The following is a 64,750-nucleotide window of genomic DNA, read 5'->3' on the forward strand; positions in this document are numbered from 1 at the left end:
CTCTGTTGTTTCCTCTGTTCATCCTCCCTGGCAGCTTCATTTTCGACATCATTTGTCCACCTCCTCACTTCCACACCAGCTCAGCCTTACTTTTAAAACTTTCTCTTTACTCTTCACTCTCTTTTCAGTGATTTTTATCAGATAAAAGAAGAATGTTTTTATTTTGTTTAAGGAATTTGGTTAAGGAACAACACTGAAAGGAGCAGTTTAATTGAAGATGCCATAGAAAATAAACAGAAATTGGCACTTTGTGTTAAGTTAAAACATATTTACTGTATTATTAACTAATACAAGATGCCTAGGTTTGTGCAATATTTCTGGTCTCTCTGAAGAAGGAGTTTTGCATCCTAATTTTATTCTAAGTTCTACATTCATCTGAGACGGGAATGAAAACAGGAATTTATTTAACAGAATTGAAAGTCTCAGCTTCCTGGACCCATCAGCGTATCACCAAAGAAAGAACTGACCATGTGGATTTTTGCTCATTTGGTTCTGACATGAGAGAAATATCCTCAAAAGCAGCTGCTGCTTTGGCCAGCAGGTCACTCAGGGTGACAGGCTGTTGGTTCTGGACCAGGTTCAACCAAACTTCGCTCCAGAAAAAAAAAGAAGAAAATTATTAAGGAACACATAACACGTTAAGGAAAAACTTAGCAAAACTATTGCAGGAACTCTACATAAAAAATAGACAAAGGTTTTAACCCTTTCATCCCTGAATTTATGTCCAATTGTACAAGAAAATATATTACTTTTGCTCTTTTGTGTACTTACATATCCATTAACAAGGTGTAGTTCACATTCCGACCACTAGTCAATACCAAAACCCTTATAATAGCATCCAACAGTATGGGAGGCATTTGTATCAACCAACATTTTTAATATTTATACATCCTTGGCTGCATTCACAACAAAACAGGTCTGAAGCTAATTAGCATCACTCGTCCATAAGGGCAGACGATGCAAACAGCAGAATCTGACGGTTCCGACTCCAGAACCAGGCTGGTTGATGGATTCTCAGCTTCTTTCTAATACCCACTACACACCAGGGCTTACCTGGCTTTTCATTTCATTGATGTACGAACAATATAACGTTATGTTCCAGCAACATGACTTAAACAATTTAATTTCCACATAAGCAAGACTGCCACTGGTTTATTTGTTCATCCTGAATAAATTTGGGGATTAGCTCCAGAGCTTCCACACCATCTGTGCACCACTGCTACAGAACTTACACAACTATGACTAAACCATGGAGGTTTGTGCTTAAGATCTTTTCTCCCACATACTTTTCGTTCTTTGAAAATCTTTACCTTCCGTTATTATTTTTCCCAATCTCTTCCATCAGATGCTCTTCAAAATGTGACTCCATTTTGTCCACAAAATGGCGCTGACTCAACCTTATCAGCTCATGTTGTATGCCAAACGGTTCGATGTGATTACTGTGTCCTGCAGTGGATTTCCACAGAGTGAAGTGTGCGTGGGAATGTGAGAGCCTTTACTTTCTGTTTAATTTGTATAATAATTATTTGATCACTTCTGGGACATTACTGGAGCATTTCATTTCCAGTCACAAGTGAACATTTGGCCCATTATAAGTTTAAAAAAGATTAAAATTTTGTGGCAAAGGTTACGTTCCCTGTCCTGACTCAGCAGAACACTGTGAATTTCTGACCTTTTACCTCCATTTGGAGGTTCTACTCACTATCCAATCCATCAACGGTGACAGGCATCATTATTCACAGTACTAGCACTAACAACTTGTCTTTTTTAAGTACATTTATTTAAATTCTTGATGACTTTTTTATATGATTTTATGATATCAAGTCAGATAAAATTCAGCTGCGCTTTGTCAGTTTTTCTATCCATCCATAATTGAATCATTATTATGTTTCTTACTTTAATAAGCAATGCTAGTAATTATAACTGTACTTTTTTTTATTAGTAATTGTTTTGTTGTTTGTTTTCAATCTGTGATACTTTAAAAAAATATAGTTTTTGTATTAAACTATGCTTTTCAAAAAAATCACTGTAATCATTACACATTTTAAAAATAATTGGTGATTGTTTTTCTATTTTTTATTTTATTTTATGGACTGTTGCACACATGCAGCACTCCAGGTTAAGATTATTTTTTAATTGAAATATGTTAAGTAAAAATAGAAGACGAATGCTTCATATTCACTGGGCTTTTATTGTTTTTTATCTGGGGTTCACTAAAAGCTTTGAGGAAAGAGTAGGTTTGAGGACAGAAACAGAAAAAAAGAGAACTAACAGAAGTGTTGCTAGTAAAAAAACAAAAGGGAAGGTAAAATGAAAGGACCAGAGCCGGAGCGTCCACAGCAGAGCAAAGCCGATGATTTGTGACTCTCTCCAGCGTGCTAGCGTTACAGGAATGGCCCTCCAGGGCAGCATGAAAAGCCTCTTGATTGTTCAGAGTGGTAACTGGAGCTCGCAGCTCCTTGCCATGATAGATTTATTTACATTTCAGCGCCTGGACCCCTCTCGGAAAAAAATACGACGCAGGGAGGCCGGAGCATCAATATTTTGTAGTAGCGATGATGTTCCAGCCCTGATCTATTGTTTCATGATGATGACTTAATGCCGCTGGTGATGGTGCATGATGCACTATTAAATGTTTGGCTGCAGGGCTGCACATCAGCCGGCCTTTATGCCGAGACTGGAGCCTGCCATGATATTTCCTGAAATGGTTGAACAAATGTCACAGGGAGGCTGGGAGTCTTTTTTCCCTCTAATTAACCTTAACTAACACTTAATCAATGACTATTTAATGAACATGATTGCATTATGGTGTGTGACTGAGTGTGTCAGACTTCTCGGTTGTTACACCACTATGATTACTTTTGAGCCGTTCCAAAAAGCCAGGTCATCACTTCATTTTATAAAAGGTCCGAGACATTTGTACAGATCCCCTGCTGAGCCAAATATTAGGCCAAATGTTCAATCTAAAATGGTAAATGGTCCTCAAGGATTTAATTTGTGCCTGCTATGTAATTATTACAAATCAGCCAATGAATGCCACATTCTCTTTGAGCTTTTAGAGTGCGCTTCTGACTGCGATGGGGCTTTTTCTGCTCTGCATCCCCTTAAGAGGACCCACAGAAACGCTTATGCGGGAAGAAATCAATTTCTAAAAAACTCACATTTTTCCAGACAGTCGTGGAAAACTCTATAAGCCCGGCTGAAGCTTTAAAACCGGTGACATTCCTCCCAGGATGGTGTCCAGCCTCAGGTATTGACTGAACGTCGGCCTGCAGGTGGAAAATCAAGAGTTTAGGAACTGAATCTCTAAAAGATTACAGCTTTTTTATGGTGCTTAAACTATATTCACTGATGCATTTTGACCAAATATTCAATAGCTTTCGTCACACAAAAGTAGCAAGTATGAGTGGGAGAAGAAAGAAACATTGTATTTATGTATTTATATTTTTGTATTCTAACAAACTGTAAACTGCACATCTACCACATTTGCTCCGGTGATGCATGTATGGGCTTTAAGCAAACAATAACATATGTAATAACTTATAATTTGCCCCTTTTCCTGTGGCTTACAGCTGCCTTGTAATGAAAACGGAGCAATAAAATTACAGAGAAGCGCTCTAATAGCAACGCTGGCAGAGAAAAAAAAAACTCAGGTCAGATACAAACGCTGCCGTTCCATCATTTTAATAGTAATATTCAATCCAAGCATTATCAGCTGCCCTTTTAACGAGGAAACCCTTGCATATTTGAAATCCAAAACATACTTTCCTTGATAAATCGAGTCAGTGAAAAAAAAAAAAGAAAGAAAAGAATAGATGTGGTAAATTTAAAGGAGACTCTTGTAGCAATATAAACAGAAGAACCATCACAAGTCCCAATTACAACCAATAAAAAGCCAGGATAATTAGTGTTGCTACGGTGCGCCTAACAATGGGGTGAAGAAAAAAGGAAAGATCTACAAAAATAAACCTCTGATGTGTGAGGGAGAAACAAGACGCCTACTGAGATTTTAAATTTACTCAGAGGAAAATATGAAATCAAGCAGTATGAAATAAACAAGCAAACAAAAACGTTGTAGTGAGAAATCATGGAAAAGCTTAATGATAGTAGATCATCTCAGAACGTTTCTTTATGTTTTTTATTTGGCTGGACATGAAATATTTGTCATATTTAGTCACCATCTGCTGCAGACAAATTTCTTTCTACCCAAAATACAAATCAAATAAAATTTCTACATTTACTTATTTTAGATATCATACAATGACCTTCATTTGATTGGCTGGTGATTGATTAAAGTCTCTACATTTACATAAAATTAGTGGCTGAAACGGAAACCCTCATTAGCTTTTACAAGACCCCAACACTTACTGTAAAGAAAGAATTTTAGAAATTTTTGAAGAATGAGTGAAAGGAATGACCTCCCAATTACTGGAGAGCAAATGTTAAAATATTGATGTTGATCTTGTGTTTGTAAATCACCTGCAGAATCAGTGGATTATAAATGCCTCTTTTTACAGTTCAAACACCAAACATCTCCTAAAACGCATTCATTTGCACACAGGAAACACTCTTAGTACCACTGCAGAAGGTAACATCCATGGTCTTCCTCAGTCCAACCTTTAGGTGTGCAGCCAATCAAGGAAAATGAAGGACATTCCTGGATTGGCTGCTTTGCAAATAACCAACAGTGTGTCAAGTAGAATAACTTCCCAGGCTGCCTTATTTATTTTTTATTTTTTTGAAAATGTTAGATTAATTGCAAAAGAATCAGCAAATAGTTGAATATCTTGCAAATAATTTGAAGTTTGAAGTGCCACAGAAATTGTTGGACCTGAAATAGGTGTGATTCAGCAAATCAACCCCAGATCTTCATTTTACCATCATAATATCTGTCAGAACTTCGAAAAAGTTTTACTTTTGTCTTGAGAAAACTCATAGTACTTTCCTAAAAGTCTTGGGAGAAAATCAGGATGTTTTTGTGACAAATGTGAGATGAGTGTTAGTTTTGGTCAGTTCTGGTCCCATTCAACCCAGCGTGGTTTGGATCAATTTTATTCCTTAAATGAGTAACTTAGTGGTGAGCACACATCTGCTAATCCAGTAGCTAATATTTAGTTTAGAGCTTTAGTGTTTTTGCAAACTTTGATAACATTTAGCTCACTTAGTTTCCCCTGAGTTAATATTTCTGGATAAATATTAAAGTGCTGTTGATTTACTTGGCTGCCTTGAAAATTTCCAGTTCAATGAAGTTCAACATTCTGGTAATCGACTGTTAAAAATTCTTCAAATCGTTTGATGTTTATTTATATTCATGCTCTTATTTTGAAGGGGGTGAAGACTGTGCAGCATTTCAGTTTCCTCTTCTCACGTTTTCTTCTTTTTCAAGAATGTTTAATGAGCAAATGGCTAACGAATGAAAAAGGTATGGATAAGAATGCAACACTTATATGAATAAGCAACCGGCGTTGTTAATTAAACAAATACACGCAAAAATTCACATATAGGAATTGTTTTGTGCCACATGGTAGTAGGTATCAACAAAGTTGAATTTAGCACGTTAGCATTTCGCTAAGTATCATGTTAGCAAAGCATTTTAGCATCAGTGAAATTAATATTTATGATTAGTGTTTTAGGATTAGCACAGCTAACGTTAGCAATGCACACCAGTGGAGGAAATCAACATTTCAAAAATGTGTGTTGCCTTTGTCTAAAATTTAAACTTGATTAATATTTAATAACAGATCATTAGGCTTAAGATGGGAAGAATATGTGATTAAACCAAACAACACATAACAATGATAATTATTCAATAAAGTGATTTTAAATCATACTCCAATAATGTTTACATTTTCATAAAAAAATAAAAGCTGTCAACGTAAGTGTCTCTAATATTAACGGTAAAAAGTATGACTATCTACTTCCTGTCAGATGATTGTTCACGCCTCAGTGACCATCATCGACTGTTTTTTGGACGGTAATGTTTCCATAAGGCGAACAAACAGAAAGGGCCAACAGCAGGAGCAACATCCCTGAGCAGCCGGCAAACATCCACAAGCAGACGACTCTCAGTCTTAAGTGGAAGAGCAGCAGCCTCTCTCCCACTTAGGATAGTGGGCTATTTAGCCTGACAGCCATTAAATATGAATTAAAAACCACACAGGCCTCTTTGCCTTCGAAAATGTCATTACATATCTTTATGGAGGCCGGTTGTTGAATAAGCAGTTTGCAGTGCTCCCCTGGGGGCAAAGCTGGGGATGGGAGTGCAGAGAAGTGAAGTAGATGGAGGAAGAATAGGAAGAGATAGCAGGATGGGACGCGAGGGACAGATGGGTGGAGGACCGAGGGGGAGATAAGAAGAAACGAAGCAGGGATGGCAGAATAAAAAACACGGATGGCAACAGGGAGGATGAAGAGAGCAGAGGAGGACTAACGAACAAGCAGGTCTCCTTTAACGGATGAGGCCTAATAGCAGCTAAAATGGAATCTACATTACTGGTCCTAACTGAGTGCAGTACTTCAGGGGCCGGGCCCCGAAAGGAGCAAATAATAGCGCTGGCTTGAAGTGGTGCTTCAGTTTCTCTCCAGTAGATGAGGGAGATGTGTAGGGGGATATGAGATTGATGGGGGGGAGAGAGAGGGAGTACTTCAGAGATGCTAGCCTTCTTAGTATTTTCAGGGTTGTTAAAAATAATCAGAAAAGGAAAAAAGGTCAGCGTGTGCTGGGCCACTCATTTTATCGCTCAGTGTTTATGGTGTGGCCCCGGATGCTCAAATTGCCCCGCTGTAATTACCCAAGCTGCACCTCCAAATTGTGACGCTATTGTTGAAGAAATAAAGACATTACCATTGGTCTGTTTGTTCTTGAATATATCATTTGTTGCATTAATAAAGCTAATTTCCCTGAAATGTATCTCATATAGTCGCTCACAATATACATTTAATGTTGTTATTTTCACCCACGCGCTCGTGTTTGACCCGCAGACAAACTCTTCAGGAGGTAACCGCATGGGAGGCAGGGAAAAAAATGACCATAATGCATTCTTTTTATGCTAAATGATCACATTCAGTCAGTCAAACACCTCCTGCCATAGTGTGGCTTTAACAAAAGAACAGTAGAAAAGTGTTGTACAGCAGCAATTCCTTCTCCACAGAAGAGCTTTTTTTTTTCAATGCCGCACTGCAATTTGACTTCGGTTTGCTGCTGGGCTCATTGTTTCTGCAAGAGACTGAAGAAAATCACATTTCTGCTCCGGGCTCTGCAACAAAGAAAATACAAAACCATGTTTAATCACTGGGAAACGCAAACATTTCTCACTCTTTATGGCACATCCGTTTAATTTTAATCAATATTGGAATATCAACCAAAATCTGACTTTTAAAAAAAAAAATTTATTACAGCAACGACCAATAAAACGATCCAAGAGATTACAGAAAGAAAACATGTTAATTTTGATGTTCTATTTTAAATGAATAGAGGAAAATTACAGTAAATATCTGAATTTAAAGCACCAGGTCTGCTTAATAAGCAGAAAGCTTTATATTGTCATTTTAAAACACATATTTTACATTATTACAGAAAAGAAAAGAATACATATTTGCATGTATGCAAAAATAAAAAATTGTTTTTTAAAAGAAAGCCATTATTCTGAGCACTTTAATCATTTTTAGTCAGTATGTTATTGCTAGCTGTTGAAATATTAATGAAACAATAATAAAGAAATAATCTGTTTGGAGACTTTTATCTTTATTTTATGAGTCAGGAAGCACTTCATCCCAGCCACAGCCATCCTGTCCATAAGTGGAAAATGTATGCTTGAGACGTTCAATATTTCTCAGATTTAAAAGAATAAAATTAAAAAATGCATTTGTTTGTGTGTGTGTTTATATTTTCTGTTCATGTTTTCATGTTGAACCACATCTAAGCATACAAAAGCTCTCAAAAGTGTGCAGACAGAATATTATGATGTCAGAAAATGAGACCACAATAAATTACTTCCTTTTTTGTTTGGTAGAGCTCAAATGAAACACAAACTAATGTGTTCAGAGGAAAATGTAAAAATAAAAAGCTGCAGCTTTGTAGCAGGGGTGTGTTCGCTCTCGGAAAAGTACAAGATGTTTTATGCACCTTTTGTTTCATTTTCAGCATTCAGTGTTTCTCCATATTGACTTGGCCGGACTGATCTACTCTAAAACATCCCCACATATCAGATTGTGAGAATACCGGCTTCTTCAGGTGATCCACAGATTTTCAGTAAAATTTAGCACTGGAGTCTTTAGTTTTCCTCTTATATCATTTCTTTGTTTATTAGGATGTTTTCTTTAACTCTCTTTATAATCAACTTTCCAGGAGTTTTGGTCCTAATCTAACTGATATTTGAAACTGTTCTAATTTTTTCTCACTGTGCCAGAAAACCCCAGTTCCATCTGAAGTAAGGTAATGATGCTGCCACCACTGTGCTTCATTGTGGGGGAAGTTTTAGTTTGGTTTCTTCAGTACGTAACATGAGGCATCCAGTTTTTGTAATATCATTATTTCTCCATATTTCTTTCAAATTATTGATGACAACTTTCATAGCACTGTGATATGCTGAGCATTTGTTCTACTCTTCTCCTGACTGATACACTTTTGAAATTTAATCAAAAGCTGCTTCAGCAAAGTTAAGTCTGCTATCAGTACTGTCTGAGTATTTTTTCCTAATTTCTAGTACTATACTATTATAATACTTTAGTACCCTTGAAATAAGACAAAACTTAGCAACTTTTCTGCAAGATAAATAAGCTTGCTTAAAATCTATAAATCTTGAAGAGAGGTTAAAAACGTAGTAGCTCTACAGGCAGATTTTTTCACTTACATCAGGAAAAATGTCTTGAAGTGTTTGTTGGTGGACCCAAAATGCAGACAGGAGCTGGAAGCATGGATCATGAACCACAGGGACCAGAGCCAAGACAGAAACAAGAATCCAGAGACAGGAAGCAGAATGAGTTGTGTCTATACTGGAGAGGCTGATGGCTCAGTACAGACAGGTTGCAGGTGTGAGGGGAGAGAGAGAGAAAGTGGCAGAAGGAGCGAGGCAGAGAAGGAGAGTAACACTAAGGCGTAACTAAAGATATGAAACATAATGAAACTAGAGTATTTAAGAATAACAAGAAATAAAAATAATAAACTGGAAACAGTAAGAAAGGACTTAACCAAAGTAAAATAGAAACACGACTGATCGAATCAAAGACAGAAACCAACCAGAAATTAACCAATTCAAACAACTGAGATCTGGACAGATAAAAATTTACTTATTTATTAAAACAAAATCTATATTCAAGAATTACTGACTAGAAATAACTTTATATATTTTGCTCAAAAGTTTCTTTTAAATAATTTTTTCTCATTAAAAAGGTGATTCCATGGACACTAGGTGATAAGAATATAATTATATATTATTTGTAGCTCCAAGTGAAACACATTATATAGATTATTAAACACAGACTGATGTTTTAAACTTATGTTTTGGTTAATTATGATGATTTTCTGCTTACAGCTAATAAAAACACATTTACAATGAGAATATTACTTCAGACCAAAAAAGAAAGAAAAAAAAACAGACAGAAATGTGATCCTAATAAAAAGTCTGCTTAATACCTGCTTAATATTTGATTCTTAAAATGTTACTTTTAGTCTGACCAACTGGCCTCATGGGATTGAGCTTTACTGAGACATACCTGTATTTTTCTTGTTATCATATTAGAAACAATCTGCTTTTTTCTGTCATTTCCACAACATCCCATCGAAGAACTAACAACTCTCTATGTTTACCTAAACTTTTTCATGAATTTGCTCTCTAAATACATCTATTTTCTCAAAACAGATCCAATTAAACAGCTTGTGAGCTTCCTAAAATAAACTTTTAACAACCCTTTCCATGACTATTAGTATTGTCTGTCTGATTCCTTTAACATGATTACACTCTTTGTCCTAAATTCTGAGTGAGTCCTGAAGAAATAGTCGCCGGGGAAAAGAGCAGTGCCGCTATTATGCAGGCGTAAAGCTAATTAACTCCCCAGCTGCAGCACATTAAGCAGCATGAAAAGTCACCTGCAAATGTCACTTCAATCAGTTAAAACTCTGTTGTGGTGCTGTATATGACCTCATACTGTCCCATTCGTCCACCTGAAACAACAGCACCTCTGTTAAGCTCAGTTTGTTCCTCTTTCCTGCAACACGTCTGTTAGCTGCAGAGAAGAAAATGAGCCTTCCGAGTATTTTTTTTATCAGAAATTCAACATTTCTTTTTCTTAGAAGTAAAAACATTAAATAGCTACTAACATAAAGGAATAAAAAGTGTGTTTTTCTTCACATGGTTACAGAAGTTAAGAGTGAGAAATTAAAAGAACAGCTGCAGTACAGCTGGCTGCTACAGGCAGTTAGAAAATTGTTGAGAAAACTTCCCTGACGGATTCAGTTGAATCAAGTGTGGCTAAGGTTTGGCCCGAGGTTCTCAGAAAATGTTGGTTTCTTTTTTTGCAATTTCTTTGTGTTTTGTGATTGGCCCAAATGATGCAGATTGTGTCACATTTTACACCTACAGACTAAACCTTTCAAAAATAGAAAAGGTTATGTACAACACACAATATCTGTTTATAAATTGCCACGTTTCTTGCTTTAATTTTAGTTTGATGGTGAAAAGGACCCCAAACATTCAGTGACTTTTACTCAAAAGTAAATTATTATATTTTAAAAGAATTTTACAGCAAGAATTTTTGAAGAATTAATGAATGGAAAATATTTTCTACAGGCCATAAAAATAAAAATTAATTCATTCAATAAAAGTCAGGAAATCATATCTTTTTATTTAATGAGGCAGGTTTATAAAACAATAAAATGATTAATTTGTTTCATTAAAATGTAACATCCTTTTTACTGCTGAGCTGGTAATAATAAAAATAACAACAAAAAAATGATGAAACTATTTGAAACTTCAAGTTTCTATTTGTCATTGAAACAATAAATATCATGTCAAAGTTTTTACAGTTCAGAACAATAAAAGTATTTATAAAATATAAACTTTTTTATATCACTTCATCAACTTTTTAACTCTCAGATTTTTATTTGATGGGGAATTAAAAGATTGCTCACAAAAACGATGACACATTTCTTGCCCAAAAACATTAAGGCCACTCCAGGATGGTTCAGACCTCAGACTACAGTGATGTCAATCCAGTCATACTGAAATATATCCAGATATTTTCAAAAATATCTGCGTATTAGTGGATCCAGCCAGGTGAATTTATTGCTCTGTGAAATATTTGGAAAATTTGGATTTGCAATATTGTATTAATATTGCAATTAACCCACATTTTACTAACTTTTCTGCCATTTTTCCTGTCTTCATGACTCCACCCCCTCATGCCGCCTGAATCTGGGTCAGGTTGCATGCAGAGTTGTAATGCAGGTCATTTAAACTATAACAACATGCCAAACATTGCACCCAAGTAATCATTTGCAATCGCAAAATTGCCCACATTGATATTGCTACATCAAGTGTGTATTTGTGCTGCTCTGCAGATCAGTAAATATTAACCAATTTTTCAAAAACATATTTGTTGTTTTTTGATTGGCTTGTACAGTTTTTTGGATGTACAAAGGACAGAGATCAGTGAGAATGTTTTTCCATCTTTAGTCACCATCAGGTTGACTAAGGAAAAGCTAAATAATCTCCTTAACTTTTCATTTAAACAGATTTAATGAATATATACATACAGATGGACGAGAAGCTGCTGTTTTCCTTGGATCCTGTTCTTCATGTCCAGAACAGGCAGCAGGTATGTTTCTGCAGGCGGGGTGCACAGCTTCACTTGCTCCTTCTCCCCTGCATTGCTCTGTTTCGTGAGTTTGTGTATGGACGTATGTATGTGTGTGTGCTTTCTCTCCTGTCAGTCCACTTAAGGGCCTTTGGTTTCAGAGGAGGCCATTGTATTTCCTCCATCGCCTAGCAACCATCACCAAGGCCAGCGGTCCATTGTTGCGGAGGCTGAGCACCTGAATTGCCTGCTGCCTGTTTCTACTTTTCAAAATTGTACTGTAATTTCACAAAGTGGTGTTTCAGCATTAGAGGGAAGCAGCCGCGCTCCAAATTGGAGGGCTATGAAAATTGGGGTAAGCTTCGTTTTTGGTGGTGTCGCCTAAAAAAATAAATAAAAAGAAACAGCCGCAAAAACAACAGAGACAATCAAATCAAACGTGGAAGAGGGAAAACAAACACTTATTGATTTGACATTGAGAGCTCAAGCTATATTGTGTTCTTATGAGTCTGTGAGATGAGGAGACAGCGAAACAAGAGAGTTAAAAACGTAAATATTGAAATTATCCGCAGGTTTGCTGAATGGTAGCTTGTTGAAATGTATTTTATGGCGATATAAGTCTAGAAAGGCAGGAAGACAAAAAGCTTAAGAAAAGCAAGGAGAGAAACAGAGAAGTGAAAAAATGGGGAAAGATATGAACATGTAGTGGGCGGGATTTTGGTGCTGGAAAAGGTTTATGGGCCAGATTTTTCTCTGTGACGTCACGTTTACACAGTTTCCTTGAATAGCACCTGTGTGCATGGGGGCTGTCTGTCTGTCAGTCCTGAGTAAAAACATAACCCGTGCCAGCAAAAACACATCTATCAGTTGTTCTCCGCCGACCAGCCGAGACAGAACGTGCTTTTCCTCCGCAGAGGCCATCAGTGGCTGTCAGGTCTGCAGATCTCAGACCCTCAACTCTGAGTCATTTTGTCATTTTCCCGGAGAGCAAGCGTACATTTTTGAAAACATTTTCTTTTTAGATTCAGTTTTCTTTCTTCTTCTTCCTCTTTTTTAAAAAAAATTTTTGCAAAGAAAATTGTTCTTTTTGTGCAGCGGCCATCGACCCCCTGCGTGGATGACCCCAGGTGTTCAATTCAGAAGCGGTAAGTGGAAACAATTTCCCCATCAGTGAAACCTCTGCTTCCTGCATCGCTCTGTGCTGCTCCATATTTTCCACTATAGATTTTCTAATTCTAACAGACATTATATTTACTTCAACTCATGTTTGTTTCATCATCTGTCAATGTCGCCCACTTTTTCTCAGATGAATATTATGTTTTAACATAAAAAGGCTACAGAATCATCTGACAAATCTGGTTTACCTCTTCATCTCAATTCTAGCTACAACTAGAACAAAAATCATGATTAAAACTGACAGTAACACTAATCTCCCATCATGCATGCTGAAAACTGTTACATACTTTGAATTCATGCAGAAGTGAGTGCAAAAAAACAAAATCTTGGTAGTTCAGGAGCAGAGTCCAGTGAGTTGGCAGTTTTAAATCATGTAATTGGAGGTGCACCAATCAGACCTTTACTGGTTTTTGACTATATCTGGTTTTCTCTAAGGTCTCTACAACTGATTCAGATTTTGGCCTATTGCATGATTTATTTTATTTATTTATTTATTTTTGCATGAGAAAAAAGTGTTTCAAGTTTCCTGAAAAAAGATAATCTAACAAAAATTAAAAACTTACAAAATTGGGCCAGTTTCTCCATCAAAGCTGTCATCCTGAAGCCTTTATCTGATTTTTATTAGACTCAAAAAGTTGGTTGTTCTTAGTTTTGATGGATTTAATAAATAGTCAAACAATGCAACAATTGTACCATCCCTTCATCAGCTCACCAATCAGAGCCGATAAAGGGATAATCGGCCAGTTCCGATCAGCGGCTGACTGATTGGTGCGTCTCTGCTAAGCATTTATTTTTCAGAAAACAGAAGCAAAAAGACTTAAAGGTCACAAAAACCAAGGTTAGACAACAAACTAGATGACTGGAACGATTACAAACATTAAAATTTATGACAGAATTTAATTGGTTAAAACACTTGAGATTACAGTCTGAGCTTCTGCATAAGCTGCATATATCACATCCTGTTATACAGCATGCATTCATCAGTGCTGCATGTTCCCATTGGTGTAACATGTCTCCAATGAAAGCTTTAACAAAATGGCAAAATGCCAGTGAGAAACAATCGCCTGTGGGTCTGCGCTCAGAGGCTCGATTCAGACGTCTGCTGCAATAAATATCCGATAATCGTCGATGTCATTAAACTGAACCATTTCCATCAGTTATGTTAAATTAATGCAGCCACTTTTAGAGAGTTAATTGGGAATCTTAAAGGAGGGGATGCAAAGTCCTTCTGGTTGAATGGATCATTTTTTTAGCCTTGTACGGCTCCTAACAACTAATCTTTGCGATGATTCTATTCATTTGTGTTTTGTAAATTAACGACTACCTCTAACCGTCCCGAGCAGAAGGGAAATAGAATATTTGACATGTAATTCCTGAAATATGGACTAATTCATAAAGTTTACAGATTTTCCTGAGTGGATATAAAAATGGAAAAACTGACCTTTAAAATTTGCATAATTGTTTGTTCAGGTAAAGATCTTAGATTCCGGGTTGATTCCTGCACCGTTTATTCCTGCTGTGTAAAAGATGGACATCTGAGCTCGGCGATCTGTGTGCCAGAACCTCTCGTCAGACGCTGTTTTCTCTCTCTGTTCCAGCTTTCATGGTCACCACCAAACTTGGGATGAGAGCAGCAGATAACCCTGACAGTGACCCCTGGCTCTGCTTCACCCATGTCGTCCTTCCTGCAGGACACAGTCTTATCCTCACACACCGGGTCTCTGAATCGAGTGTTTGAATCAGAGAAACTGAAGGTCGAGCAGAATTCTGGGGTCAGAGGTGAATGCTGGGACTCTTGAAACTGCTGGTTTGAAGAATGAAAGCTGTTGAGTGAAAGGCTGTCATGTCTGAGCAGAATGTTTCTGAAAGGTGTGCCAGCCGGCTGGTTTAATCTCTGCGAGGACAAGGAGAAGGCTGATCAGGACTGCCAGTTCTGCTGCGGAGCTGCAGCCTGCGGCCTTCAGCCGCCACCAAGGTTCCCTCAACATCCGCCCTGTCTTAACACCTCTGTTCGCTTCAGGAATGACATTTAAATTCCTGACATTTCCACTAAAATGGGCAGAAATAAAATCTGAAGACATGCGTGAGGGGTCCAGTTGGTCCGGAGTGGAGTGGAAGACTAGTGATTTTGTTGTTTTGCTTTTAGACAGACAACAAGTCATTGTCTCCCTCCCTGCTTTGAGACACAAGCACACTAAAACAATCCTCCCATGAAAAATTATTTTATAGAGTGTGTTTATACTTGAGGATTTGTAATCAGTCACATTGAGGATTTTCTGCAGAAAACTGAACTGTTTAGGTATAAAATAAGCTGTTAAATGTTCAAACACTAAAAATGATTCTTTTATGTTCTTTAAATGTGTTAAAGTTTTCACACAGTTGTTTACCATGTTTTGAGGAAACAGATTTGTGTTTTAAAGCATTCTGCATGGCTGGAGCTGCATGAAATACTGCAGGACTCCGATGAGTTTGATAAGCCTTCAGCACTTTGAACCATGAATGAAGGAAAAGTCGGAAACTTGCAGCTTAGAGGAGATGCATCTTATTGCACTGAGTTGATCAGATGCAGATTTACTTTATTTTATTTTTATCATCTGATCCTTTTAGTTTCTTAAACATGAACGTGAATAAAAAGCAGGAAAAACTGATGACTTTCAGAAAACTTTAATGATGAAGTTTAAGCTTCTCAGTGAAACTGAAACAGAAAAGTCTTTAGTGTTCAGAGCAGATTCTGCGCTCCAGTCCATTCCGGGTATTCGTCCAGCCGTAGCGTTCACTGGGGTGGCAGCAGGGCCTTGGACTGCTCCATCACCTGCTGGAGGAACTTCTCCATCATGCTGGTCAGGGGCTTCACCTGGTTCTGGAGGTTGTCAGTCAGGACCTGAGCGTTGAAATCGTCGGTTAGGGGCCGGATGTGCTCCTCGATGTTGGAGATGAGGGGTTTGACCTGCTCCTGCAGCTTGGCCGCCTCGGACTGGACCTGCTCCACCAGAGGCTGGATCTTCGCCCGGCTGTCCTCCATGTACGTCCTGTGGTGAACAGAACCAGAGGTCAAACATGAAAACATTGAGAAAGATTTATACATATGATTCATATTGCAATGTCTTAGAAATATTCAAGACGCAAACATTAAAATAAAGTCAAATTTGTAAAGTGGGAACTGTCTCTTTTTGATTTTGAAATTATTCAATGATTTTTTTTCTTAAAGTATTTAAGTCAAGTTACGACCTAAAACAATATTGTATTTTCTTCAGATAAAATGTAGTGGACAATTGTAAAGCTAACTGAAAAGGATTTTTTTTTTTAAATAATAAAAATCTGAAAAGTGCGGTGTACATGTGTTTTCATCACCCTTTACAGCAACAAATGAAATCCAGTGCAACAAGCTGGACTTAGCAGTAATATTAATTAATACAAAAGATCTTCTCTGTTTCGTGTAATCTGCATTATCCAGATTTTCTATGAAGTCTGTTGATCTGAGGAACTGCAAAGTGGCCTGAACCTCTGGAGGAGGTGCAGAGATCACCAACTCAGGTGGGAAAACTCTGCTGCCATTAAACCCTGCACTCCTCAAATCTGATCTTTACAAAAGCAAAACGTTCAGCCAGCAGAAAACATGAGGGCAAGGGTATTTCCTCAACACATCGTGTCTATTCTGAGACACTATGATGGCAGCATCATGCTGTGGGAAGTTGATTGTAATACTGATTTAGCTAAATAAAGGATAAGTAAAGAATAGGTCAGTGGTTTCAATCAAAGTATTCATGACGTAGATCTAAATTTATGTTCACAAATTCTCCCCATCAGATCCGATTGAGTTTGAGCCGTTATTTAAAAGAGGACAACGATTTTAAAGTAAAGTTTCTAGATGTGGAAAGGTGGTAGAGACTGTAGTATTGGTGAATCTTGTTTTGTTGTATTCATAGCGTTCATCCTCCTTTTCCGATTTTCTTCGAGCTCCCAGGGGGTCAGTCTAATGTCTGCTAAAAAGTCAATAGAACATGACTTTTCCATGTGACACAAATTTGTGATTTAGTAGTAGATCATTAAACAGGCCCCCTATTTTAAGAAAGGAGGGACAAATGCTTGTGCCATAGTATTTGTGCTGTAATTTCTAGAAATGAAGAAAATTTGCACTTTGCATTCACTCTGATGTGTGATTTCTCTCTCTGCATAAATCTTTTATGAAACATTCGAGGACTGTACTACAGATAATTATTAGAAATCTGGCTTTCTTACCAAAGGTTTTGGGCAATCAGCTTAGTGGTTTTGCTATATGTAATATTGCAGAGACATACCTCAAAAGAACTGCAGTGAAAGGTGGTTCTATAAACTCTGATTAACTCTGAAGACAAAGCATGTAAATCATGTTGATTTTTCTCTACCACTTCACAATCATGCACTACTTTATGCTGGTCTCATGAGATCCCGGAAAAATGCATATTTTATATTATCAGGTGAAACACTTCCATCAGTCACTGTCATCAGATGACTTAACAACAGAAACATTCCTCTGAGTGTTCTGTCCAAACTAAAGCTGAAGTTATCTTACTGGGCACTGTTGGTCATCTCTAGAGCCTTCATCTTCTCCACCATGTCCTGGGTTGCCGTGGTGACGCTGGCGGACATCTCCCTGAGGAGCTGGGTGATCCTGTCCACCTCTGCCTGGACCTCACGCTTCACCAGCGACCTGGCCTCAGAGCCTGAGATTGAAGCAGTTTTCAGGAGACAGTTTACTTTTCAGCTGAAATTAGTGTTCACGCTTTTATTTTGTCCTAAACTTTTATTTTTTAGGGATTTTAATGTAGCAGCATGTGGTTTAAGTGTAAATATAGTGATAATATTTCTGTAAATATGCCTCACCGTGAGCAACAGCCAGCACAACAAGAATAGTGGCAACCAGGGAGAACTTCATGGCTGCGGAGGAGTAGCACAAACCTAAAAACAGAGAAAAAATCAGCTCTCTAAGCAGTGCTCCGGGCATTTTCTGCAGCTGCACATGTAAAGAGCTCTGATCTATGATTATACAACTAAACACCTTGAAAAGGAGACTCACCTTCACTCCTGGGGTTCTTGGACTTGATGGTGCCCTCTCTCAGAATGTCAGAGGCTTTTATAGCGGCACAGGATGAGTTAATCACCATTACTCAGACTTTAATCACCTCCAGTGAGAAGATGTGGCATTAAAAGGTCAGAACAAGCACTGTGCTGGCTGAACCTTGAAGTTTGACACTGTCCGTGACAAGAGGGGTGCAAAGTCCACCCTCTGTGATACGAGCTGGAAACACAAGCTCCAAGCTCCAGCTTGATGAAGTCAGGTACACACAGGATGTTTGATGGGGTTACTTCACTTTTAAGATAAATTTTTGCTTTAGCTTTAAGACATTTCAACTGATTTAACTGAAGTTCCTGGATCAATATCAAGGTTTCAACAGCAAAGCAGCTAATATTTTAAAAACAAACCCGCTAATTACAAATTCATTCATTAATTTGTTTTTTTTTCCATTTCAATTACTCTTAGACAACTTCAAGAAACTTAAAAACGAGAATTGGGAGAACATGTTTGAATTTATCTGGGATTTACTCATACAAGCTTAACTATGTGCATATAAACTCTCGAACATAAAGATTATTAGCAGGTTGTACCACTTTGTAGCTGTCAACAAGCTTCTGGCTGGCTTTTTGACCTCACCAGAGTTCTTTTAAATTGATTAGTTTCCAGCTTTTGAACAAAGATCCGCCAGGATGAAATCAACCATTCCTGAAGTTTAATGTTTATCAGCTTGGATGTGTGCTTGGGGTGAAGTCAAAGTATCTACTTTCTGCAATGCGGCAATTCTAGTGACTTAGCTCCGCAGTATTATGCTGCCACCTCCATGCTTTGCTTGGCAATTGGTGCCTTGACTCCTCTAAACATATTTAGAGGCAAATTTCAGCAAAATCTTAAAGGTGTAGATTTTGAAGTAAAGACATATTTCTTGCTCAGGAACCGCTCAGTCCATGGAAAGGTTCAACCAGTTTGAATTTCTCAGATTTTTGTTTGTTTGTTTATTTTGGTTGGTTCTGAACATCCAAACTTCCTCATGCAGGAATAATTTGGGTCCTGACCTCTGAAGCGGTGGAGATAAATTCAAATACTTAAGAAAAACTTTCACAACGTATTCAAATCTACAGTTCTCCTTCTCAGATCTCTGATAAGTTCTGTTGACTGTCATGTTGTTCTGAGGATTGGTCAGCAGCACTAAGATGAGAAAAAGAAGAAGATCAGTGAAAAATATGGATTCGTTGCAACATATGTTGTCACTGCAATGTTTTCCAGTGACACTGACATTGCATGAGTTTTGGATGTTATTTAGTTCAATTTTATTCAGTTCAGTTCAGTTCAGTTCTTTTTGAACAGATTCATCCAGTTGAAGATGAGTTTTTTTCTCTCCACGGTCACTGCATGCTTAGGAGGAGTAAATGTTGCGAGTTAATGAGTCTAGGCTATCTGCTGGGTATTCTTTGACAGAAAACGTTTTTAAGTCAATTAATCATTAATAATCTGAACTGGATGCCAGGCTTGATAACTGGGATCAGTTGGAACAGATGTCTGATTGGATTAATTAACTTTTTTGTAAAGTGACGTGTTGTACACTGATTTTAAATTGAGAGATAATGGATGCTGATGGTGTTGGCAGGAAGGATCTCCTGTAGCAGTCAGTCTTGCAACAAATATGAAGAGGGTTCTGACTGAAGACTGTTGCTGTAGGAGATTCTCATTTTAACAGCTCGTTATCTGAGCACGAAACGTGGTATTTTACATGAACTTGCCCTTGATGACACCATCAGTTTGCATTTGCCACGCCTTTTTAAATCTGATTGGGTGTATGGTTTGAAAGCCGGGAAAACCTATTGATCTGTTTAATAAATCTGTCAAATGAATTCCTTTTTTTCCACAGCAAAGAGAAACTTTTAGATGCAGTCTGACCAACCTGCAGTAAGCAGGCCTGCTCAGGTTATAAAACACTCAAGAACCTTCAGCTCCAATTTCGATTAGCAGGAGAGGCATTCAACAACCTATAAAAGAATGCAAATAATATCTTGTAGCTTCTCAACAATTGGAGGCAGTATTAATTTTTGTGCCTTTTGATCTTAAATTGTATCTTGCACTGACAGCTGAGCTCATTTTTACGATGTCGTGGGCTGTTCTGCTGAAACAAGGGTCATCTGATGAAAAACAGCTCAAGATAAAGTCTCACATCCCATTTGCTCCCTTTTATCAGCAGTTACCTAACAATCTGCAGCAGCTCCCAATAAACTCGTCACACAGCTTCTCTCCACACATCAACTGTTCACTTTACAAGAACATTTGATCTGCTAGTTTGTCTTTATTATCCAAGGTTCAGCCCTTATATTTCTAAATAATTCTTTAAATCTTTTTGAAGGTTTTTTTAGTGCACAAAAATACTCCTCTCGTCTCCTTTTTCACATTCTCACAGCAGTATGCAAGGTTGGACATTCATAGCATCACTATGGCAACCTGCATTTCTGTCTGCTTTTTTAAAGTCTTGATATTGTGCTGTGCTCCTTCAGGAACAATGAGAGTAATAAAACGATTACAAAGAAAATCTCTGGCTGAGTTCATTTCTGAAACTGTATTCGCCTCCGTGAGGCACCAACAACAGAATGATGCTTGTTTTGAGTCTTTTCTAATCTTTATTTTTTTTCTAATCTTTATGGGGTTCTTATTCTGTTAAGAATATTCTTAACAGAAGAATAAGATTCTTATTCTTAATAGAATAAGAATCCCATGTATTAAGAGGAAAAAGCTTTGCATCCACATTGTCCTATAATTGTTGCTGGTAGTCTCGTCCCTACTGGAAGAAACTGCTATCGATTTTGAAAAACTGACAAGAAGCCTTTTACATCATTGTGGAGGAATTTTGTCTGACTCTTATAGTTTTTTTTTTGTTTTTTTTACTAAATAGAAACCATTTAACGGTGATGTGCTTCACGTTGCACAGGTGAACATTGGTAATGAGGTTGTGAGCTCACAGACGCCCGATTCTCTTGAAGATTTTCTCCTAGAAGGCAAAATTCATGACTCTGATGATTAAAGACAGTATTTTGGGTTCTTAAGTAGCAAGTCAGGCCCACACCATCACACTACCACCACTGTGTTTTAATATGGATGACATTCTCTATATGAAATGCTGTTAGTTTTACACCCCAGTTAATGAGACAAATACTTTATTAAATCGAATAAACAAAATAATCATTTATAAACTGCTTTTACGTTTACTCAGTTTATTTTTATATGATAATTTGTTTAATGATTTTAAAGGTTAATGTGACAAAAAAAACTAAATGTCTTTTTTCACATTATCAAAGTGGTCTTAAAAGAAAATTTAAATGTATTAGTTCCCTACATTTTAGGGTCAGCTTATATGGTTTTTGAATCTTTTGAAGCTCATGTAGTTCTTTTATGAGCTTTAATAAATCTATAGAAGAATTATGTACATTTTAAAATCTATATTGTTTTCAATTAAATTATGTTAATTTGTATTTTTGTCTAAAATGAAATATTTATGTTAATTTTACAGATGATTATTTATATTCTATCATTTACATTTGTGTTTTAAAAAGTACACTCTCTTTTATTATAGCAAATATTTAGGAGCATACAGCTGTGTATTAAAATAATGACAAAACAGAACGATACCAGCAATGATATGTTAGCAATTACAAGATTCACTTTATTGTCATTCAGCACTTTAAAGACAATGCAGAACTAAATTCACATAAAATATAAAAATGTCGGTAGAGTTTAAAAAAGGGATCTGTATAATTAATGAATAGAAAATCAGTAGTAAATATTGAAAAATACAAACAATATTCAGCTATTGAACAAAAGACTTGCTGATTGCACTGAAAATGTTTTTGTTAGACTAGCATAATATCATAATCTTCAGAATAGTAGCTATTATTGTATGGATTGTTGTTGTCCAGTCATTAAAAGGTTCATGACACTATTTACAAGTTGTTTGAAATTTGTCATTGAAAAAAAGGGAAGTTATTAATAAAATGTGGAAATTTTCGTGGCTGATGTCCCATACATATGCAGTCCAGTGGATGGCAGTAAAACAGCGCCAAACCCAGAAAAACACCAGCTAATTGTTTACAGAAAGACACACCCAGACCACTAGGTGGCAGTAAAGCTGAATCAATGCAAAGAAGAACACACGCTAGTGTACACAGAGAACGGCATCATGGCGGACGTGTTAGATCTTCATGAGGCGGGAGGCGAAGACTTTCCTATGGATGAGGATGGTGATGGTGACTATATTATTTTGCTGCCGTAGGGTTCGTTTTCTTAATGTACAAGTGATAGGTCAATTTTGAGGTTTATTTTTCTCGTGGACATGGTTAACCGAGAAAACGGCCGCCCTGCGTGTTGGCAGGCCCCAGCTAACGAGCTAAGCTAACAATGCTAACAGTTATTTCATTCAGTCTCTGCGCGTTAGTTACCTAGCCAGTCAGCTAAAGTTTGGCTATTTAAAGACTAAATACATTTTTGCGTCATAACGTATCCTTTCGTTGTTGTTTTACTTGTAACGTGTCTGATCAACAGTGTTGTGAAGTGCAGCTCAGATTACTCGCTGGCTAACAACAAAAACCCATATAGAAAGCGTAATCTCAATGTGCAGTTTTGTGATTTTATTAGTAATCTAAGTAAAAACGTTTTATGCAGGAGACATATCGCAAAGTGCTGATCAGAGGATGACATTGTAAAACAAAATATCCGCACAGTAACAGCTCATTAAAAGAAATTGCTAAAAGATGGATATAATGAATAATTTTGATAACATCGAAGAGTGTAAACATATATTTTTAATTAAAATTACAGACTTTTCATATGTGATAATATATACGAAGCTTCTGAATCCGGTAAAAACTTTTCTTCCTAGAGCATCTTTAATCTGCTCTAGTTAAAAAACTCAACTATTTAGACTCAAACATAGACTAGGTTATTCTACACTAAACAGAAAAGTTGTCACGCCTTTTAGTTAACTTTCACAAATGAAACTGATTTTGAAGTCTCCACATTTTATTGGTTACTTCAAGTATTGATTTGACCTTTGAAAGAGGAAACTATGGGTGTTCCTTTTGTTCTTGTTAAATTTTCCTCCAAGACTGTAGCTTTGGCTATTTTGCAGGAAATTAAAGAAGCTGTAACTCAGGCAACTAGTTATTTCCTCTAATGCCCAAAGAAATCAGAACTGGAGGGAAAAAAGGGCAACAAACATATTTGCCAAATTAAATACACAAAAAATACAGAGCATAATTTATCTGTATCGGCCAATGAAATTTTCCCTACTGACCTTCTCCTCCTCTCCTCAGAGAGCATCCACAAGCTGAAAGAGAAGGCCAAGAAGAGAAAAGGACGAGGCTTCGGCTTGGGTAACTTCCTCTGGTCATTTTCATTAGACCTCATGATAAAACCTTCCTGAACTGGTAGAAAATATTCAGTAATGTCTTAAAAATGTGTTGTGGATTACAGAGGAGGGATCCAGGTCCAGAGCTAAAGAGGACTATGACACTGTGGAGCAAGATGGGGATGAACCAGGTCCTCAGAGATGTAAGTCCTAAACTAAACTTTCTCTTAGAATTCTGTTAGTATTAATTTATTGTTAATCATTTATCCATCCTTTACTGGCTCCATTTTTGACCCCAGGCATGCACTAACAAGCAGATCTCTCCAGTTTTATTTTAACAGTTAATTTACTATTTAGTTATTAACATAACTACAGATAGTTGGCTGTGTTAAATTTTCCTCCGGATTTGTAGGGAGTGAAAGGATATGATATATTTTTTGTTTGTTTGCTGCAGCGGTGGAGGGCTGGATCCTGTTTGTGACTGGTGTGCATGAGGAGGCAACAGAGGAGGACATCCATGACAAGTTTTCAGAGTTTGGAGAAATTAAGAACCTGCATCTTAACCTTGATCGAAGAACAGGTTACCTGAAGGTAAGAACGATACTGTCAGTCAGATTATGACTTGCATGCAGTATTAAAATTTTTACATTTGTAAAGTTTATGACCAACTCGTTCTTGTCCTTTAACAACAACAAAAACCCCCACAAAAAACTGGAATTTTCTCTTCATAATTTGAAGGGGGAAAAAAACATGTGATCATATTAGAAATTTTGTTATGGTACATAAAAAATAGATGTTCTAATTATAAACACTAATAGTTTTAGTTGATTCATTTTGCTGTACAAATCTTCCTCTATTTAGGTTAATAGTAAAACATTTTCTGGTTAAGATACTTTTGGATCCCTTTACTCTGCAAATATTACTCATATTTTAATTAAACTGACTTTGTTTGCCTAAACCAGCTATCAGAAGATTTCCTAATGTGTTGATAAACTTTATATGGTCAAATTTGCATTTTAATGAAAGGAGTTTGAAATATTTTTTGCATGTTTTTTGTTTTTGTGTTGTCCAAGTATATATTCATTTCAAATCCACAAGGTGGCAGGACTGTCTTAGTTATACAGTAGAAACAGACTATGTCTACTTTGTTGTTGTGCGTCTTTTGTTACATATTTAATTTGCTCAAATACTTTGTATAAGCAGTTTTAGATCAAAACATAAATGACTGTATGTATCTTTTTTGTAATTTTCTGATGATGCATGTGATATTTTCGATCTTTATCTCAGGGCTACGCACTAGTGGAGTATGAGACGTACAAAGAAGCGCAGGCAGCCATGGAGGGCCTCAATGGTCAGGACATGATGGGCCAGACGATCAGTGTAGACTGGGCGTTTGTCAGAGGACCCCCGAAGAACAAGAGGAGGTGAAGCTTTTGGCCTTATTTTGATTTAATCTGCTGCTTTAAAATATGCTTAACTTGAAATATTTGTCACAGTCATCTTCACATGGCTTGCAATGTCTTTAAACCTATTCGAACATGCAACATTTTGTTTAATATGGTTATTTTCATTTTTAGATTTTAATTTAAAAATAGTAAATGAATGTAAGTTAATTTGAGTTAACCAACATGCTAGTTTATTTTGTTAGACCCTCAGGCTGATGTAATGTGATTTGTGTTGTTATAGGGGAGGTGGACGGAGACGCAGCAGAAGTCCAGACCGGAGACGACGTTGAGTGCTTGCATGGAAGAGTGAAACCGCATCACAATTGATTTAAAAATAAAAATCTTGGTATTTTTTCCCTAATATTGTTTGAGCAACAGTTAGACCCAGCATCTGGAGATGCCAGAAGAAGCCAATTTATCTGCATCATCTGCAGCACATTTAAGTCTCTTAGTGAAACTTTGGTCATACATGTTTATAGTTTTCACGACTTCCTCAAATGTTTGTGTTTGAATTTCATTGTGATTGTTTTGTGCTTTTATAACCTGGGGACAAATAAAGTTTTAAAACATAAATGTATTCTTTGTGTTTTATGCCACATCACTGATAGGAGGCAGTTAGGATCATCTGGCTAATATCAGTATTTAGAACAAGGTTACAAGTGAAAAAATTATTTGCAGCCCAAATGCAATATCGAGCTGATGCATGTACACATGTATGTTTATGTATGTGCACATACATACATATGTATATATATTTCCCTACCCTTTTGACACTAAAATACACAAAAGTCAACAAGATAGAAATATGTTAATATTTGACTTATTCTACCTATTTCAAGACGTTAAAGACTGATCAAATTCAGCAGATGCCAATTGTAATGTTAAGTTAATTGGAGTTTTTCTCCATCAAGCCATCCATATGTTTGATTCCAATCAATCCATCTGTTCAATTAGATGGCTATCAGTCCATCTTTCTGTCCACCAATGTGTTCATTCATCCATATAGTTTTTGTGCTCTTTACTAGTCCTTTCATTCATCTATCTATCCATACTATTATCTGTCAGTCTTAGTTTATCATCCAATCAATCCCTATCCCTGTCTACTCTTTACACCCATCTGGCTTTCCTAAAATCCAGTTTTCATCCTTATCAAAATGACATTCTTTGGCCACACAATTCACCTTTTTGTTTCGTTTTCCATCCAGTCATAAACACGCCCCTACATAACCCATTTATTTAAGTCTAATACTGAAACCTCGACCACTGCAGACATTTTTTCCATAACTTTTGCTTTAGATTTAAAAGTTCAGTAAAATCACTGAAAATTCTGGGAATTTGAGTCTTGGAAAAGTATGCCATCATGGCTTAAGAAAAACAAATAGGTGCCCTATAAATATCGGCATCAGCTATGGAAAAAGACATCAGTCGACCTATGTGACGAAGCGTTTACATCATTCGGGATGATCTCATTCATTGCTTTTTGTCAACTGCACGCCGCCTATAGGGTACTGGGACAAACCCCTCTGGTCCCCTTCTCTTCCAGCAGCCTCTGTTCTCATTTGGTGTTTACTCTACTGGGGAAAATCACTCAGCTTCTGTGCGTGCTCATTGGTTAGCGTCTGCATCCATTAAAGCAGCAGGACGTCGTGATTGGCTCCTCCGCTCACGTGGGCGGGCCCAAACCGTTGCTTGACGTTGTTGTTGTAAGTGGTAGAGAATTACTTTGTCGGTGGTGGTCCGGTTCGGGGTCCTGTGCTCTGTGTAAGCCGTGAATATGCTTAAAAGTTAAAATTCAAATTTTTGAGGAATATATGTGATACTTACAAGCTGGGAGTTCCTGGAAAACTTAACGGGACGATGAGAAGTACATCTGCGTGGCCGCTGAAGGTAAGCAGTAAGAGGATACTCCAGCTAGCAGCGTTAGCTCGGGTTAGCTCTTGATTAGCGTGAAGTAGCGCCTTGCTAGCTAAATGTAACGGCTTGGGGGAAATAAAACACTCCCGTTCGTTGTGACTGGCATTCATGCTCATCTGTATACCAAGATATTTATGAATATTGCTTTGTGGTGGGTGAATGTAAAGTTCGGGGGTTGTATGTAAACGGAGCATCAGCTCCAAACGCGTTTATGTAAGCATGTGTATTGTTCGTAGATATTTCAAAGAGTAGTCATGGCTACAATAGCTGACTCACAGTTTAGATTTTGTAGCAAACTGCATCTGTTTGCAAATGTAAAGCTTTCTGGGTGTTATCTTTAAAGCATCAGCGATATAACCCCCTAATTTTTTGCGCCACACTTACTTTTATTTAATCCCTTAAAAATTAAGACATCATCATCTGTGTTGGTCAAAGCTGGCAGTCACGATCCAGAACATCAGACACCGGTGTGTGTTTAAGGTGCAGGCGTGATGTAACGCTTATTTAAAGCTGCAGCTTAGCGGGAAATTACCAGAAGTCAGTGTTTACACCTGCTCACGTGCGAGTCCGAACCTACAATTAGAACGAGCGGCTTCTGTAAAGTCAATAAAACTCGGATCGTTTTGGGTCAAAGCTGCGCTTTGCTGTTCACCTACTGGGTTGAAACCACGACTTGGTTTATTTGCAGTCATTTCCAGAACCTCCTCGATATGAGAGAGAGGATTGAGTTTCTCTTAGCGTTGAATTATTCACCTCTTGTAGTTGTGAAGGCCTTTGTTTTTGGCAGACGTTGGGTTGATGGTCAACAAAAGAAGTAGGACAGTGGTTTTTACTGGAGTTGGACTCCATTTGGCTCCAGGATCTGTAGGCTGTTTGCAAAAATGATAATCTGTCACATCCTACCATTTCTCCAATCTATTCACTGGATAATTGCAATGTTGGCAGCATTTTCAGATGAATGTACCTGACTCTGGAGAACTCCATGTCCAGGCTGTAGGGCACAGAGGAGGAAGACAGCCTCCTTAACGCCAAATAAAATTGACATGAATTCACAAATTCAAAACTCTGCATCATATTTTATTATTGATGTATACAGAATGAGTTTGTATCTTTAAAATACTTTAAGATAGTTTTCAGTAACCCTTTATGGGACTAGTAAGGGGGAATGTTGCATACCAAAAATAATTTAGCTTAAGAATTTTGGAATATCATCCTTCAATAACAGTTTCAGCATTAAAATTTAGAGACCCAACATTTTTCTCAGGCTAAAAAGTGTATACGGCATTTCTGTATTTGGATCAATTGGTTAATTTTCTCTGGTGATTAGAGAAAAATCAATTTTATTTATGTTATACATTAAAACTATAATCTTTGTTCTATAAACTACCAGTTTGTGCTTTGGTGCACTTTTTGAGTCTGAAAAACAAGGTTGGAGATTAGTACTTCATTTCATAAGTGGGGATAATCTTCATTATATGTTGGTTTCAAAACTACAGTCTCTTATCAAAGAACCTGCAGCACATTGATTCTCTTTAATGTGTCATAACCCTCAAGGAAAAAATCAGAACTGGCAGGTCAGCATTAAAAGAAAACTGGAAATTGCAGTTGGCCAATTTAAGTCTGATTGCTGCATCTCTAATATTTAGCTCTAAAAATGAAGTATCAGACTGCTAGGTGGAAGGATGACAGCTTAAAAGTTGATCCGTAACAGCAAGAATAGTCTGAACTGCTGGTTTAATGCTGCAAATTGTCTTGAAATGTCCTAAGAATAACTTTTGGAAGTTATCCAGAATGCATCCATGAGTTTAACTTGGAGGATTTTATTGAAGAAGTTCATCAATTGCAGGTTCCACCCTGAACAGCTGCAGGACAGGAGACGTTTCCACGCCTCCATGTAACATCCGGGTTCATCAGGAATATTCCCAGTGCTTAAGGAAATGTCATCCTAAAGCTTTCAGCAGCACAGGGAACACCTTGAGCAGGTATTCTTTGAAGGGTGTGGCATCCATTCCTTTCAGATGCCAAAATAAACAATAGTTTTTAAAAGGAATCAAATACACATGTTCAGAAATGAAGCAACAGTGATAAGAACAAAAAACAACAAACAACCTGCATGCATTGCCAAAGAACCAAACACAATACGGAAGCTAATTTGCTTATTGAGCTGTTGCAGTTGTATATTTTTATGAGTCATTTAAATTTGCAGATCCTGATGTAAATTTGTGCTTCTGTACAGAAATCTGCCCTATTATTCAAAATTACTGTGGTTTGCAGCCTGTAATAACCTGAGCTGAAAAATGCAAATAGAAAACATAAAATTAAACTTTTCTATCCATTTCTTTAACTCGTGTTATGCATTTTGCAGTAAACACCCTTAGCGGTTGTTGCTTTCTCTTGTGTTTGCACTTGTGCGTCCTCAGCTGCACACAGGGTATGAAAATTTAACATTCATTTCTCCCTGGCTTCCCCAAACAGCTGTTCGCTGCCTGTGTGTGTATGAGTGTTTCATGGATCCAGTGTCACTGACTGAGCCAGACCTATTTGGCCACACAGCTATTCCCTTAGGATCCTGAAAGTGTGGTCAGATTAATAAGTAAGTAGATAAGTGCTTCTTCAGGTTAGTGGGACGAATGCATCACATTTATGATGGGTTTACTCGACCTTCTGTAGTGATCCGCCTGCAACGGGCGACAGCTAACACTAGAAGCTGCTTCTTTACTGATTAGATAAATAAAATTATGTGTGATGCATCATAAATACAGGATTAGATGCAGTGTGTGTAAAACACCTTAAAGCTGCAGTATCTAACTAGCAATAAATTCATTAATCGCATGATGAATTAAAACAAGTTCAATACTTTTCATTTGCACAATTTATCGTTTTGTCTTTTCTCTCTACCAAAAACTAGATGACAAAAGTCTGCTTTGTTCTAACTAGCCTTTTTTTAAAGTACAGTTTAGTTTACCGAGACTTCACAATTAATCTTGTTTTTTCTGTTTTGTTTATTTATTTTGGATATTTCAAATGCCTTCCAGTTCCAGTGTTAAATGTTCATTAAAATTAAAAATTTATGGAACTTTGAGAGGATGTTCTTTCATTGTTATGCCATCAACATTATATTACTTGAAATGGTCTCAGAAGAACTACATGAGCTTGTTTGACAGCGCTAAGACCCTCCTCCTGGCTCTGATTGGTTGTTTGTTTGTAGATCTCCTGGGAGGAGATTTTTTTTTTCCATAGATTATATGTCTCATATTACACTGTCACAACATGGTGACAATTTAAAAAAATATGTAAAAAGCTATTTTTGTATAAAAGTTACATACTGCAGCTTTAAGTGTCAATGCAAGGAAACCAATAGATGGCTTGTGTGGGAACTTTGTGTCCAGACAGCCATTATTAAAGCATCCCAGGGCCCCGCCCTCCCCGCCATGCCTGGTCGCCTGCCAGTCTGTGACGCAGCATTTTGCTCCTTCTCCAGGCGGCTTGTCTCATGGCAGAGACACTCAGAACCGAGGCACCTGTCTGGATGACGCCGTCTGATTGACGTTCATACTGCTACACTTGTTGGCTTCCGCTAGCTCTCACCACTTGCCATTAAGCTGGAGTAATAATGTTAATAGGAAAAACAAAATAGAGGAGAGCGAACAGCCATAACTCAACTCAGCATGATTTTCCACCTGCATAACAGAAGCTGTGGTAATAAGAGCGTGCTGTATCAGTTACTCTCTGCAGTTCACCTTTTCTCTCTCTCCATGGACTACAGGATGAGGATTGGATATTGATTGAACTTGCTGCTGGGGGCGAGTGATTAAACAAGCTCCAGGTTGTGTTGCAGTTACATTTTTGTTGAATTCTGATGATAAGAGTTACACAGCTTCAGTCTGTTAGTTAGTGGAGACTTCAGCCTTTATCTCAGTGCATTTAAAACAGCAACTGAACCCTGGTTGCCTGGACTGGAAACAGGAGGACAGGTTTGTTGTCCCACGCTGATTAGGAGAAATATTTCCCATGTTTCTGTCTGAGGAGGGAGAGTTTTCCCCAACACTTGGGTTTCCTGTGAACTCATTCACGTCATGTTAAACTCTAAATCTTACTGCTTTCTGTAGAGCCGGGTGTACTTTGGAACTTCATTAAACGGTGGTGTGGTACCTCACATCTAAAAGGTCATCACGGCGTTTCTTAAGAGGCTTGCATGCTCATGAATGGGTTTCCCCTGATATTTCAGCTTCCTCTTCCAGTAAAAAACAAGCTTGGTATTTTAACTAGCAACTCCAAATTCCCCTCTGCTGTCTGGGTGTTTGTTTTGGCCCTGGAGTAAAATGGTGACTTGTCCTGGGGGTGCCCCATGATTTCTGGTATGGGCTTAAGTCCATGATGAATAGAATATTTTTTGTCTCTAATTTTAGTGACTTTTAGAATAAAATGATTTCAGATTGAGTGAGGCTTGGGTGAAGCACACAAAACAAATTTTGTTTTGTTTTTAATCAGTTTTTTCTGTTAAAATAGGATGCAGACTCAGACGTCTGCAATTTTTCAGCTAAAACAGAATCATAGGTGTGTCCAAAATCGTAATGTGTCAGCAACTGACACATTACGTCAGCTGCTGACGTAATGACGTCATTGGACACATAGATGTGTGTGTCCAATGACGTAACCTGCCTCCAGATTACGTCACAGCGATGCGACGACAGCTGTCCAAATCTTAAGGTTCCTCCAAATTTATCCTCCTTTCCCCAGATTTTAAAGACTCATGTTTCCTTTGTAGCCCTCTATATCCCAAGATGCATTGTTAGCTGAATGGGAGATTTTTGTTCTTGAAACGATGATGGATGAGGCAGGAGGGGAGTACCGCTTTAATTAAAAGTACACTAAAATCTGCTGGTGGAAAATGAAAAGCTTGAAACAGTTATGTTTTTTAGCTTTTTTCATTTCATGTTTTTGATGTATTTTTTGTAAAATTTAGTGAAATAAAAATAAAATAAGTGGAAAAAAAAAACCTCAGCAAGATTCAAGCTCTACTTTAGCAGTATCATGGTTCCTAGAGGTGCACCAATCGATCAATTTCCTTTTTTGGGGGAGATCTGCGATTGACCAATATATTACCTACGATAAGAAACTGATTTTTTCTACCTTTGCAAAGATCTGAAATTTTGTTGACCTTTCACGTTTTAGACTTCTGTTTTGTGCAGTTATTGTGTCATGGGTATTGTTCAGTGTTTAATAAAATAAGTTTGGAACATTGAGGATTTATTTTGACCTTATAACAGCTGACAGTGTCGGTTACAAAAAAGTCAACATCTGCCAAAATCAGAATTGGCAGATCAGACTTTTCAGAGATTTGTGAACAGCCAGAAAACTGCAACCGGTGCACCCTTAGACAGGAGACACAACCAGGTAAGGGTTTTAGTAAATCTGATGACTAGATGGTCGTCAAAGCCGCTTACTTCTGTTCTTCATGGTTGACGAAGGAATTTAAACCACACACGGACATGAAGATGGATTTTGTGGTTACCATAGCAGTGAAAAGACAAAGCAGGAAAAGTAAGGTGCAGATACTTTGTGCTCAAAATACATTTGAAGGCAGCAACTATTATGGCTGTACAATATATTCTGAATATAACCTCAATGCAATCAGTGACATTATTTATATCACACAGGGCTGTTTGGTGTGCAATAACTGTTGGCTAGCACATTCAAAGTGTTCATAAGCTTGTATTTTACATATTAATATAATATTAGACTCGGTCTAACTTTAACAGATTCTCACATTGAACACTAATGACTCCAAAATGTCAAGGTCAAGAGATGAAAGAATAAAATAGGCAGCCCTACTAACGGAGCTCTATGGAGGTCAGTTGGTGTTTAGTTGCATTTAAATGGGGGAAAATTCAATGTGGTCCTACATTCATCTCCTGATTGTGTAGACAGATGTGTTGTTTGGTCTGATAAGAATCTCATAAATTCTTGAAGAACAAGCACTTACCACTGATAAAATGATATTGAGTTAGATAAGAGAGCCTCTCCCATATGAAACATTTTTTGAACCCAGCCCAATACAGCTGATCTTTGTTCCACAGTTGCTTCAAAAGATAAAAACTAATCAGATCCGAAGCACGTATGGGAAGAGCCAGAATGCGTCGTTATGAGTTCAGTTTTGACTGAGTTACTTCAGCAGTTTCCGGTTCAGACTTGGAAACATGTCATCCTCAGCCGGGCCCTGTTAAAAGCAGGACAGCAGGAGTAATCCCACACATGGCCTAATGATCAGCCTGTTATCCCTAATGACGTCACTGAGAGCGTGACGTTGGGTTGGTCCTCAGCGTACATGGCCCGGCCGGCAACACATGGGGATTCACATGAGTTAGTTCTGCCTGCAGAGATGAGCGATTCAATCTGGAAGAATCCAGTCAGCTTCACAGAACAAGAGCAAATCTCTAAATATCTATTTCAGCTCATACAAGAGTCTCATATTTTATTATTAATGAAGTTTTGAAACCACATTATTCCACCATTAGTCAATTTGTGCTGCAGATGTGGAGAAATCCTACTTTATTGTTGAACAGCTTGTTTGTGTGTAATATAAAAAAGGCTCTATGCATTCTGATCTTTCTGCTCTGTTTGTTTATTTCAAACAAATCAATAAACAAAATAACAAAGCAAAAATACATGCATATATTTAAACAAGTACACAATAAAAAACATAAGAATCAGTTGCATTAGCTACCGTACTTATCCAAACAGGAGTGAAAAGAAGTCTGCACTTTAACTTCCCACACCTTTATGTTGCTCTTCAATATACCCTATTTATTTATTTATTGTATCAACATCTTGAGTAGAAGACAATTTTATATTGCGGTGGGTATTTATCATATCATTTATTGTGATGAATGTCCAAGAATCTAGCTTCATTGTTGTCACAATAAATTCCAATTAATGATGTTTGAAATCATCCTAATTTATTCATATTGTCTGGATTTTTAGTTTTAGTATTTTCTCTATAGTTTGCTCACTGAGAGTATCAATAGACACCAATACATTTTAAAATATAATAAAAACAGTTACTGGTGTCTTAAAGAAGTATATTACTTGCTAAGTTTTTTAAGAGCAATATTAAAACCTGGCGTATGTCGCTTTGGTTCAAAAATCCCATTAGTAATTAGTCATGGTTTAAAGTCATGAACATATTTGGTTATTTGATCGTGAATTTCCCATCTGTGTGCTGATAATTAGGTCAGCATTGTTCAGATGGATGCAGAGGCTCGTATTTCTTCCCTAAGCTGGAGACCGGTAGGACTGAATGAGGACTTCTCACTCTGTCTGCAGTGTATCTTGGCAGCTGTCCTGAACACCTACTCTTCATCATTTTATCCATCTTTCTTCATCGTTCGAGGCAGAACAGCATGGGGTTCTGCCTTTCCTTTCTGCTCCTTTTTTCTGTAGATCTTTAACATTCTCGTACTGTTATTGGATCTATGCCAGTTTGACTCCAGCTTTCTCCTACTAACTTCATTGGTAGCTATGCAAAGCTAAATTAATATAGGCAGCTGCACTGCTCCAAATTTTGTAGCCGATTTTTGATCGCCTGTTTTTTTTTTTAAACATGTAAAATATTTGTTCTAGCCGTTTTAAATGTCTATTTAAAGTGGACCAAACCGGGTTGATGTGAACGCACCCTTACAGAGACCAATTAATCTAACAGTTATGTTGTTGAACTGTGGAAAGAAGCTGTAGTACCTGGAGAAAACATGCAGGGAGAACATCTAAACTCCATAAAGAAAGACCTCTGGAAGGGTTTTGAACCTGTGACCTTCTTACTGTAAGGCAACACTGCTACCAACTGTGCCACAGTTTTTTTTCTATTTGACATTTTTTGCAACATAGACAAATAAAGGGACATTTTCCCAGACTTTAACCAGTTTAGGATGATGTTGGATACTTTCATGGTTATTATTCGGTTTTTGACTGAAACTGCACTCAGTGTGGTGTGGAATGTGGGAATGCCACTTGTGATTCTTTAAAGCCCTGTCCACAGGAGTCTGCTTCATGTGGCTGTTAATTAGCACTCTGTGAGCGGTGATTACTGGGCCGACCGGACTGCGGCGATGGGCCTCGGGCACATGTTTGGGAACCTCTGAGCGCACAAACAACAGCTAAACTCAAGAGAACCAAAACTATAACGAGGTTGCAGTGTTACGCCTTCTGGGGAACGTACTTACCATTTTTCTTATCAGTTCTTGAGTTTGTCTTGACTAAATTTATCAACACAATAAAGGAAGTGACACATTGTCAGGTGGTCCCTGTGAAAATAAAGGAACAAAAGCTTTTGGATGACATTCATCCGCTTGAAGATAAGAAAATATTTCTACGATTAAACCCAAAAAAAAAGCATGAGTATTAAAATGAAATAGTGCTGTAGTCACAGGATGAAGAGCTATGTCTGTTAGTCTCATTCAGAACAGGCTCTTTCTTCCTTTTAAAAGGGAGTTTGTTGTTTCCCGCTGTGGCATGCTGTGCAGCGCTTCAGGGAACAGAGGACTCGGATGTCTCTGCTGCATGCTCTGCTACATGACATCAGCTCTCAGGCACCGATAAACACTCATGCTCCGCAGCTACTGGCCGGTCCACCAGGCTGGATTTAGCACTTATTACTTTGCTCCAGTGAATATCAACAAAAGCACACACTAAGCTTAAGGAAACCAAGACAAAGTACTCGCATAACTTTAGGCACAGTTTGTGGGAAACGCAGAATTTTTATCAGATGACGAGAGGTCAGGTTCACCATAAGGAACCAGAAGCTAAACAACATGCAGGGAAAATGTTTATCTAATAACCTGTTAATGTAGCTGTGGTTATGTTTATGAACAAAATGTGATTTAACTGGCCAACGGATATGATTCATGCTCCATGAAATAATCTGGCCCTATTAACTCTGGGCATGAATATTGATGTTTGGACATGCAAAGAGAGAAAACTGGGCATGAGTTGGTTACCAGTATTAAAATAAACCACAGTCTTATACATTTATGGTTTCAAAACCTCTATAATTTTTCTATCTGACTAAATAAAAATACTTTTAATGATTGTCCAGAAAACACAGAGTGACCCTTCTTACTGCTCGACTGAATCCATTTTTTACATAAATACTTCCTAAAAATACCTCCGGTATTTATTGCTACCACCTTGTTAGACAGACTTCTGTTGTATACTTCAGTCTATAATGTTGGGTGTTTTAAATCCTCCATTTAATTTTGTTTACCATAACTGCCTCACAGAACAGAACATGAATCTAAGATATGAATGCATTCTTCAAGCTACAGAGGCGCTGCAGAATCTACAGGTCACCGCTTCAGGTTGTTTTGTTAGAATGAACTCTACCCAGTAATGTGAAGGGTTTCTTGGAAAAACACCGTGCGTGCACGTCTACATGCTCAAAATTTCACATGCATGAATTTCACCGGCCGCCTGGCTGGAGGAGGGCTAAACAAATGCCACCTTATCACGCAAGTTCCATAGGAAATGAATGGAGAGGGAGCGACGTTGCCTTCTGTGTCTTGAGCCCTTTACTTGACATCCCGCTACAGTCAGTGATCAAGTGGCGAGTAACAAAAATTTAGCTTTTTAAGCTCTTCAGAGAATAAGAATGCTTGTCATTTTTTCCCCTCCTCTTTTTTCTATTTTGGAGTGTGTTTAATAAGGAAAATATTGCAAATATTTCTAAAGTAGCACCATGAAATCCTAACCCAAAGTCACAAATGAGCTGCACTCGCTTCACACACCCCATCTTTTGTGTTTCATGGATTGGTAGATTATTTTGAAACAGGATAACAAGCAGATATAATAGCTTGCACCTCTTTAAAAAACAACCCGACACATACTACCAAGGTAAAATGATCTTCTTGAGTTATTCGTCTTACTCTGCCTTGTGCTGTCATGTGGAGGAGAAAGTGAATTCACACAGATCAGCTTTGATTGTTTCCGAGCCGTCAAGCAGGTTAGCGAGGCTGCAGGAGGGAAATTAGGCCGTGCAGACATTTCTTTGATGACTGAGCGGCTTTTGGACTCCACCAGCTCCAGTGGCATAACCTCAGAGTTGGGAGGCATGAATGTGGAATCTCTGACATCAAGTGTGTGTGCACAGCGGTGTTGTCTTTCACATTATGTACCGTCGCTGCCCCAGCTGGTGGTTTGGGCCCCCATCAGGGCAGAGAAGTGGCATTTCTGCTGATTTCATCCACCTTGTTTAAATTGTAGTCTCCTTCCTTCGGAACATGTGGGACGTTTGACACTTCTTGGAGTGCAGGCTCAGCGAAGCAGTGAGAAAACGGTTCAAGTCCTTATTTGGGAAGAAGATGGGCAGTTGTGACAACAGCTGGATCCAAATTCACTCAAGACACAAAGAAGCTTTTTTAAACTAATGCTATTAAAACAGTCCATTTGCGAGTCTAAATCGACGTCACTAATAGCTCTCTGGATGTTCTGTTTAACTGCATTTCACTGGGTTTTTATTGATTTCACTTCAGTGACCAGCTTGCTAGTGTACTTTCTTTTGTCCAGAGAAATGGTCACAGTCCAATTTACTGTATTGATTTCTTCTATGTAAGCAATTACAACAGGAAAGATTTGTTCCTTCCCCTTTTTATTTACTTAGTGCTTTGGGAAATTGCTACTCTTTGCCTTATTTTTAATTTTACATTTTTGTTTTTAAAAAGGAGCTACATCAATTCAGAGAGGTTTGTGTGTTTTAAAGTTCATAAGTTATCAACATTCCAGTTAGCCTTCCGATTGTGTTTCCAAGTAGATAAATTGTTTGAAAACTTTTCACTAAGAAATAAGAAAGCTTAGTCGCACTGTGTAAGACGGGAAGTATTTCCATAGATGCATCATGACGTGACTGGAAGTCTCTTTCATTGATCGGAAAACAAAAACAAATTAAATGTTGTCACAACTGAAATATCTTTGGTAACAGCCAGTATTGCAGCAAATCTGTTTTTAATATTTCAAACCCCAAATACACTTTAATATGCATTAATGAACAGTGGAAATCACCTTAGCACTACTGCAGTACCTGACATCTACTGTCTTCCTTGGGGGCCAATCATTACCAAGAACAATTAATGCCACTCCTGGATTGACTGCTTATAAAACACCAGCCAATAACGTGTATTGCGCCCAGGTATTTTATCTTTCTTTTGAATATTTTCTTTCAGATCAAGTTTATTTTGTCAAGGACGCCACAGTGAACAATGTTGCATGTTAAAAACAACATCGTTTGTATGAAGGTTTTCTAGCTACAGGCTAATTTACAAACGCAGTCCTTGGTTGGACTTTTTTTTTTTTTAAAGACAGCAACATTAAAACTAAAGATTCCCGTCACCCATTATTTTAGAAAGGCTCTAGGAAAAGATTGATAGACAAGATAGACAAGTTTCCCACAAATAACTTGGAAGAGAAATCTGCAAATGCTGTCCCTCAAATAGGCGGAGGAGCGTTTGATTCTGCTTCATGCAATGCATTAGAAGGTGATGTGCCTACATTATTCCAATGAAACGCTTACACGCCCTTCGAGATGAATCATCACACACAAGACGATGGGATTAGAAGATTTTTCCTGCTTTTTCTTCAGACTTTGCTTTTCTTCCTGTTTGGAATGAACAAAACTATATAACCTGTAAAAGAAACACTACTCAGTTCTGTGAGAAAAAGTATTTTAGTTTACTGACTGGGTTTGTTCTTGCTTCCTGCTTTCATCTCTCTGTTATGAAGGATTTTTTGGTTTTCCTTCTCAGTCAGCCAGCATTGATCCCTCTCCTTCCCAGCTCTTATGTAATGAGTCAGTGTAGGCTGACTGGGTTTGGTCACTTACCCAGATTTGAACACACTAGACAAAGTGACTGCTGACTATCAAACATCTCACCACACCTTTATTTATTTGTCTTCTCTTTCTTCCTCTGCTTTAGTTCACTCGTCTTTTTGAACTTTTTAAAAACACACTTCTATTTGTAGTTTTCATAGAAATAATGACTTGCTTGTTATTGGAGATATTTCAGCTTTTAGGCTCCTCTATGGCTCTGGTGCATAACATCATTTATCAGATTTGATTTGTTGGTAATATCCAGAATGCTATTTTGTTTCGTCAAGTTCTTTAGTTCCCAATAAATAAACTTAGAGCTGTTTAGCTTTTAATATTTGGTGGTAACGCTCTAAAACCTCCTCATGTATGTATTTCCAATAATTGTGAACTAGTGATGGCACCACATGTTTATTCATAATGGTGGCATGAAGTCAATAAAGTCTCAAATGTCATTTAACCCAAAATTGATGGAAAAAATTTGTAGTTCACTCAATTTTCTTAAACACTTTTTCTCTACCATAGTAAAACAGTCAACGGTTGATGTGTCTTAAGTGCAAAACCAATATTGGCCCAAACTTTAGTATTAGTTCATAGTTCACCTGGCTATCCCCTGCCTTCTCTTTTTCCAAACATTGTTGCACTCCAAAATACTTTCCCCAACAAACAGGCAAACTGAAGCAATCTTACTTGAATTTCTACTAAAGAAATGCAGATGGTGATATATTAAGTCAGATGGTTTATTGGTCTTACTGTAGTGCTCACTGCTTCATTCACAGGCTGACAGTTTTGGTTTCTATTTCCGGTCTCTGCACTGGAAACGGAGCAGTTGGGTCACCCTTAGCACTCCTGTTACAACTCCCACCAGTCACATTGCCTCTCCATGTTTTCTTCTGTCCTTAATCTCATTACTCATATGGTTTTGCAATTCAGAGAGGGCGTCTAGCATTAGCTGAGATCACAGGAAGGGTTTATGTGATTGAACTAAAATAGAACAGATACATTTATATGGTCATTTAACAAGGCCCATCCATTAAAGGCGAATGTTCCTCCTCATTTAGATATGTAGGTAGGTGGATGGATACTTCTGCTTCATTTGGTCTGACCACAAGATATGTGGAAGGAAAAATAGTTCGGGTCATTATGATGTGTGAATACTTCTCATTCCTTAATCGCAGCTCATTTTACTTCTCATTGTAAAAGAAAGCTTATGTTTCAGATGAATGAAACCCAGTTGGACCAAACGATAAGGGGGAGAACCTTGTTCCAGTACATGACTGTTTTTGTGTGACAGAAATGTACAGCATTGACGTGTAGCTGAGTTTTAAAGCTATGTGGAAGAGCAGGTTCTATGAACATATGACCTCACTGGTAATAAAACCCTGACATGTGACACACAAGATTCAGCATGTTGCTCCATCCCCTAATTATTGTCCAGGAGTTTAATCCAGATGCATAATCTCACTTTTTTTGTCAAAAGAAAAATTAATATTGTATATTTGAGTTGCTTATATGCTGTATAGTTTTCTCTTATGGTGGTGCTGTGCAGCTAGACAATCTTTACTTTGGTCCCATAAATCAGTTAGACCCAGTTTGTTGACAGAACCACCATTTTTAAGAAAAATATTGATTTATAGTAGTTGTGTTTGTAAGTGACCCACTTAATGAATGATTAGAGAAGAGTTGGTGGAAAACAACCTTGTGTATACGGCTGACTTGAGGCCCAGTTTTACAGCGGTATTGTTCCTTGTTTTTGTTTATTTTACGGGTTGCCTATTTATTTACATGAAATTTTAGGGTTATTTTCTTTTTTCCATATTCAGTATGTGATGAAACTATTACTTCAGTCACTGCAGAAAAACAGGCAGTCGTCTATCCAACACTGGCCGGTTTCCAACAGACAGGAGGAAGGCACGGCTCAGTTTATGGTCGGGTGACTGTAATTTATGTTGTTTGTGTTGTGAAGTGTGGAAAAGAAGTGAAAGGCAGTCACCTGTTAGCCTCACACGATTCTAAGGTACGCACATGTTTTTGTAAGGCAGCTTGACAAACTTCAAGACAAATGGTGTGGAAACTTTTAAGTGTTGATTGGCTTTCTTGGTCATATGAAGGCGCTGCAACATCTTAGAGCTAATTGTTTTGGAAGTAATAATTGCTTCAGGATTTGTCACAAATTAGACTTAATCCAGGTGTAAACCTACCATTCAAAGGTCAGATGTTGATTATGATTAATTTAGGTAAATTTGGTTTTAGGTATAATTCCAACTGGTCAACAGATGGGAACACTCATAACAAACTTTAGGTTTTCATGTACAGTGGACACCTGGTATTCACGGGGGTTAGGAACCAAATTTTTGAGATCCCCTCAAATTCTTATAACTGCCCATTTTAATTGTTCATAAACCAAATATACCTTAATATGCACTGATACAGCTGAAACAGTGTTAGCACTATTGCAGAAGCCAATATATACAGCCCCCAGCCCCTTTGAGAACTTTGTTCAAGTTACTTATTGGACCAATACCAATATGCTAAAAAGGATTTTACATCTGCTGCAAATGTGCCAATATGCTGTTTTTCCATTATATTTAAGATATTTTTTTATTAAAAAAGATATAAAAAGATAGCAAAGATATAAACTTTCTGCAAATAAATCAGTCGTTTTTCACACAAAAATCTGCCAATGTGAATTGGTGGGGGTCTAATGTAATGAAGAATATTAATCTCTAACTCCAAGTCATTACTATAAGAGATCTAATGTAGATGAAATTAAGAACTAATACTACTTTAAATAACTAAAATCTTTAAGTTTTTTTTTTCTTCATTTATTATTTTTTCTGGAAATCATATCAGACAAGAACTTAGTCTTCTGAGAAAACTTATTAAATAACACAAACTAACAAAACTGATGCAAACATTTATTATTATGTCTACATTGCATATAACTAATAAATATTAAATAAACAATGCAAAGCCTGAAAGCTTTAATGGTGCAGTGATAGTTGGAAGCAGTGGGAGGTTTGGTGCAATGATTTCAATAAACATAAAGCAAATCGAACTCAAACTTTAAAACCAAGATAACCCAGAAGCTACATATCGGTTTCTCAAAATCAAAACACACCTTGTTTAAAAATAATCTTTGAATGCCAGAACTTTTGTATTTCCTTTTCTTCATCTTTCTTCTCTCTTTCTGTTGAATGTTGGAGCAATCTAAACCATATTTTTCATTTGAAGCATGGCAACACAATCTTGCATGCTCACCAGTGAATTGACCCTCCCATCTCACCAACGGCTGAAGCGGTGGAACGGTGACCTCCCCGTCTCCCTCTGAGATCCAGCCGGTTCTCCCGAGCCCTCAGCTCAGCACCCACGTGTTTTCAGCAGCTCCTCTTATGTAAGCTCTCCTGCCAGACAAAAGCTCAGCCATCGCAGATACAAATCACTGACTGGCCCTTGCTGGCAGCAGAGCTCTTAATGTTAGCCAGTAATCCCACTTACTGATGTTTCTGCTTAGAATGTGTTTTTACTGGCTGTAATTTTGAATTATACACGTTTATGTGTTCTCACGCCATTGCCTTTAAATGGTCTTGACCATACCGTTATTATTGGCTTCAGGTTTAGCTTGCCAGACGTCCACTGAGATATAAAAGCAGATTGTTTGACCAAAGCTGCTTTTTGTTTTTAAAGACAAAACTCACAACCACAAATGTGCAACTTGCTCCTGATTTTTGCACTTAGATATTAATTCCCAATTCCCATCTGAAATCCCTCCATGGATTCATTCATGTTTGCCAACACTTCAGTCTGGAAAAGTATGGCAGGAAACCATATACCCCTCTACCCAGGAACAGCTTCTCAAGGGGTAATAAAAGGCTTTCTACATGGTCTGGAGTCCATTTCTGCATTGGGAACCTCAAGAACAAGGTTCCCAATGCCAAAACGTGTTCCAGTCGGGTCCGTGAAATTTCTGGTTCTTGGAAATGAACCATGCCATCACTCTGTATGCTGATGAAGTCAAAGACAAAGCATGGTTTCAAACCTGAGTAGACTAGGTTTGATTAGGGACCAAAATTGCAAGACGTTACATTTTTAGCTGGTGTAGTTATCTTTCATACTGCTCCGTGTCAAACGACCCAAACCCTTGGAGCAACCTGTTTACCCCCTTCCCCATGGTGGTGCAGCACCAGGAACCACTAAAGGAAACAACATGAGAACCTCTGAAGAAGACACTGAGCACAATTTGCTTCTTCTTGAAATGTAAACAAAAATGGAGTGGTGTCAGATTTTAGCTGTAGGAGGATTTCTCTTTTGTCTTTGGCAAATTACTCTTCAACAATGGGCTCAGCTTGATCCAGTTCTCCTGCTAGATGTGTCTTTGTTTTGGTAGTATTTACCCAGAATGCCTTGCGTTGTAATCCCCATCCTGCTTTTGGAGCAGTCTTGAGTCTGCTTGGTGTTCACATATGCATTTGATCTGGTTTGCCTTTACTAGGCAAACCAGAGTTGGCTTTCTTTGGTCCATATCAGTTTGATTTCACCTTCACACCTCTCCAAACGAACTGGACTTTCTAGGCAATGTTCTTAAAGGGGACTAAACAGGACTGGTGTGAAAAGCACCTAAAGAAACGATAAGCATTGTGGCAAACGGGGGCCTTTGAGACCTTGGAGGCACACATGACATCTACCATCTTGCTACTATGCTCTTCTTCCACTAAAACAGAAGAAGAGCGGGTTTATGTTGGGTATTTTGATTTCCTATTAAAGGTTTGTCTAAGCTTCAAAATTCACTCACATTATCAGACTAGTAAAGAACAAGTGATTTATGCTTAGAGAATATAACCCCACAAGTCAGCTGGGACACAATGTGCAATTTATACCGGCCTTTTCATTTGAAGATAAGCAGTTAAGTGTGTCTGAATCTGGGACAAATGACATTACATCAGCTGCTCACAGCAAGAGTTACAGACTAACTTCAGTACGTTCTGTCTGTAGTGTTTTGCCTTCATCACTCTAACATATTTCACTCCTGTCCCTCACTGCCCTACACTATCTGTTGGAGGTTTTATTATTAATCTATAATAGTGGCGTTTATCCTAGTGATGAAAGTGTGATGGAGTTGCTGAAAGTTTGTTTTGAAGCTGTAGTCTTGTTTAGTGGACTACTTTTGTTGCGAAGTCTTAGGCTAACTTTACATTGTTTCAATCAAGAGAAACAAAAAATGGTCAGTGTAGAATGGACTAGAGATTTGGTTCAGTGTTTTATTATTACTAAAGGATAAGTATAGATGGATGAATAGATTGACAATATTCTAATTAAAAGCACACTTGAAAATTAGGGATACACTTATGTAATATTTTGGTTATTAATATTGGCCCAGTTTTACTTATCCAACCAATGCCGCCATGTTAAATGAGGACAAACATGTTCTGATGCTATTGCTGATACTGATATATTGTGCATCCCTGTTGAAAATTGTTGTTGTTTACAAAATTATACATTAGACAGTGCAGACATTTGTGAATAAAAAAAAAAGTTTAAATCACTTTTGCATAGCCTGATATTTAGATTTTGTGTGTACCAGATGTACTTGAATGCACCATAAAAGAGCATCTTCTTTAAATCCACTCTGCTCAGACAGTACCGGCGTGTTTTTACAAATCATATTCTGTGCATCATTTAGGACTTGTAAAATCCTGTCAATAGTTGGATTTGGACTTTAGTTAATATTTTTTCAGAACCAGGGGTGTTTATGTTTAGTTTGGTTTTTCAGGTGAGTCATTTAGTAAAGAGCAGAATGAGCCATCTGCCCTATTGCTATTGAAAAATGCATACCCTGAGAAATTTTTCTTTCAGTTCACTAATATTTCTACACTGCAGCTGCATGATGAACCTTAATGTTTCCAAATGATTTAATAATAACTGGGAGTCTTGTCTGTTTCGGACATCGTGTTCAGGTATAAAACAACACTGTAGTTGTTCAGTACATGTGTGTACCAAACCATCTGGACTCTAGGCATTTTATTTATTTTATTTCATTTTTTTTGTCCTTTACACTGTATTTATTATTATTTAAAATTAAAATACAAATGGAATGATTAATATCGTGGCTCTCATATCAGTGCAGATTTTTGATCCATATTCATTTTAAAGCATCTTCCCTCACACGATAGATCTTGTGAAAAGTAAACAAATACTTATATGTATAGTATTGATGTCTGTTTGCTTTAATATGAAATGTATGTTTTTCATTTCCATGTCATTTGCAGCTAAAACACCTCATGCCCCAAAGATAAAGACCAAGCACATGAATGCACGGTACACATAGTTGCATAATATCAGAGATACCCCACTGCAGATATTTTTATTAAATTCCAACTTCGTAAGAGGAACATGGTTAACCTTTGGCATAGTTTGCTGTACACCTGCCACCTCCTCTGGTCCCCCGAGTTTTGTAAGCAGTGTCCTTGATGGTAATTAAACAGAGTTATCTCTTTTTGTGTGGCAGTGAATAAGATCAAAGTTTGTTTCCTCACACCAAAGTGAGTTTAATCAGATAACATCAAAGTGCTCCACAGACTGTGGGAATGCCAGGGCACAGTGGCTGACGTTTTGCAGGGAATGCAGCAGAAATCCAGTTCTGGCTCAGAAAGCCTCCGCCTGCGTGGCTTTTGATAAAGATAAAGAAACTGAGGGAGGCAAGAAGGATGGTGGGGAAGAGTAAACTGGTGAGTCATCAGACACAGTGGAAAAGAGTTCACTGAGTCACGGCTGAGCCAGGAGCACTGGGAGGTGGATGAGCTGTGGAACAGAGGGGAAGAGATGACTAGATGGGGTCAGGATCGGACCCAGCAGCGTCTGAACCGGTCATCGGGAATGATGATGACTTAGGCTGTGAATCCTGGAAAGTTTATCATGCGCTTGTTGCTTAAAAATGATTGTACATGGATGTAACATGAGGTAAAACCCATTAGTTATGTGTATTTAAGATCTGATATAAAGTGCAACTTTGAGCCATCTGGGATGGGTGCTAGGCCTGTCTCTGCGTACAGAGTATTATTTCAGCCCCGACTGAACATCCGTTGATTCAGGGCTGCCTTCTGACTCATCCCTTCTGTCCGGCTGCTGCATCGATTGCCCTCTACATCCCTCGTGTCAACAGACCATTGATGCTGACTCTCTTATTCTTTTGGTCTTGATAATGTCTCTACATTGATTTCAGTGGCCGACTGATGCAACCCCACAGTTCCTTTGAAGCCGCCGATGAAACTTAAGGAGTGGAGCTATGTGATTGATTTCAAAGCATCGACAGGCATAATTATTCTTCATGTATTTGATATTATACGCATAATTTAGCTGTAGTGAGATGAAAATATCTCATATAGCCAGCAGAAAATTTACATATGACATTAACTGAGATACAAATGTGTCTTTGTGATGACTTTAGATATGATTTATGAGGTTGTATAGGCCTTTTAAAGTTTTTGTGTTTAATCAGCATGCATTATTATTGTTCATAAAATGTCATGTCTAGAGGAGAACCAATCAGTCTCCAACTTTTTATTGAGTAGAATATCACAAAAGAGAGGGAAAAATGTGCTGTGGGTTCTTAGTTAGAAGTATTAGTTTTTGAATCCAACAGAAAATGAATGAATTACAAGAGTATCCCCATCAGAGCAGAACAAGCAGAAATCTGCTGATACTGATCCGTTTGGTGGGTCTAAATGGTTTCTATTGACACACACTGTTCAAGTAGGCTGGCATTGAGAACACAGGGGGGTAATTAACAGGTATGAGGGCTTTAAAGATGTATAGAGCAGGTGCATATGGCTTATGTAAATAAAAAGGAGCAACATATCAAAACATAAAATACCACAACAGACATGTATACTGCCAGATTGTTTTTGCTCTTTTCGTTTTCTTATTGAAATTTGTCTATTGCTAATATAGTGGACCCGAGTATTCGCAAGAGTCGAGGGCCCACAAATTGCTAAAATGTTTAAAAAGTTTTACCTGCCAATTTTTAAAATACATTGAATTTCAGGTTTTTGTGGAATTTTAACCTCTGCTCTCCCAAAGTTCATCAACTGAACTTTCACAACTGTAACAGGCCCATGTTTAGTGCAGGCAATCTCATGTAGGATTTGTACATTTTGCATCAACTCAACGTCGGCAAGTTGTGTAACAAACAAGGCAAGACACGGAGCAAAACATCATTTTGAGAAAACATTTTTATTTAATTTGGTGTTTTGCTTTCTTTGCAGCATGTAAAGAGAGGAGCATAATACATTCTGGTTCTGTCTGACTGTTTGAAATGCCAATATGAATCAGGAACATCGGGTTATGCATAAAGGACAGTGTGACGAAGCAGTCTGCTTGTTCAGAATTTACAGGCCCTGTTTTCTGGATTTAGTATTTGAGAGTTGACTGACTGAAGGCATTTATATTATTGCCTCGTCTCTGGATAATGTTTTGGCTACAGGGCGTTAAAGCCGTGACATTTAAAAGGAGCTTGGACGAAGCACGTACTGTAAGATATCTGTGATCTCTTAACAAGAAGCTGTAATGTAATTGTTTACTATCTGATAACATCTCTGTTTAACCTTTTCCATTTTTTTTCTCAGGTGTGGCCAGTAGAGTAGCTCACCAGAGGACGGCTCCACCTCCTCGCTGGTTGTCCCGTCTCGGAGAGCAGAGTCCGTGTTTTTTCTTTTTTTTTTTTGTATTTTTAATGTTTGGAAGCAACCACTCAACTTGTGAATTCATGATCACATGACCGTGGACATGGACGCAGTCCTGTCCGACTTTGTCCGTTCTACTGGAGCTGAACCCGGATTGGCCAGAGATCTTCTAGAAGGTGAGACCTGTCCCTTAAAAGCCTCAGCACTTTATTTTAAAAAATCTGTTTTTTTACATATTTATTAAAACTGTCACCATGTCACGACAGTATGCTGTCAAACAGATACTGTGAAAAAAATTTAACTTTTCCACCACCTCCCAGTGGTACCATTACTAAAAATGCAACGCTCCCAGTCACAATCTATCAGAGCCAGGAGGAGGGTCTTAGCGCTGTCAATCAACTCCCTGTACGTCGCTCAATGTGTTAATGATGGAAGAACAACTTACTGTTACAGAAAAACTATTTATCTGCCGTCATCAATGGCTATGCTAACTAACATCAACCAGCTGTAGCTTAGCAAAGAGCAATCAGGAGGTGAACATGAGATTGATTGACAACACTAAGTCCCTCCTCCTGGCTCTGATTGGTTGTTTCTGACTGAGTGGTGTATTTCTGCAGTTAGTACTGGAGTTATCATTCTTGTACCGTCAAAACATAATCATTGAGAAAAAGCTGATTTTTTTATTTTTTTTACATATTTAAGACCTAAAATATGTGAGACTGCGATTCTCTTTCTTTGTTTTTCCACCCACCCGACCTGCAACTGAACAAAGGTCACGTGGGTTCATGGAGACGCAGAGCTTCATCACTGGAGATATCTAGTTTCAGTTGCTGTTTGTGTTTTATTATTATTATTAGCTACCAAACACTGAGAGAAGTAAGGTATGGCTAAAGTGAAAAAGATTTCTGTTGCCTAGCAGCAGTGCAAGCTGCCAGCAGATATATGCTCTGAAAATGTAATGCAGCTGCAGCAGCAAACGCTGGTATTCACCCGAGTGATGGAATGCGCCTTTGCATGAGATAAGACGGCCCATGCTGCAGTGACTGGTGGTAAATATTTAAACTCATTAACGACGCGTCATTTGCTCGCCTTGTAAAACAGATCCAGGTTGTCGAGTCCCGTCGTCCGGTTGAGTCACATGAATGTTTTCTCCCCTCTGCCTCCGTCTGGATAGGTAAGAACTGGGACTTCACGGCGGCGCTCAGTGATTTCGAGCAGCTGCGACAGGTCCACGCTGGCAACCTGACGTACTCGTTCCCAGAAGACCGGATCTATCAGCCACCCGAGAAGGAGATGGCCCGGGTGGGGCGTCCTGTTCTCCACCGGCAAGACGAGGTGGTGCAAGGTGAGGCGCAACGATTTGCAAATATTTGTTTATTTTTCATTAGAGTTCAAAGTCTATTTATGTGGTCGTTTGGTTGTGATTAGACTTGGAAGCCATTTTGAAACATGTAAAATATTTAGGTTTTTTGTACTGCTTGTCAAAGGTTGTAAGGTGTGTTTATTGACTTATCTAAAGTTCAACAGCTTTCTTTACTTTGCTGGCTACACATCACCCTCACAACAACAACACAAAGGAGTTTCAACACAGTGGAGTTTAGATTTATGTCCAGGCCGGGTCGGACCAAAACTATTCGTTTGATGGTCGGATCAGTCTCTGGTTTTTCTGGCACATTTATTCAGCCAATGATACATATACAGAGAAAGCCAAACGAGAATTCTTGGTATAAAGGTGTGTGTTAACACTTTATTTGACGGGGTGTTCATAAGGCTGACATCACACTGTCATAAACATGACGTAACATCACGAACAAGAAAGAGTCTTTATGAATGGCTATGACTGTTGTCATTAAGTGTCATTCGGTAGGTAATGACACTTTGAGTGTAAAGCACTTTGAGCTGCCCTGTTGCTGAAATGTGCTGTACAAATAAACATGACTTGTGAAGAAAGAAAGTAAAAAGGCAGAAGTTCATTAGACTGTAACAAGCGCCCCGCCCTGCTCCGCTCCTATCAATCACACATCTGAGATGATCTTCACCTGACCAACAACAAGTGACAAAATGGAGTTAAATAAAAGATAGAAATGGAAACAGTTACGCTACTTACTCAAATTATAACCTAAAAATTATGTATTATTAAAATATTATGTCAGGTTTACTTTGGCCTCAGGCCTATAATTGAGGTAAATTAGTTGGTTTGGAACGAGTTCAGACACGATGTCGACTGGTTGAGGTTGGGTTGAAACTACAATACAGTGTAAAACAATCAAAGTTAAAAACAGGGAAGTATTGCAGATTCATTAAAATAAAATATCATGAAAAAGTTCATTTATTTTAATAATTAAGTCAAAAGCAAAAATTATGTTGCATACTTGAATTACACACAAATTTATGCACCCCTGCCAACATATTTCTAGTAATTTTGATGATTATGTTTAACAGTTTATAACAGAAGTAATGAGAATTTTTTTTTTTTTTTAAAGCATCCATTTCTAGTTTTCACAGTCTGGTCCGATGGTAGATGGCAGGACTGGGTGTTACGTTTGGTATCCAACCAAAGTCTGTTTGAACTATCTCTGTTACTTATCTACCCAACTTTTTCCTTCCACTAAACTTTCTATTTTTCAATATTTATTAGAAAACCTGAATGATATAACCCCCACAAAGTTTTTAACCTTTCCATCTTTTAATAAACTGCATTATTAAAAATAATACAGTAAACTGCATACCTAATTGTAAAACAGTACAACAGTTTCTAGGTTTACTTCCCATCGTTTCCTCTCTGCCGTTGCATTTCAGCGGCGTCAGAGAAGCGTCTGTCGAGGGGCATTTCTCACGCCAGTTCCACCATCGTTTCACTGGCCCGCTCTCACGTCTCCAGCACTGGCGGCAGCAGCAGCGAGCCGCTCCTCGACACGCCGCTCTGCACTTTCCAACTACCGGACCTCACTGTGTACAGGGACGACTTCCGCAGCTTCATCGAGAGGGACCTGATCGAGCAGTCCATGATGGTGGCCTTGGAGAACGCCGGTCAGGCTTTCACTCATGTGTCTCATAAAGGTGCACGCTGTCTTAAACACAGGGGTTAAAGTCAAAGTTTTCTGCCTGCAGGACGACTGAACTGGTGGACAAAAGTGGTCCCAAACTGTCAGAATCTGTTGCCGCTAGCGACAAGTGGAGACGGAAACTGCCTGTTGCATGCCGCCTCGCTCGGTGAGTCTCAGACCTTCCAATATTGTTCAGGTTCACTCTCCATTAGCATTCAACAGGAGAGCTTTGCTGTTGATTGAGGAACTAATTGCAGTGTTGCTGAGCGCATCCACCTCCCCTTTGTGGCCCTCTTAGGAATGCCTGTTCAGAGAAATTAATAAGGCCACAGCTGATGTGGACACATCAATTTAGACCTTGTTCTGTTCACTAGCTTAACGTCTCATCAGAAAAACATAAATGTAGGCCTGCATTTGTAGAAATTCTGGTTCTCTTATGTTTTATGTAGGAGAGAGAAACAAAATGTTGTGCGTTTCTGATTCAGGAATGTGGGGCTTCCATGATCGTGACCTGATGTTGCGGAAGTCTCTGTATGCGCTGATGGATCATGGCCTGGAGAGAGAAGCTCTGAAGCGCAGGTGGAGGTGGCAGCAGACCCAGCAGAACAAAGAGGTGCGTTACCCTGACTGCCCGTCGCTCGGAGACACATCAGCTATTGTCTGGCTAAAGTCATACTATAAAGAAAGCACAGTTTTTGATTTACCATAAATAACTTCCATTTAGTTTAAAAAAAATTGTTTACTTTTTTTGCTTGATTTTAGTTGTTCACTTTTGCTTTGACAATTTTGGTCCACGTGACCAAAAGTTTGGAAACCCCCAAAACTTTACACAAAACTACAAACTGCGTCAGTAATGAGCCTCAGATAAAAGAATCTGCCTCAACCTGCGAGAGAAAACGGCTCCCGAGGCTTAAAACTGTGTTTTTTTGCAATTAAACCCAAACTTTCAGGTACATTATTCATCACCAGCTGCTTCAGCAATGCAGCATCCATATTTAACAAGGCTTGGCTGCATAACAGGGATTTCAATAGCTGGGCCAAAGCCCAATAATTGGTATAAATGTGAGTAGGAATTTAAAGGTAAAATGTATAAACACTTTCCAAAGCTGAAAAATGGGTAGAACATACTTGGAGGCATAAAATAAAATAAAATGTTTTTTATGTATTTATTTTTTGGACAGTTTTGGCTTAATTAGTGCTATAATAATGTTGTTCTTTCAGCAAATGGCTTTTTTTTGAGTCTGTGTACTCCAATTAGTGAATAATCGATTACTAATTTAGCTTATGATTATTTCAATGATTAATTGTTCCAACTCTGTTAAACTGTATTAAGAACATTAAATCTTTTCTAATTTTAGACATGCCTGCAGTTATTTTTTAACTTGACCCACATTATTAACATGCTGATGGTAATGTTTAACAGTATTCTCGATAGGCGGCTGTAACTCCTGATCCTCTCATAAGGCTGTAAATGTTCAGTACTGTGACTCCGAAACAAAACCAGGCTGTTTTAGGGTTGTTTTCATTTTTTTCCAGACTGTAGTTTTTTTGGTATGAAAGCAAGCTTTGTGGTGCAACAAGTGTGTGATTTAACATGGCAGCAGCCGGCGTGCAGACCAGACGCCCACAGAGCAGAGGCCACACCAATAAGTGCTTAATATTTGGTTGTTCTTCAACGGCCGCTGCGGCTCTTGCAGCGTTTATTTTCCATGAGAAATTCTGGCGCTGCTGTCTGAGCAGCACAGACGCTCCGGGCTCAGTTGTCAGTTTGTAGCCTCGTGGTAAGACGCAGGAACGTCGGCGCATGCTTTTGTGACATTCGACACCGTCTCTCTAAATGACAAAGCTGTGTCCTTCGTTTCCCCCTCTTCTCAGTCCGGGTTGGTGTACACGGAGGAGGAGTGGCAGAAAGAGTGGAACGAGCTGTTGAAGCTGGCCTCCAGCGAGCCAAGAATCCACTACAGCACCAACGGCACCAACGGGTAAGGTCTGGCACGGACAATGCACCGACTGTTAACCCACGCCACTTAGTCACACGCTGCTTGTTTTCCACGAACAAACAACTGCGGCATGTCACTGTGACATGTCCTCTGAGACGCATAAACAGCCGAGCAGCCATGCTTTTTAATGAAACGCTTTTTTACACGGTCTGGGTCAGTTCCAGAGTAAACAACTGTTTGTTTGTGTTTATTGTTGGTTTCTGCAGGGCGGAATCGTCTGACGAGCCGGTCTATGAGAGCTTAGAGGAGTTTCACGTCTTCGTCCTGGCTCACGTCCTCAGAAGGCCCATCGTGGTGGTGGCCGACACCATGCTGAGGGACTCTGGAGGAGAAGGTTGGTGCGGCAGAACATCCGCCTTGTAATGCTTTTTAACGTGGAGGGAATCAGGCAGAGGGTCGCCATGCCTCACTTCCACTCTAGACATGAATGAAGTTATCACACGTATGTCACGGTTTTGTCGTTTTTTTAATTTTTGGCACATAACAATTAAGCGATACTGATGAAGTTTCCAGCTAACAGGATAATTGTGTTTCCACTGCTGTAGTAGCTTTATGAGGATATACAACGGTCAGGACACCACTATCAATAACCGATATTTCCCAATATTATAATTATTTCCTTACCTTTCAACACACTACTGACATTGCTTTCACAAAAACGTGGAAGAACATCTGTCTTCCATGTTTTTTTCAATTGTTATTGTTATTAATTATTCCTTTTGTTTTGTAGATAAATAGTTTACCTTTTGTCACCTAATGTTCCCTGTGCCCCTCTCTCTGCCGCAGCCTTTGCTCCCATCCCATTTGGAGGCATCTACCTACCGCTGGAGGTGCCAGCTGCCAAGTGCCATCGCTCTCCCCTGGTCCTGGCATATGATCAGGCACACTTCTCTGCCCTGGTCTCCATGGAGCAGAAGGACAGCTCCAAAGATCAAGGTGAGACCCCTAACGTCTGCAGTGGCTCTAAAACCGGCACACAGCCCTGTTCAGATGCCAGGATTTCAAGGAGGAAAAAATATATATATATTTCCCAATAAAAACCATTATTATTGCCTTATGTGATGTCACTTTCAAGTTCAACACAACCTGAAAGTGAAATTTACACGTAAAATGAAATTTGAACTCTGCAAATGTACACGTATTACTTTTGTTTGTGTATTGTGCTATTACATATTAGCTCTTTAGCTAATAAAGACATAAAATCAGAGTTGGAAAAAAGAAAAAAAAATTCACAGTGAAACCCACCAAGATGTCTAACAAAGGTTTTTTATCATTTAGAATGCCACTGTATCCTGTAAATGTCTAAAACTGATGAAAAAATACTGGAAACAACCCAGTTTTATAAAATTATAAGCAGGAAGATGATGGCAATTCTTCATTTATTTGAGTACAACTCTATAGATAACTTTGAAGATCCTTAAAAATGTGCAATTGTGCCAAACATATTATAATCTTGGCAATTTCTCATCAGTATTTTTGCAAATGCTTACGATTAGACGTAGACCAGTCCAGAATGTGTCCCTGGAAATCAATGACATGGTCAAATTTAAATATCCTGGATTATTAGTGGTCACACTCAGCATGAGGAATAAAACTGCAATAGAGTTTTATTCATTTTTTGTCTTTTTCTACCAGCAGTTGTGATTCCACTCACCGACTCGGAGCACAAAATGCTGCCTCTGCACTTTGCTGTGGATCCTGGGAAGGACTGGGAATGGGGAAAAGATGACACAGACAATGTGATGCTGGCGAGGTAAACGCACAAAATGAAACCGTCCGCTTTCTATAGAAAGTTCACAAACAATGCAAACAAAATACTGCGTCACATGCTTACGGGTGTGAGCGTGCTCCTAGGCCCGTAAACAGCGCCGCTGCTTTCAGCAGCAGGTGGAGGCGTGCAGAGATTGGCCACTGACACCAGATTACAGATACCCACTGACAGTGACAATGAGATTAGCCGTAAATACTTCGAGTGAATGAACCAGAGGTGCAAGCGCCAAAAATAGCAGCTCTGTGGAAAAAGAATCTTATTAACTCAGCCGCTAGTGGTGACTGTCTCATCTGCAAGTGTGTTTAAAGGTCATGAAGTTGAAGGTTTACAGCAGAATGTGAATCCAAGACATTATGATCTATTTTATCTCATTGTGTTTTATTAAATGTATTGAAACATTAGAATTGGCAGCTCAGAAACAAACCATTTCACCTCATTTTACAAAACAAATAGGGCTGCAACTAATGATTAATTGAATGCTAAAATTGCCACATTATGCAGATTTTTCATTCATTTTTTAGAAATGCATAAAAGATGCAAATAAATAATTTGATTCATTAAAAAATATATTTTTGGCTAAAATGCAATGACACATTTTTTTGTTTTGTTTTTGACTTGACAACAATACAGTGCAGGGCTGATCTGTTGATTATTTTTTGGTTTACTGGTTAGTAATTGGATAACAAAAGGTGCTTAAAGACAGATATTTTGTTATTTTTATTTTTACAGAATTTGAACCTGGGTAAGCTAAAACTACCAGTTGATTTCTGGGAAGAACATATTTACAAAAGTTTTTAATTATTGTGTTAAATGGAAAAAAAATATACATATATATATATATATATATATATATATATATATATATATATATATATATATATATATATATATATATATATATATATATATATATATATATTTTATTTTTTTTCTTTACAATTATCTGCTCTGAGTTTGTTGTTCTTTTAACAATAGGCCTTTTTTAGAGTCTGTGGAATCTATGTTAATGATAATCAATTATTAAAGTTGATGATTATTTTAATAAGCAATTGATGCAATTATTTGTTTTCTCCCTAAACACTAACAGGTGTAATTTATATATAGAAATATATAATCAGATCAGTACAGTGACACACTCTCTGTACTGAAGTTCAGATTCAATCCAGATCTTTTTTTTTTTTTAGCCAGTTTTACTAAGTTTTTTTCTTTAAACTCAAGAAACCCAGCTGGTTGCAGCAGTCATTCCTGCTGAGCAACATGTGGTGACGGTGGACATTTAGCAGCAGAGTCCATCTCACAACTAAACTTGTTTATCTATTTTTTCCTTCCCCACCCAGTGTGGCGCTCTCGTTGGAGGCCAAGCTCCAGATGTTACACACCTATCTGACGGTAACCTGGCTGCCGCTGCCGTGTGAGGTAAAAACGAGCTGCTCCCATCAAACTCACCTCGTCCTGTTGAAAACAAACCAAAATAAATCATTTATGTCAGCAGCTGTGTTTAAGTGTGAAAAAAACTTTGAATAAAAAGTCCAAATGTATCGTTTATATGGGCGTAAAATAAATGAATCCAATCATGATGTGCACTTTCATGCATGTCATGTTTGCAACATGTGCAGTGTTGTAAAATTCCTTTAAAACACAGAAGCCATACTTCTGTGTGTGCTGAGTCTAAAAACAATCAAACGTGTAGTGGTCTGTTGGCTCTGAGTTCACTGAGCGCTCAGAATGGATCAGCGCCAGGTTCTAATGAGACGTTGCTGCACTCCCTCATTAAGCTACAGGCTCAGCAGTTTGCTGTCGGCCTTCCTCAACCACAGGATGAGAGATCGACGGACCAGTTTTGCTTCCCTTTCACAGCGCACACATTCACAGTCGCATCAGTTTCCCACAGTCAGAACAAATATTTAAATGCATTTCCTTCAAATTATCAGTAAAAACCACACCTCTGATTCAGGATACAAATTAATTCTGATCTAGGTGGATCTGACCTGAAAGAGACAGTGGATTTAAAAATGTCAACATTTCTGGCTTTTGTTCACCAATTAAAAAACTTTAAAACTTTTGTTTTTGTCCCTGTTCATTCTTCTAAACTTCCAGATTATCTGACGAACGTGAATCGAGGTTTAGATGTTCTGGTTAGATTTTCTTCACATTCGTCTCCTTTTTCTAAAGCAAAGGTGTCCAAAGTGTGGCCTGGGGGCCATTTGTGGCTCCTGAACTGATTTTGTGAGGCACACGACTGCAATTGCAGGGTTTTTGTTTTGAATCAGAATAAAATCAGTATAGACAAATTAAAATCTTTGAATTTAAAATAATGGCTGTGACACAAATGACTACGTAAATACAATGCAATTGTTGTATTCTCTGGTGAAGATCATAACAGGGTTTGGTTCTCCCAGATCTGCTTTTAATGAATTTGCTAAACTTGCCTTTAAATGTCTCAATAAATGAGGCCTAAATCTTGTTGTTATGTAAAACAATTTTTATTTCAGACCTTTAAAAATTTACAGAGGACCCTTTTGTTAATGAGGCAAACCTGCAAAACTATTAATATGTTTTGATTCTACAATCATTTACACATCCTTTTTCAACAAAAACTGTGACTACTCAGTGAAATATAGTTTTGCTGCTCAGTTTGTTGTTAATGTTGGTTTAAAAAAACATCACGTTATTTTGTTGTTCCTTTTATATATTTTTTTGGCCCTTGTATCCTTTAGACTCGACAATTTTGGTTCCAACACTGGATGCTGCAGTTGAAATTAAAAGTTGAAAAGTTCTGGCAACATATTGATAATGGCATATTAATGTAAGTTTGTCCTCTCAATGACTAATGCAGTTTAGTTTTGTACAAAACACCCCGTCTGGAACTGGAAGAAATTTTAAATATTCAAAATAAAATACAACTGAAAATAAAAACCACACACAACCGTTACAATAAATAAAATGGATTATGAATTCTCCATAAAAAAAATCCTGTAAAAATATTAATCATCAGAATGAAACTTATCAAGCTTATTTTAATTCATCATGTGATTAATTGCTTATTGGGACACGATTATTTGACATGTGTTATTTCTTTACATCTTTGTTTATTTTTCTTCTCTCACTGAACTAAAACCAGAGCTAAAGTTAAATTACATTTTATTTAAACGTTAATCTCTTGCACTAAATGTTTTTATGCTTGGTTTGCCTGCAGCAAGCCCCTCTGGCCCAGCCCGAATCCCCCACAGCGTCTGCCGGAGAGGACGCCCGAACGCCTCCCGACTCCGGAGAGTCGGACAAGGAGTCGGTCAGCAGCAGCTCCAACGGCAACGGAGAAGCAACAGCGGGCTCCACCGCCAACGGCAGCGGGTCGTTGGCCAAAAACAGCTCGTCTTCTTCCTCCAGCTCCTCCAGCAGCGGGTCCGCCGGCCCCGGGAAAGGCGGAAAGGACAAAACCAAGAAGGATAAAGAGAAAGACAAGAAGAGGGCGGACTCTGTGGCAAACAAGCTCGGCAGTTTTGGGAAGACGCTGGGCAGCAAGCTGAAGAAGAACGTCGGCGGGCTGATGACGGGGAAGAACGCCGGAGCGGCCAGCGCCAAACCGGAAGGCGGGGAGAAGAAGAAGGGCTCGTTCAGGGGCAGGAAGGGCAGCAAGGACAGTTCGCCGTCGACCCAGGCCTCTGAGGACTCCGGGAAGGGATCGCCGTCGTCGGGCAGCGAGCGCCTCCTGGGGACCATGAGCAGCATGAGCAGCAGCGGCGGCAGCAGCACAGAAAGTGAGCACTACAAGTACAGCGCCGACGTGAAGGTGAGCCTGGGCATCCTGCGCGCCGCCATGCAGGGCGAGAGGAAGCTCATCTTTGCCAGCCTCCTCACCACCAGCAACCGCCAGCCCTTCCAGGAGGAGATGATCCAGCGCTACCTCTCCGACGCCGAGGACCGCTTCCGCGCTGAGCAGGAGCAGCAGCGGCGCGACGCCGAGCGGAAAGGCGTCGCCAATAACCTCCAGCCGCCAAAGAAGGAGGAGCTGAGCTACCGGCCGTTTGATGCCAAAGAGGAGCGGACGGAGTCCTTACCGCCCTCCTTCAACCCCACGCCGCTGAGCCCCTCCCTCTACTCCGCGGTCATCCCCATCCCTCGCCCGTCGTTCATCGACCAGCCCCACGTGCCGACGCCACTGACTCAGCACCTCCACATGCATGGCCACCTGGACACACGGCGCCAGCTGGCCGGCGGCTCTCCAGCCGCCTCTTACCCGGGCCTCCCCGCCTACGCGACGCTGCCCCGCCACTGCCCCGCCACGCCGGGTCCCTCCCATCCTCAGTACATCCCCTCGTCCCTCAGCCCCTCCCGGCTCGCCCCCTCTTACCCGCCTGAGTTTGACCCGCCCGATTACCCCGGCGCTGAGCCCGTCGCCGGTGGCTACACCAACGGTTTCCGGGAGCTGAACGCCGGCCTGGACTGTCGGAGCGGGCAGCCCCCCATCAGACACTACTCTCTGGGCAGCGCGGGCGGCCTGTCCGGCCTGCAGTCCAGCCGCTGTCGGACACCCAGCTGCAACTACTACGGCCACCCGGAGACGGGGAACTACTGCTCATACTGCTACCGAGAGGAGCTGAGGAAGAGGGAGACGGAGACGGCCGTCCACCGCTTCTGAGCGAAGAGTGGCCTTTTTATGTTTCAGTTCAACAGAACAGGGAACGACCGCTTACCGTGTCATTTCCTGTTGAAGGCGACGAGAAGAAACTGGGGGATAGACTGTCGAAGAAACTGACTGCACTTCTGTTACGTTTTTGCTCTTATGCAGCTGTTGAGTGTGTGTGTGCGTGTGGGCGTGTGTGTGTGTGTGTGGACTTCAACTCTCCACCTGAGTGAAGTTATGCCCAAATCCCACTTCTTCTAATTAAACAATACTTGTGTCAAATGTTACATTTTTGTGCAGCACAAATTTACGTTTGTGCCACTATCATTTTAAAGATATTAATGAATATTTCCAGAGGTCATCAAAGGTCAACCAGTCAGTCCACATTTACAGAATCAAAGGAAACATGGTGTCAATCAGCTGTGCTACATTTGCTGGTTCATGCATCAAGAAATGTTGTTTTATCTTTTATTTTTAAAGCTTAAAAAGAAAAGTTCTGAGCTCAACCTGCTGGTTGCTTGTTTGTGCAACTATTTTTATTTACCGTATTTTCCGTATTATAAGGCACATAGAATAGCCGCTACAGTAGAGGCTGGAGTTACGTTATGCATCCATTAGATGGAGCTGCGCTAAAGGGAATGTCAACAAAATAGTCAGATAGGTCAGTCAAACTTTATTAATAGATTACAAACCAGCGTTCTGAAAACTCTGTTCATTCCCAAAATGAATAAACGGCTGTTTTATTATTTTCCCCGAGGTAAAGTAAGTGACGTGGTATTTTGGTGACACAGTTTATCTTTTAACAACAGCAAGGTATAACATATAGTGGAGGGGAACTTTTCCTCGATTCAATAAACACGTAAAAAACAGTCTGATGCTGTTACAGTAAATCAAATCACAATATATATCCACTTCCACTATAACCATTGATTCGTTCATGTTAAATTCTCTGGCTGCTGCTCTGTTCCCGTGTTTCTACTGACTGATCGCCTTGAGCTTAAACTCTGCGTCGTAAGCTCGTCTCTTAATAGGAGCCATTTTGGGGTCTTTACACAAAACCCAGCGTGGACCGCGCGCTTCTTCTTCTACGGGGGAAAATGAAGTCGGTGGCTGCTTACCGTAGTTCTGAGACCTGTTGTGGCTCAATATTGGTCCAAATATAAGGCGCACCGGATTATAAGGCGCACTGTCGGCTTTTGAGAAAATTGAAGGTTTTTAGGTGCGCCTTATAGTGCGGAAAATACGGTAATTTGTTTTTGCCACAGTTTGTTGATTGACACCAAATTAGTTTGATTTTGTAAACCTGGGCAGCCTAGTTGACCTGATGACCCCTGAAAACATTTATTAATATTTTTTTAAATGTTGTGGCATAAATGTTAATCTCTAGTGGCTTGTGAGAATTTTTTTTAAATCTTAAAAATTGTAATGGCACAAACAAAAATGTTTGCTGCACAAACGTATCACAGTTGATTGACACCATATTTAGTTTTATTTTCTAAATATGAACTGACTGGTTGACCTACGACCTCCGGAAACATTTATTAATGTCTTTAAAATGATAGCTGCACAAACAACAATTTTAGTGACACCAGTTCTGTTTCATTTGAAGAGGTGGTGAGGGGTCAACTTCACTCAGGTCGACTCTCCTCCGTGGTAAGAGTTAAACACCTGGCTACTGTCTCCTCCTAGTGGAGGGAATGTAAACTGCAGGCCTCGTATAAAACACTCATGCAGGCAACTAGCAGTGATGCAAGCACAACCGGAGAAGGCACAACTGTCTCCACTTCACATGTTTAGTCCAACATCAGTGTTACAGATATGACCTTACTGTTACTGGATGCCTCTGTCCTCGTCGGATTGCTTCTACTCAATATTTGCATTATGCAAACTGAAACTACTGTTTATCGCTCGACGTGCAGAAAGACGCTGCTGCGGTGCTAAAACGCAACAATCAGCACCCCTGCAATAAATTCCCTGCCCCCTTTTTTTACTTATTTTAACTCAACTAGATGAAAACTGGATCTGGAAGATGTCAGCAGGTTCAGCACAACCAAGCTGCTTTGCAGAAGTATTGAAGCCCCATATTTTCTCAGCTTAGAACCACAAACTTTGATTTATCTTTATTGGGATTTTAGACGTTAAAAACGGTGCAGGGTTTGAAAATCGATGCGCATTCTGCAGTTACGGATTTTCTTTTAGCTTTGCACATCTGGAAACTAAAATATTCCTGTTGTTCTTTGCAAAATCAGAGGGGATGAAGAGTTTGTTGAGTCAGGTCCAGGCTTTGACTAGGCCATTTTAACACAGGAATATGTGTTGATTAAGTCTTTCAAGGATAACAACGCTCTCTCCAGGATTGCTTTGTATTTGGCTCCGTTATTTCCATCAGCTTCCTGTTCCTGTTGAAGAAAAGCATTCCCACAGCATCATACCACCACCATTGTGTTTAACAGTGGCAGTGTATGCTTTTTTTTTTCTCCATTTGATAAAACGATGACTTTCTTTATGCCACGCTTCTCTAAAGGTCACATTTTTCTGTAAACAGAGTTGCCATGTCAGCTCTTGGCCTGTTCTCTGATTAATTATCTCATTTTCTGGGCCGTCAGTTGCTAAATGTATCACAGAAAAGGAGGGCTGAATACAAATACATTGAAAATCATGTATTATTTTCCTTCCAGATCATAATTACTTACTGCTTTTTCTTTCACATAAAATCCCAATAAAATGAACAGAAGTTTCTGGTCTTAGTGGGACAGAAGCTGGAACCAGTTGAAGGGGTTTGGATACTTTTGCACAAGGCACTGTAAATAAAAGCAATAGCACCAGCTGAGATCCGTGATGCTACTCACCCACTCTGGCAGTGAAAAAAGGTTGGTTTTTCTCTCTCCCCCCCGACTCTTGACAGATGCAGCTTTTCCTCGCAGGATATCGGGAACAAAAACATACAAACGGCAGTCCTGAACTTAGACATGTTGACTTTTAAAGCTGCTGCAGGAAGGAACGGATTGTGGCCGCGTCGATGCGTAGAGCGGCGTTCCGGTTCGATTTCAGATGCTGCAGGTGAATTTCAAAGGTGTGGGAAAGTTTTTCTTCTGTTTTCAATCTTCTGTCAGCTGCTACACTGGCTGTTTTAAATGCTCTTTGCACCAAATGAAGAACAAACACTAAATAAATCAGACACTGGGTTTAACACAAGGTTATCGAAGCTTAAACTAAAAATATAATGATTTTCTGAAATCATACAAGATTTCTAAGAATTCCTGTTTCCTCCTTGCTTAGGTGAAATGAAAACCACCTCAGATAATTTACTTATAGACTGGAGGTGTTTTATTCTCCTCCCTTCAAGCACTTTTCCAGATGTTTTCTGGATTTTTTGTTTCCCCCCCTGTCTCTGCAGACACTGCCGCCTGGAAGTACGGGGCTCCAACTGGAGGCTTTTATTCCAACTGCTTCCTTCCAGTTCACTGCTGACTGCTAAACCAAGCAAATAATTGCACAATTTTAAACTAGCATTGATCCCTTTGAAAGTTACACCCTCGTCATGTCTATTAAGCGCTGGAAATAAGCTGATAATTGGGTGGATTTATTTGAGTCTTCCTTGTTACTTCGAGTTCAAGACTGTTGTGGTTCTCACGTCTTGCTGTTTTATCGTTTCACTACAAGAAGCCATGGTGTTGGACTCCAGTTGCTCTGCTAATTCAGTCTTCTCTCATTGAGTTTGGTAGAAAAGCACAAAATAGTATGCAATTCACTGCCTTGCCCTCTAGAGGGTGCTCCTGTCTTGTTTTCCTTATTGACTCAGTTTTGACTCTGGCCCTGCTGCTCTAAATACAAACACTAACCCCCCATTAAACGGATAATAAGGTGTGTTTTTATTAGTGTTGTTTAAACACTATTTAATAGCAAGATATTGCTAAAGCTGCTCAATTTACAACGAAACACAACCGTTGTCAGTGTGAATGTGTGTCAGCATGTGTTGGTAATGTAGGATTTTAACTGACACACATGAATAAATCTTTTGTTGGGAGAAAAACTTTTTTTGTTTTGTTCTCTCCTTTCCTCCAAAGTAATAATTATCTCCCAAACTCAGTTTTTACAGCCTGCAAACCTTTTTTTTATATCTATATCTATATATATTTAAGACAACAAACAGAAGCTCTTGTGAGGTTGTATAAATATGTTCCGAGTTATTTTTGTAAGCCCAAAGTTTTACAGTGTTTTTAAAAGGGTAAGAATGTATTTTGTCGGAAACTTCCACAGTTCTGAGAATAAGCTTGGAAATAGCCTGGATCTGGGGGTGGAAATGTTTGGGCTGTTGAAGGAAACCCCCACATGGGCCTTTTTGATACTGGAGGCTCCTCTCATTGAGAAAAATTTCCTTAATACTGACGAACCAATTTGAGAATAAATATATCTATATATTTATAGTGAGATTTGTTTGTTGTTCTTTCAAATAGGTTTCCTTGTGGGAAGTTTAGTTGAGATCATTTAGGATGTTCTTTCTGGCTAATTGTCTAGAAGTCCAGCTTTTGTTTGTTGCTTTCTAAATTTGTGAACGTTTCATTTTTGATGCTGCAGCCATCAATCCGTGCTTCAATTAAACAAGTTTTTTTATTTTGACTCTGCTCATTTCCTCAGAACAAGAAGAGAAATGGCTCTGCATTAGTTTGCAATACTGTCGACTCGATTATATTTTTCTATGATCTTTTATTTGGGGGCAACGGGGAAAACCTCTGAGCTGCATGGGACTGGAACTGTTGCATGTAAATGGCGAACCATTTTACCAAATTCGTGCGTTACTTTAACCTGATTTTTGTTCTTCGTTGTAATTTGTTCTGTTTTGATTTTTCTATCTTTTATTTTTGGTTTGTTTTAAAAAAGAAGCACTAAAAGGCTGTGTGACAGTGCAATCTGGATAGAAAGAACATCAGATTTTATGTTAGGTATTATGATTATTTTTTTTGCACCGTTTGAATAAATTCTCATTGTATTTCAAGGATCTGTCGTTTCTCTTTTGTTTTTGTTGAGCAGCTTCATTTTGTCAGTATAATCCAAAAAAACAAACCTTGAAATTTGAATTGGATAAAAAGTAAGTTTAGCTGTAAAGTAAACTTATGATAAAAAAAAAGTTTTCTCCTTCAAGAAAACTAATTTTCTACCAGTTGTTAAAGCAAACCAGTAAATAAAATACACATGAAAGTAATTTGTGGCTGTAATCCAACTTGTCCCTTCCCACTAAGAAGCATTAAAAACATTATAGACTCTCCAGTTTGGCTTTCATCTAAATCCTAAGCTATTTCTGAAGAAATTGATGACCTGGAAGTGTTTTTATTGCAAAACGTTTCTCTTATTTGTTCTGTTTTATCGTAACCTTGCTGCATAATACATTAGTGAATAACTCCCAGCTCAGATAATCCACGCTCCTGTGTCTGTGACTGTTTTATGTATTAGAGAAATCGGAAACCCTGATGCAATATTAAACAGCTTCCCATGTGGTTTAAAAAAAAAATCCAGACCTCTATATTAGTTGACTGGGACGCCGGCTCCTCACCTGCTCAGCAGAGCACAGGATTACTCAAACTTTCCCTTTTCTTCCTGGGAAGGATTTCCTGAAACGCCTGAAGTTTTGGTTTCTTGCACTGCTGTGAATGAGAGTGAAAAGATTCCTGCATGGATCACAGTAAGGTAAGAAAACAGGCTGCAGATGGAACATTATCATAATTATTTGGTTGTTTTTTTTTTCTTAATGTAAAGATAATTTCTATAGCATATTAAAAAGATGACCTTGTTTCTTGACATTCATACCTGTATAACAACAATGACTTCTTTTAGGTACCAGTTGTGGCTGAGTCTGCTTTAACATAAGCAGAATATGTTGAAAAATAAAAACTTGGACATCCCATACAAAGGGAATGTAGCTGAAGCTTATTTGGTCTGCTTTTTGAAAAGTAGTTTAAAGTAAAAAAAAAAAAAAACATTCTGTAATGTATCCTCGCCTCTCTCTTCAGGGAACGTTGCATATTTTCTGTCATC

At 38.7% G+C, this 64,750-nt stretch overlaps 3 protein-coding genes across 5 annotated transcripts; 2 read left to right on the plus strand and 1 right to left on the minus strand.

The window, feature by feature from the left end:
- Positions 1–15,617: 15,617 nt before the first annotated feature.
- Positions 15,618–18,138, minus strand: LOC102230377 (type-4 ice-structuring protein LS-12-like). The gene is made up of 4 exons (XM_005801819.3): positions 18,026–18,138; positions 17,833–17,907; positions 17,522–17,672; positions 15,618–15,998 (listed from the first exon to the last, which is right to left on the minus strand). The coding sequence occupies exons 1-4, from the start codon at positions 18,111–18,113 to the stop codon at positions 15,743–15,745; spliced, it is 570 nt and encodes a 189-aa protein (XP_005801876.2). The 5' UTR covers positions 18,114–18,138; the 3' UTR covers positions 15,618–15,742.
- A 4,032-nt stretch (positions 18,139–22,170) lies between these two features.
- Positions 22,171–25,405, plus strand: rbm8a (RNA binding motif protein 8A). 2 transcript variants are annotated; one of them, XM_005801818.2, is made up of 6 exons: positions 22,171–22,281; positions 23,353–23,412; positions 23,513–23,590; positions 23,842–23,978; positions 24,675–24,811; positions 25,074–25,405. In XM_005801818.2, the coding sequence occupies exons 1-6, from the start codon at positions 22,221–22,223 to the stop codon at positions 25,120–25,122; spliced, it is 522 nt and encodes a 173-aa protein (XP_005801875.1). In that variant the 5' UTR covers positions 22,171–22,220; the 3' UTR covers positions 25,123–25,405. The 2 variants fall into 2 exon arrangements, with proteins under 2 accessions (XP_005801875.1, XP_005801874.1); XM_005801817.2 differs by having other exon boundaries at positions 22,181–22,287.
- Positions 25,406–26,543: 1,138 nt separating this feature from the next.
- On the plus strand, positions 26,544–59,370 carry otud7b (OTU deubiquitinase 7B). Of its 2 annotated transcripts, none has more exons than XM_014469791.2 (12): positions 26,544–26,719; positions 47,219–47,451; positions 48,450–48,620; positions 50,075–50,305; positions 50,387–50,488; positions 50,808–50,935; positions 52,198–52,304; positions 52,529–52,656; positions 53,109–53,258; positions 53,958–54,075; positions 55,431–55,509; positions 57,290–59,370. In XM_014469791.2, the coding sequence occupies exons 2-12, from the start codon at positions 47,367–47,369 to the stop codon at positions 58,730–58,732; spliced, it is 2,742 nt and encodes a 913-aa protein (XP_014325277.1). In that variant the 5' UTR covers positions 26,544–26,719; positions 47,219–47,366; the 3' UTR covers positions 58,733–59,370. The 2 variants fall into 2 exon arrangements, with proteins under 2 accessions (XP_014325277.1, XP_023187369.1); XM_023331601.1 differs by having other exon boundaries at positions 53,961–54,075.
- Positions 59,371–64,750: the final 5,380 nt, after the last annotated feature.

The sequence above is a fragment of the Xiphophorus maculatus genome, chromosome 3 (genome assembly GCF_002775205.1).
Source record: "Xiphophorus maculatus strain JP 163 A chromosome 3, X_maculatus-5.0-male, whole genome shotgun sequence".
Lineage (NCBI taxonomy): Eukaryota > Metazoa > Chordata > Actinopteri > Cyprinodontiformes > Poeciliidae > Xiphophorus > Xiphophorus maculatus.

Bases quoted from the DNA above. Each gene is read 5' to 3' on its own strand.
- LOC102230377 (XM_005801819.3), bottom strand. From the start codon at position 18,113: ATGGTGATTAACTCATCCTGTGCCGCTATAAAAGCCTCTGACATTCTG. The intron at 17,908-18,025 runs GTGAGTCTCCTT...CTCTGTTTTTAG, and splicing joins CAAGAACCCCAGGAGTGAAG to GTTTGTGCTACTCCTCCGCA. The intron at 15,999-17,521 runs GTAAGATAACTT...TGTTCACCACAG, and splicing joins GAGATGACCAACAGTGCCCA to GACGTACATGGAGGACAGCC.
- rbm8a (XM_005801817.2), top strand. From the start codon at position 22,221: ATGGCGGACGTGTTAGATCTTCATGAGGCGGGAGGCGAAGACTTTCCT. The intron at 23,979-24,674 runs GTAAGAACGATA...TCTTTATCTCAG, and splicing joins GAAGAACAGGTTACCTGAAG to GGCTACGCACTAGTGGAGTA. The intron at 24,812-25,073 runs GTGAAGCTTTTG...GTGTTGTTATAG, and splicing joins CCCCCGAAGAACAAGAGGAG to GGGAGGTGGACGGAGACGCA.
- otud7b (XM_014469791.2), top strand. From the start codon at position 47,367: ATGACCGTGGACATGGACGCAGTCCTGTCCGACTTTGTCCGTTCTACT. The intron at 50,489-50,807 runs GTGAGTCTCAGA...TTTCTGATTCAG, and splicing joins GTTGCATGCCGCCTCGCTCG to GAATGTGGGGCTTCCATGAT. The intron at 55,510-57,289 runs GTAAAAACGAGC...GTTTGCCTGCAG, and splicing joins GGCTGCCGCTGCCGTGTGAG to CAAGCCCCTCTGGCCCAGCC.